This window comes from Oryctolagus cuniculus, chromosome 9 (assembly GCF_051225735.1).
Source record: "Oryctolagus cuniculus isolate XC-2025 breed Fujian yellow rabbit chromosome 9, ASM5122573v1, whole genome shotgun sequence".
Lineage (NCBI taxonomy): Eukaryota > Metazoa > Chordata > Mammalia > Lagomorpha > Leporidae > Oryctolagus > Oryctolagus cuniculus.
In genome coordinates this window covers 107,708,434-107,780,522 of record NC_142875.1, presented here as the reverse complement: position 1 = coordinate 107,780,522, position 72,089 = coordinate 107,708,434, and the positions used below count along the sequence as shown (strand labels likewise).

Below are 72,089 nucleotides of genomic sequence, written 5' to 3'. Positions count from 1 at the left end.
TTGTCACAAAGCCAACCCTCATTCTTAACCTGCTCACTTTTTTGAGTCAAAAATTCTCAGATAACAGCTCTTTGAAGGCTTACAACACTTTCTCTGTAATTACACATTCCATGTATAGAAGTGTGCTTAAAGAGATCATGGAAAGTGATATGATAATATTACTATACTTCTTTTAAGAAGCAACTTTTAATTTTGAGGAAATTTTAGATTTATAGAAAAGCAGCAGAGATAATACAGAGAGGTCAAATACTCTGCTCAGCTTGTTTACCCTCATGTAATCATCCCGCATTACCATACAATGATACATCATACATTTGTCAAATCCAGGAGTCCCCTGTTGGTCTGTGACCATTAATTACATGTCAGACTTGATCAGGTCTCATTCATTTCTCCATGGATGTCTTTTGGCTCCAGGACCCAATCACAGTTCCCACAATGCATTTATACACCATGTCTCCTTCATTTCCTAGCCGTGTTCACTTACTTTTGATGCTACCTAGCAAGTAATACACTGAATATCTTTTTAAATCTCTGGAAAATTAAACATTTCAGAAAGCTCTATTTTTTTTTTTTACATTGTCACTTTTGCCAAAATGGCATTCAAAGGATTGCTAGAAAACCATAAGAGTTATTTTGACATTTCCTGTATAGCAACCAAACTCAACTTACTATAATTCCATAACTGTATACTTGAGATGGGAAGTCTGGGAAACCAGCATGAGCAGTTGTCGGTATGAGGAAGCATCTGACTTTTCACTATGGCTCTGCTTCTGCTGACACTTTTATGATACTGTAGAAGCAAAGTAAAAAGTGATTAGAAGAAGGAAACAAAAGCCAAAATTTCAGACACTAATGACAAAACTGTAAACATGATCCCAATTAGACTGATTATACTGATATATTAGTTATTGAGCAAAAATTGCATGTAAATACTCTGTCAGAAATGAAGCAGACCATGTCCTCTCACTTTTCACTCCTTGTTCACACAGATTTATTTATTTCCTAAATAACCAATTTGTCCCTATTTTTTCATTGTAATATAACAGACTATTGAAGTAATCATTTCTCACACGCATTTAAATTTTTACCAACTTTAAATTAAAAATACATGGAAATAGAGGTTTATAAGAAGTAATTTAAAAATTAAAAACATTTTCTCCTGGATCTTTGTTTTTTTTAAATTATTTCAAAACTGTATGCATTCCAGGTTCATATATTTAAACTATTCTGCTGCTATGTTTCCATGAGCAGTTCTCCTGTTCTTATTTTATGTACTAAGACATTCATTTTATCTCGAATTATATCTTGGTTTGTACTACGTTACTAATGCTTCATGATTCAATATAATGTTTTTTTTTTCTTGTTTGGAATTGTGATTCCAGCTAGGTTAACCTGGTATTAAATAATGACACAGGAATGGTACTTCAGTGGACCTTAAAGAGTATATAAATTTCATGTAGAAAAGAAGTAAAGAAAATATTCTGAGAGGTGCTAAAAATAGATTGGTATTTTTGGGTGTAAAGGTGTGTGGGTGTTTTAATGACAGGTGAGAGGTTTGGTGAAAATATAACCAGCCAATGAATAATAGTTGTTAGATTAGAGATATACGTTAGCTGTACAGAATAATAATTATTTGTGAGCCTGGAAGATCATAGTTCCTGGCCATGCCTAAAAACTGACATTTGCCTTTAAGAGAAAAAAAATAAAAAAGAGAAAGCTTGGTTGCCTGGAGTATTAAAAAAAAAAAAAAAAAAACCTTCCTTAATACATTTATTTATGTGAGAGACCTACCTCCTGAAGAGAGTTCCTAGTAGAAAAATAGAGGAAGCCAAAAGCAAATAATAAAAAAAAAAATGGTAGAGAATCTAGCTTTGTTGCTGTTATTTTAAAGGGGCTGATGAGGGAAGGAATTTCAAGACACAGGAAAATACCTTCAACATAAATAAAGGAGAAAGCTGATACAGACATGGATTTCAGCTGATGTTACTCACTTTCTTGAGAATTAAAAGTGTGAGAACATTGAGAGCTTATCAGGTGTGAAGATCCATGTGTTGGATCTGAAGAAAACAATCGCTTTTGTTACAAACTAGCACCTACTTCTAGGGTTAAATAGGGCATAGGGCTGCTCAGTGGATTAAACAAATAGCTTTTGAATTTTGACAGCTATGGCTGTAATTAGTGGACCAGAAGATTTTGACTTTGATGCTTTAAAAAGAGCTATATTTAAGCCCATGCAACATGTTAAGTCTTTCAGTTGCTAGAACTGTCTCTTCCTTATTTAAGGAGAATCTCTTTCTTCAGATAATTTGAAGAGAATAAGTGGAAAAAGTGCTGCTTTAAATCAATCAACCCAGGATTGTATACATTTATATTTACTGTGAAATAATCAGTCTGGATATTCTTAGGGTGGCTTTTTTAACATATAGGCCAATGTGTGTGCATATATGACATTTCTCTATGTTTACCAGTTATATAACAGTTGCAGATTTTCCATATACTAAAAAAGCGAAGTAGGAGAAATCAGGCTAAGCAGGATATGGGTGTTTCTCTTTTCATATTTTACAGGTTTAGTAATGTTGTTGTTAACTGTTCCCTAATCTCATGCCTGTTGGTTTTTTGTGTTTTTTTTTTTTTTTCATTTTCCAAGCTCTATAGTAAATGCTGTAGTTAGATTTTAAATGGCCATACATCTTCATTTTATTCTTGATGGCCTTTCTGACACTTGGGGGTGACAAGTGAGACACTGACACCACTGGAAACTTTCTGTGTGGGAATATCAGTGTCATGTGATCGTCTGCACCTTCACACAAGGTCTCTGTGAGGGACGGTCTCACACATCAGGACCCGCCTGGTCTCACAGCAGAGGTGAAGCCAGCAGAGCCGGGACGTGCTCGCCTGCTCCTGACCAAGCCTGTGCTCCAGCTGGGGACATCCCAAGGTACAGACACAGACAGCAGCTACTGTGGGTGTGTGAGTCCATCTCCATGTCGCCTCTCACCCTGTTGATGGCAGAGGAATAGAGCAGCACTTGGTCCGGAGAGATGTGTAGAAATGTGGGGTTAAATTATGATCCATGTTAACATCTAAAGTTACCTTTATTCTAGAGGAGAGGGCAGGAGTGGATCAGAATGAGAATTTATAAAAAAAATTAAACAGTCAGACGTGCAATTTTAAAAATTGTCACTTGTTTTGTGGTATATTTATTTCCTTTTATAAGACATTATATATGTACTTTTATTTCTCATCACAATGGGTGCTATTTATCTGGCTAGCAATGAGTAACACAAACTTTAAATCACCTTAGCATGATGTCACTTGTGATAAATTTTGAAACTTTTGTTAATATTATTTTCTATCAATGAAAATAGTCTAGCTGGCGCCACGGCTCACTAGGCTAATCCTCCGCCTAGCGGTGCTGGCACACCGGGTTCTAGTCCCGGTCGGGGCGCCAGATTCTGTCCCAGTTGCCCCTCTTGCAGGCCAGCCCTCTGCTGTGGCCCGGGAGTGCAGTGGAGGATGGCCCAGGTGCTTGGGCCCTGCACCCCATGGGAGACCAGGAAAAGCACCTGGCTCCTGGCTCCTGCCATCGGAACAGCGCGGTGCCCGGGCCGCTGCGCGCTGGCCGCGGCGGCCATTGGAGGGTGAACCAACGGCAAAGGAAGACCTTTCTCTCTGTCTCTCTCTCTCACTGTCAACTCTGCCTGTCAAAAAAAAAAAAAAAAAAAGAAATCTAGTCTAATATGTAATAATTCATTTTGTTGATATTTATGTATATAGATATAAGACATAACAGCACAAAAATCAGTTATCTCAGAAAATATATGACCTTGAGTTAAGATTTTTTAAAATATTTTGTTTATGTATTTAGAGGTAGAGTTACAGACAGTGAGAGGGAGAGACAGAGAGAAGTCTTCTAGCCAATGGTTCACTCCCCAGATGGTCGCAATGGCTGGAGCTGTGGGATCCGAAGCCAGAAACCAGGAGCTTCTTACCAGTCTCCCATGCAGGAGCAGGGGCCCAAGATCTTGGGCCAACTTCTACTGCTTTTCCAGGCCACAGCAGAGACCTGGATTGGAAGAGGAGCAGCAAGGACTAGAAGGGGTGCCCATATAGAATGCTGGTGCCCCAGGTGGAGGATTAACGCACTGTGCAATGGCACAGGCCCCTGGAGATATATTGGAAATACTTGTTTCTCATTTATAATTTGAAGATCTCAGCTTTCTGTAGACTTGCTGTTAGAATTACAAGTGATGCTTATCTCAGTTAATGATATTTTCATATGCCCCAACCTTGAATCCCATCATTTCTTCATTTTCTCAACTCTGAGGTCATATCCATGAAGGTCAGTGACTATCAGGATGATGAGATAAATGAGTGCTGGAGTGTGAGAGAAGATGATTCAGCAACATGGAGTGTTCATTGAATTAGTGTGTGTGTGGATGTGTGTGTGTGTGTGTGTCCCTCATGTAAGAGGTGCCTCTGTCATATTGTGCTGATCATTTGGCCCTAATACATGTACTGAGTATCAAGTTAATTTTTCAAGAGAAGGTATATATCTGGATATCTATGTACAAATTATATCCAGTCCCAAATTTTGCAACTAATTAAGTTACTTTATTTTATTTTTTTTTATTTTTTTATTTATTTATTTTTTTGACAGGCAGAGTGGACAGTGAGAGAGAGAGACAGAGAGAAAGGTCTTCCTTTGCCGTTGGTTCACCCTCCAATGGCTGCCGCGGCCGTCGCGCTGCGGCCGGCGCACCGCGCTGATCCGATGGCAGGAGCCAGGAGCCAGGTGCTTTTCCTGGTCTCCCATGGGGTGCAGGGCCCAAGCACCTGGGCCATCCTCCACTGCACTCCCTGGCCACAGCAGAGGGCTGGCCTGGAAGAGGGGCAACCGGGACAGAATCCGGCACCCCGACCGGGACTAGAACCTGGTGTGCCGGCGCCGCTAGGCGGAGGATTAGCCTAGTGAGGCGTGGCGCCGGCTAATTAAGTTACTTTAAAACAGTTTAAAAATTTAAACAGTATGTCCATAAACTAAATAGGATCTCTCTTCTAAAACATCACAAAAAGGAATTTAAATCACTTTTTCCTGGCCACCATTGTGATGGGGTGGGTTGAGTCAGCACCTGCCATGCCAGTTCCCATATCAAAGTGCTCGATTGTGCCCTTGCTGCTCTGATTCACATCCAGCTCCCTGCTAATGTGCCTGAGATGACAGCAGAAGATTAGCCAAGAGTCTGGACCTCAGCTACCCATGTGGGAAACCTGATGGAGCTCCTGGGTCCTGGTTTCAGCCTGATCCAGCCCCTAGAACGCCAGCCATCTGAGGAGTGAACCAGTGGAGAGAAATTCTTTTTCTAACTTTCTCTCCATCTCTCTCTCTCTCTCTGGAAATCTATGCCTTTCAGATAAATAGGATAAATTTTATTAAAATTCTTTTCTGTGATTTCCAGAATTACTGTGATCATAGTTCACTTTCTACAGGCCCGAGTGTGTATCATTCCTGTAGCTCTCCCGTTATTCGTGAATCTATTATGTCTCGTGAAACATCTCTGGTCCTTTCTGTGTTTTAGCCTGAAGCTCTTAGAAATGAGTGAGGAGAAAATGACATACTCAGAACTGAAATTGTCTCACGCAAAGAAAAAGGAAGGCAAACGACATCTAGCTCACAAAAAAAGAGGTAACTTTTCTTGTTTTCTGATTTCTGAGAACATAATGTCAGGTAGAAAATAATTAACATATTTAAAAGCCATATCTATTCGATATGGAATGTCTAGTTCTTTAATTGTTTTATATACTGGGAGATTCATTTATGTATATATCAATGAGATTTTTGATCAGAATAAATATGTGATTTTAATGCTAAATTCCAGCATAAATGTTCATTCTGCTTAGGTTCTTATCTGTTTAACAAGCTCATTATCTACTCCCATTTTTAATTTTTTTTACAGAAAACCTATGCACAGTAATCCTGGGCATCATCTGTGCTCTGCTCCTGCTGGCAAGCATAGGGTTAGGATATATGTGTGAGTATGTGCACCTGTGTGGGTGTGGGAGGGCAATAAGAAAAAGAGAAGGAAATCGATTAGCCCAAGAAATGGTGGATTTTAAAAATACGAAGTCTTTTTTTTCTTTTTAGTTGGGGTCTAGAATACGGACACTGTAATAGATTGTTGAACTGCAGGAAGAGTCACGCTTTTTGTGAAGGGGACATGAAGGGACTATTTATTTGATATTGCTAGATTTTTACAACCAGATATGAAATTTAATGTTGGTGCTTAGGGGCATCATGGAAATGAAAAGATTCTGTTGTGCAACAAACACTTGAGTGATTTTTTTTCAATTATTTATTCGAGGGAGGGATGGAGGAAGAAAGAGAGATCCCACCTGCTCGTTATCAAAAGTTTAAAGCCTGCAACAGCGGGGACTGGGCTGGGTCACAGAAGTGGGACAGAAAAGCAATCTGTTCATGTGGGTGTCAGTGACCCATTCACTTTGAGCCATCACCACTGCCTCCCAGCATCTCCATTAACAGGAAGCTGGAATCAGGAACTGGACCGAGGAAGCAAACCTAGGTGCCTGATATGGAAAACAGGCATTCTAAAAAAACAGAACAATATGCTTTTTATTTTACATTTTTATTTTCAACTTAATGGAAGAAACTGCTGTTTCTCTAATAGATTTTTTTTACATGCAGAGTTAAACAGTGAGAGAGAGAGAGACAGAGAGAGAGACAGAAAGAAAGGTTTTCCTTTTTCTGTTGGTTCACCTCAGAAGTAGCTGCTAAGGCCGGTGCGTTGTGGCCAGCACACAGCGCTGATCCGAACCAGGAGCCATTGCTTCCTCCTGGTCTCCCATGCGGGTGCAGGGCCCAAGGACCTGGGTTATCCTCCACATTTTGCACATTAGAAATTGCTACATGAACTCATTATGCAGGGCATATTTTATGCATTCATTATACATACAGGCAGATCCCTATGTCAAAGTGTAAATGCTAAATGGAGTCACATGCTGAGAAATCATTTAGAGATGGCATAAAATCTAGTTCAAGTTTTAAATTTTGTTGTTTTCTATTTTATGAAATGACCACTACTGTTTTATGTGCCTTAGAAATCATAGATTTCAAATTACAAATAATTGTAGTTATATATAAAAATCTATTTTATGGCCTGACACTTCAAAATATTTTAACCTTACGTTTTCTATGATTGTATTCCCATGTAGTCATCATCATATTCTTTCATATATAGAATTATAGGATATGATCATAATTAAGTGATCTATTAAAGGCATTTGTGATGTTAATTTTGTAACGTGGATTGAAGCTTTTCAGAAGTGTCCTAAATGCACAACACAAGATATGGGAAACACAAAAGAAAAAGATACTTCCTCAGTACAGCTCGAAGATCGTTCAGTGGTGCCATCTGGTAGAGGTTTGTACTCAATATTTAAGTTAATCGCCAACAGGTTATTTTTCATAGACTTACTGCCTTCTGCCCATTTCAATATATAAACTTTAAAAAGTTGATATTGGATCTTATGAGGAGTATTAATTTTACTCTCCTCACTAAATCTATTTTTAAAATTATATTTAACTAAGTATTCGAGTTTCAAAAGATGTTTAGGTTCAGAAAAAAACTTATTTTATGCTAATTCCTTTTAAAGAATAATTAAATACCTAAAATCTTGTTTTCTAAATGGCCTGGTGTTTTGGGATGGGGGTGGCTTTTGTTTTGAAGAACCAGCCTGTGGCTCCTTGCAAGGAAGACCCTGTTGCTGGACAAGAAACTGGTACTATTTTTCTAAAGAAGAGGGTACGTGGGATGAGAGCAGTAATTTATGCCAGAACATGAATTCTAGCCTTGTGAAGATTGATGACATCCAGGAACTGGTATGTTCACTTAGTTAACCTTTATGAGAAGCTTGCGAAGACTGAGTTAGGCTGCCTGTGTAGGCTTTCCTTGAGTCTTATTTGACTGCAGGGTGGAAACACTTGTATTTGTAGAGGAAATGACAAGCTTTAAGGGACCTAAATAATTTCACTTTCTATAGTAGCAGAGGTAGCTTGTTGTGTGTGCCATGGAATTAGATTTAATCCTTACTATTTGTGTCTTTACGATTTGTGAAATGTAAGAAAAACACCTGAATGAGTAAATTAGTTGGCACTTAATTTTAGTGATTCTTCCTATCCCTAGAACAATAAAGTATATTTTAAACCTTCCTCTATAATATCTCTATACCTTTCATAGATGTCAAAAAACATTATAATGTACTTATAAAATTTAACTAAAGTGGAAAAACAATGGAGTGTGTATCTGGGACAGAGAACAGGAGAGAAAATAGAAATGGAGAGACTAAATTGCATTTAGGTAATAAAATCAAATTTTTGTTTAACATTTGAGTACCCAAGGAAAGCATTTAAAAGGAATACAATATAACTGAAATAATTATGTAATATACACTACTGTTATGTTTACAGTGTTTCTGATCCTTGAATGCATTATTTCAGTGCATAAAAGCTATGAAATTGGTAATGCCATTCCCATATTTTAGACAAGGAAGAAGCTCAAGGAGTTTAGTTTGTTTGCCTTTGCTCACATAGTAAGTTAATTACATAATCTGCTTTAAAATTTGTGGCTAGAGTTCTGATTTCCATAGCTGTATGGAGAGACATTACTTAGCCATTCTCTAGGTGATGGGAATTTGGGTTGTTTCCACTGCTGTTGTGATGAGCAGCTCTTCATTAACCATCCTTAGACACGTCAGCTGTGCACGTCTTTCATGTGTGTCCTCTGCAGTTCATCACAAACTGCTGTATGAGTGCAATTATTGGGTGTTTCCAATTTTACGTAATAATTCCACAATATTTTTCAAAATGTTTTTCCTGATAGTTTTGAAGATATTCTATTGTTTCCTACCACCCGAAAAACTTGTGTTTGCTCTCTGTAAAGTATTTCCTTGTAGCCTTGTTTGCCTTTACTTGATCTCTAGTGAACCTGATTTCCTTGAATGTTTATTGTTCATGTATGTTTTCTATGAAACATCTGCGCTTGATTTTTCTCCTTTTTTTCTTTCAGATTATTATTTTTCTTTTTTAAAGATTTTTTTTATTATTTATTTGACAGGTAATTCCCTTTCTGGTTTGCAGACCAAGTCTTCTGTACTGTGTATGTGTATATATTATTGTTAGTACTCTTGATAGAAACACATACACACAATTATATGAATAATCATATATATGAAGTCTGTTGAGATACAATCCACTTACCATACAATTTATTCATTTAAATATAATATTCAACATTTTCTGGTATATTCATATTGCTCAACAATAACTACAATGAATATTAGAACCCTTTTATCATCACATTGGAAATCTCTTATTCATTAATCATTGTGCCCCATTTTCCCTCAAACTTACCATTCCCAAATAATCACTAATCTATTTCATGTATCTACAGATAACTACTATTCTACGTATTTTCTAAAAATAGTATCACATAAAATATGGTCTTTGATGATTGACTTCTTTCAGCTAGTAGCAAACTGTTGAAGATTTTTTCACATCATATAGTATCTCACTTTTTTCAATTATTATTGTCAAAATTGTTTTGTATAAATATAATGAACTTATTAATTCTTTATTCTTATAATCACTTTAAAAATAATGCTGCTATAAAAATTGTCATGCAAGGTTTTGAATGGACACATCTTGTCATTTCTCTCAGAGTTATACATAGGAATGCGATGGCTAGGACATTAGGTAAATGTATGCTATCTATACTCAATCTTTTGAAGAAATGTTGCACTATATTCCAAAGCCACTGTGCCATTTTACACTTCCAATGGTAGTGTATGAAGGTCTCATATCTCTGTATTTACCAACACTTAATTATATTTCTGATTATCATCATCCTTCTAAGTGTAATGTGGAATTCATTTTCTTTTTTATTTGCATTTCCTTAATTACTAATGGTGTTGCGCATCTTGCTATGTGGTTTTGGCCTTTTGTATATAGTCTGTGATGAAATTCCTATTTGAATTCTTTTCCTATTTTTAATTGGATTGTGTTGTCATTGGGTATTTGGAGTTCTTCATATATTCATATATTCTCATTATTCCTTATCATATAAGTATTTGCAAATATTTTCTCCCATTTTTACTCTTTTGATAGTAACACAGACATAGTTTTGAGAAAATCCAACATATGAATTTTCCTGTGATTTCTTGTGTTGCTTTCCTTGCTATAACAAAAAAAATTGGAAAGAAAGTAAAAAACACTGCTCAGTCTAAGATCATAAATTAAAATTAAAATTTATATAATCTTCCAATATTTTTTCTATTTTAATTCTTACATTTCTGTATTGTTCGTGTGCACTGTTCTTAGTTTTTCAATAGTGTTTTGTGGGTTTTTGGAGTATAGGTTTTATACTTCTTTTTAAAAAAGAGTATTTATGTATTTGAATGCAGAGTTACAGAGAGAGGGAGATAAACAAAAAGATCTTCCATTTGCTGGTTCATTTCCCTAATGGTTGTAATGGCCAGGGCTGGACCAGGCTAAATGTGACGAGTGTGGCAGGGACTCAAGTATTTGGACCATCTTCCACTGTTTTTCCAGGCACACTAGCAAGGAATGGATCAGTAGCATGTTTCTGCATGCTTTTTTTTTTTTTTTTTTAGTTTGTTTGTTTTTTGAAAAAATTACATAGACAGGGAGGGGGGAAGAGAGACTTCCATCTGCTGGTTCACTCCCTAGATGGCCACAACAGCCAGGGCTGGGCCAGGCTGAAGGCAGGAGCCCAGAGCTTCCTCCTCTCTCCCATGTCGGTGCAGGAGCTCAAACACTTGGACCATCTTCCGCTGCTTTTCCCAGGCAATTAACAGGGAGCTGAACTGGAAGTGGAGCAGCTGGAAAACAAACTGGCACCTATACGGGATGCCAGTATTGTAGGCCATGGCAACTTTTCCTGCTAAGCCACAGCACAGGCACCCTCTACGTTCTTTAAAAAGGTTTTACCTAACCATAGCTTTGTTGATATATGACACATAATGAGTGCTTTCTTAATATTTTCTGGATTGAAATACATTTACATTTCTCACTAATGAATCTAGCATCTTACAGCAACACTGAGACAAGCAATTTTGCAATGCTTGTGTGGGATTCATTTGGCTCTTGAATAGAGAGGAATTTGAAAGCACGAAATCCCAGCTGAGTGGCCTCCTTAGTTGTAACAAATACACCAACATGAGGTGTTAATGGGTGAAATGGGGTCAAGGGTATAGGGGAACTCTTTAATTACATCCCAACTTGTATTTTGTTAATTTAAAATTAATAATAAAAAGAAATAGAAAAAGAAAGTTTCAAATAAGTGTTTGGGAAATAGAGAGCCAGAGAGAAGATGAGGAACATCTTTAATATAATTCAAGTTATATAATTAGACTGTATGAACTCAGCTTTCTAATTTTTATCTATTACTCCTCATTAATTAATGCATATTCAGAAAAATTTACAAAAGGATTTTTCCTTTTTATTTTTTTTAGTCTTGGGTCCTAAGTGGATTAGCTTCATGTCAAGTTTCAGCTTTATTTATTTTTCAAATGCAATTTAATAAGTACCTTATTCAATTATTTTTAAACTGTGGCACAAGGGAGAGCATTCGGTGCACCTGTTAAGATGGTGCTCGGGATTCCTGCAGCCCTTTTTGGAGTGCCTGGTTTCAGTGCCACCTCTGTTGGTGATTCCAGCTTCCTACCAATGATAACAAGTGATGGCTGAAGTTCTGGGGTCCTTCCCACCCATGTGGGAGACCTGGATTAAATTCCTGGCTGCATTGCTTCTTGGCCTTTTGGTGAAGATCAAGTGAATTCCTGCCTACTAGTTTCATCTGGCACAGTTTACCCTGTTGTGGTCCTTTGTGTTGTGAACCAGTATGGGAGCCTGCTCTCTTTCTCTGCCTTTCAATTAAATAAATTTGAAAAAAAAAAAAAAAATAGCCGGCGCCACAGCTTGCTAGGCTAATCCTCCGCCTGTGGCGCCAGCACCCCGGGTTCTAGTCCCGGTTGGGGTGCCGGATTCTGTCCTGGTTGCTCCTCTTCCAATCCAGCTCTCTGCTGCGGCCCAGGAAGGCAGTGGAGGATAGCCCAAGTCCTTGGGCCCTGCACCCGCATGGGAGACCAGTAGGAAGCACCCGGCTCCTGGCTTCAGATCGGTGCAGTGCTCCGGGCCGTGGAGGCCATTTGGGAGGGGGGTGAAGCAACGGAAGGAAGACTTTTCTCTGTCTCTCTCTCTCACTAACTCTGCCCGTCCAAATAAATAAATCAATAATATGTATAAGATATTCTAATTTTCCCTTTTAAGGACATAGTCTGATAAATGTGATATTAACTTTAAGCCTAAGAAATTTTATCTTCTAGATTATAAAGACTAGCAGAAAATTACCTTTTAAGTATGGAAAGTCAGGATAATTATGGGTGACAACAATAATGCTTGTATTTTAAAAATTACTAAATTAATGAAGATATTTTGTCACATAGCTAGAACCAAAATCCTGTGTTGATTTGAAAATTATTAAACATTTCAGAGAATCCACATATTTAGAACAATTTACATCAAATTGTAATCAGCACTCAAATATTTTTGTCATTTATGATCAAACTACACTAACCATAAGAATTAGAGTATATAAATATTTAAGCAAATTATCATCATTAGACTCCCCCGAAAAGGATAGCAAGGGCATTCATTATATGCATTTAGGGAAGAAATATTGAGAATATGTTTATTTCACAAAGAGAAAGAGTTACTTTCCTAAAGAAGAATCACAAATGGGTAAATAGAATAAATGTAGATATTTATGGAGGAATAAATATACAGAGTGATTCTTCTGTTGTAGATGGAAAGGAAGAAGATTAGCTCAAAGTATTTATAAAATATAGGGTTTCCTAAAGTGGATAGTGGTGGCGTAAGGAAATAATATGAAAAAGTTCAATGAAGATTATATTGTCATGTAAAAAGACACTAAGCTATTTAAGGTCTTTTGAATTTGAAGTGACTACTAAGTGCCAGGTAGAAATATCTAGCAAATGTTGCAGTTGTAAGATTGCAAATCAGAAAAAATATCATGAAAGGAATTGTGCCTCTCAGTTATTCTTTTTTAAAACAAATTTATGGGGCTGGCGCTGTGGTGTAGTGGGTTAAAGCCCTCGCCTGAAGCACCAGCATCCCATGAGGGCGCCGGTTCTGGTCCTGGCTGCTCCACTTCTGTTCCAGCTCTTTGCTATGGCCTAGGAAAGTAGTAAAGGATGGCCAGGGTCCTTGGACCCCTGTGCCTACATGGGAGAAGCTCCTGGCTCCTGGCTTCGATTTGGCACAGCTCTGGCTGTTGTGGCCATCTGGGGAGTGGAGGACCTCTCTGTCTGTCTCTACCTCTCCCTGTGCTCTGTTTTTCAAATAAATAAAATAAATTTAAGAATTAATAAAAGTCATTGTACATAGTTTTGGACTACTCTTTGATGTTTCCATGCATTATGCAAAGTGTACTGATCAAATAAGAGTAATCACTTCTCCATCTTTGATGTTATTTTATGATTGGAGCCCTAAAATCCTGTTCTTATTTGTTTCTGAAATGTGGAATGAGTGAACAATAATCGCCTCACCATGCTGTGTAACACTGGAACATATTCCTCCGATCCAGCTATTATTTGGTGCCCATTCTTGATTCATTTTGAGTTGATTTTTGTACAGAGTGTAAGGTAGGGGTTTTATCTCAAACTTCTGCATGTGGGAATGCGGTTTTCCCAACATCATTTATTGAAGAGGCTCACGCTTCACCAAGGAATACTGTTAGCACCTTTGATGCATGGGTTTATTTCTGGGTTGCCTATTTTATTTTGTCAGTCAATGTGTCTATTTCTATGCCAGTTTTCTGCTATTTGGGTTATCATAGCCCTGTAGGATGTCTTGAAATATGGGATTGTGATGCCTCCAGCTTTGATTTTACTTACTTTTCAAGATTTCTTTGGCTATTCAGGTATTATGTTCTTGCACATGAATGTTAGTGTTGTTTTTCTAGTTCAGTTAAGCACATCATTGGTATTTTGATAAGGATTTCCTTGATTTTGTAAATTTCTTTGGGTATTTTGGACAACATTTTGATATTAATTCTTTAAACCAAAATATTTCTATTAACATTTCTTTAATCAGTGTTTTGCAATTTTAATTGTAGAGATTTTCATATTCTTGGTTAAATTTATCACAATGTATTTAATTTTTGTAGTTACTATGAATGGGACTTTTTACAAAGTTATTTCTCAGTAGGACCATTGTTGGTGCATGAAAGTGCTACTGACACTGTGTGGTGATTCTGTATTCTTCAACATCCCTGAATTTTCTTATCAGTTTTAGTAGCCTCTTGCTGGAGTATTCTATTTCTCCTATATAAGGAATCATGTCATCTGCAAAGATGGTAATTTTACTTCCTCCTTTTGATTTGTACAGCCTTTACTTCTTTCTCTTAATAGATCTGGCAAAGTCTTCTAGAATTGTATTGCATCAGAGTGGTGAAAGTGGACATCTTCTCTGGTTTCAGATCTTAGTGAGGCAAAATTGGTAAAGATTTGAATCCTTACCAGAATGCTTACGTTTACCAATCTTTCTCAAACACCTTAGTGTGAAAATTAAAAATACTGAGACTACAGCCTTATGCTGAAATCCAAATACCTAAGCATGCAGACAGTTTTTTCACAACTTGCTTTTTGCTTCCTTTCACAGCTCTTCTCCCTCAGATCCCTCTAGTTGTAATAATTTTGCATTACCCTTATGTGCCTTGTCCTCTCATTGAGCTAATTCAAAAATCAGTTCCTGTAATCTAGAATTTTACAGTGAATCCTCTTTACTCCCCTGCCACTTTCCCACCCATGGACCACAAGCAAATTTAAGGTCATCACTAACTAAATGAAGCCCTGCTACCATTAGTCAGTAAACCCATCCTCTAAGTCCTAACACCTTCTAATAAAAAAGAAAGACACCCAATCATTTGCGCTATCTGCATTATCTTCCTGTTACAATTAATAAGCTCCGCAGGTTTTATATTTTTCATTATTCTATCATGAAGTCTGATAAGATGCCATGTCATTCATTAAATGGAATGTGAGCACGGAAAACACAGGCAAAGAAGAGATTCCTAAAACAACAGGAAACAAATAGTCACTAATGGTAGGCATTTGGTGCAGAGGTTGAGGTACTGCTTGGGATGCTCATATTCCATATCAGAGTGCCTGAGTTTGAGTCCTGACTCTACTCCAGATTCCAGCTTTCTGTGACGCTCATCCTGGGAGGCAGCAGGTGATGGCTCAAATCCCTAAGTCCCTCCCACCCACGTGAGAAACTGACTTGAGTTCCCAGTTCCTGGCTTCAGCTTAGCCTAGCCCCATCTGTTACAGGCATTTGGGAGATATTTTTATTTCTCTCTCAATAAAAACAAATGTAGAAAAAATTGAAAGGCCTTTCATTCTAAAGATTATTTGCCATATTAAAATTAAAACTGTGCCTTTTATTTAACTCCATGTTATACTTTCATTGAGCTAATGTTGTAGAGTTAAGTTTTTCAGTGTCATCGTGCAGTCCGCCCACAGAAGTGTCCTTTGGAAAATACAAAGCAAGAGGACAATTCCACCTTGAAAAACAGCATTTTCACAGGCAACTCATTCAACACAGGTATGTAGTGTAGGTTCATGACTGAGATTGTAAGTATCTTCTCTATGTCCCTCAAATTTCTAGTATCTTTCTCAATCTGTATTTTCATATATATTAAATCAATTGTATAATACAACTTTAACTCTTATTTAGTTGAGAATAAATCACTATTATCAGAGGGGTTTTTCTGCATCCGTTATATTATAGTCTATTATATCACTATTTACCAAAATATTACTTTTGTTAACAAAAAAAATCTAAAATACTTTATCAAATTCTCTAATCATTGATACCCAAATACGCTCCAATATAGCCGTCTGTTTCAGGTACTGACTTGAGATCAGCCTGTATGGATTTCTTAGTCTGGAGAGCACAGAGAAGCCGTTTCCCATTCGGAAGTCCTTCCAATAGAGGCTGTGAAGGAAAACACCGGTCCTGTAGGAAATTCTTTGCTACGCAGTGTTAGCAACATCGTGCATAACGATGGAGGATACAAGGGATGGGATGCTCTTCCCAGACCAGAGCTTTTTCCCCAAAAGCAGAAAGGAAGCCCATGAGTCTCACAGAATACACAGGGCTGGAAAGGGATCCTCGGCTCTGTCCAGCCTGGACCGTGGTGCTCAGGATGTGTCCCGAGTGGTCTCTGGGGAATGTCTTCTGTTTTCCAGGTGGCAGAAGTGGCACATGTGAACTTAAGTGGACGTGTTGTGGAGAGAACTGTTATTATTTTTCAAAAGAATCAAAGAACTTTGAAGACAGCAAGAAATTTTGTGAGAGAATGGACTCCAAACTTGTTAAGATAGAAGATCAACAAGAACTGGTGATGTGTATTTCCTGTTTTCCATTTTACACCATATGTATGTAGGCATTACCTGTTGGCTAACTCATTTTTATTTAAAGCAGGGCTTTTACAATTTTTTAATTTATTTTCATTTTATTTGAAAAGCAGAGAGACAGATGGAGATATTACATCTACTTGCTCACTCCCCAAGTACCCTCAACAGATGGACCTGGGCCAGGCTAAAAACCAGAGCCAAAACCTCAGCCCAGGACACCCATGTGTGTGGCAGGGGTTCAGCTACTTGAGCCATCACAGCTGCCTCCCAGAATGTGCATCACCAGGGATCTGAATTCTGAAGTGGACAAAGGACTCAAACACAGGCACTCCTTTTTGGCATCGAGCCTTCCAAAGGGTCAAACTAAGAGCTGCACCAAATGCCGACCTCTTGGCAAACTATTAATATCTAATAATATTTGAATCCCATTAAACAGTACATAATTATAATATATAGTTATATTTTAATTCAGACCCACACAGTTCTTATGGCAAATAAGAAATGCAAATATATGATATGAGAATTTTAGTAATTCATTTAATTCTTCCACAATTAGAATTTTCAAAGTATATATAAATTAAACCTCAAGTAATTAGGAAAAATGGTCCTTAAAATATATCATGCTTGATCAAGAAAAAATGTGTATCTCATACTGAGTTTTCTCATACTGAACAATTTTTGGAAATTTAGCTTTAGCCTCTTTGGCAAAAGTCATTATACCTATAAGGAAAAGTAACCTGAATCAGTGTGAGTAACGAGCCTTAAAGTAGAAGAAAAAACTCTACATGAATTTCAGATTGGAAATCTGCCACCATGTGGAATGCCTGAATGGAATTCCGGACTCCTGGTTGTGGTGTGGCCCAGCTCTGGTTGTCATGGGCAGTTTGAGTGTGAACCGGTGGATAGATGCACTCTCTTTGTTTCTCTCTCCCCACACTTCAGATAAATAAAAACTAAAGTACCACAATGTGCTGCATAACAACACTTTTGGTCAGGGTTGGATAGTATATACAATGTTGAGCCCATGAGGTTATATTACCTAGTGATGTCATAGCCTTAAGTGTTGTATGCCTTCATTGAAGGAATCCTAGCTACTTTTATGCAGTTACTTTTCTAGTTGGCCTATAAACACTGCACCTGATGAGAAAGAGACTCAGGGTGTCCTTTTCAGAAGAAATAAACAAAGGGCTTGTGGAACAGAAATGTAAAACAGTGTTGTTACAAATCTTAGAGCTGTCACACTTGGAACTCGAAATTCACAGCTGACTTGGCTCAGAACTCATATTTGAATCACAAATTTGAATTTTGAAGGGAAGTTAACAAATTTCAGTTCTAAGTTGAAATAAACTTATTTAAAATAATTGTCACTAAGGGTTTAGTTAGGTTGTTACTTTTAATAAAGTGTTAGCAACTGAGGATCCATTATTTTAATTAAACAAATTCTGGGTGAAGTTGATCCTTATACAATTTGATATTCACATTAACAACAAAATTAATATAATAATATAAGTTTATTACTTCATTTTAGGAATCTAAAATATTATTAATTATAGATAATGATTCATTTATCACAGAACTTCATTCGGAGTCAAATATCTTATTTTTCTTGGATTGGGTTGTCCCGTAAAGGAACCAGCAGTCCCTGGACATGGGAGGACAACTCAGTACCCCTTCTCAAAACGTAAGTCTCTGGGATAGAGAAGAGCTTGCAAGCCCTGTAATCACTGCTTCTGGTTTATAGTCCCAAAATCATACAGAGAAAAAATGCACACACACACATGTATGTATTAATTCACATATACAGGCACATTTACCCAGTGCATGGGCACATAGACATGTGTGTGACACACACACACACACATTCCAGAGGAGCTAAGCTCAATGATGAAGATGAGTTCACGGAGAAGGGAAGGAGTTTTTCAATGTGAAGTCTATGTGTATATTTCTCACATGATTCTCTCTAGGGAAGCTTAGGGCCCTGTGGGATAGTCTCTGTAAAGACAAAAAGTTACGCCTCCTTCACTTTGGACCAGTATAGCTGATTATGTCTGCATTAATATCTCATAGTATTTATTTGTTCTTATTTTAGTTTAAGTGATTGGAAAGAGTCAACGAGTGGAAACTGTGGAAGTCTAACAGCATCACAGATGACTGCTTCTGACTGTGCCAGACTCATGCACTCTATCTGTGAGAAGAAAATTACATGTCGTTCAACTTAATGCTGGGAACACCACCAACAAAAAATAATAATTTTTTCTTAGGAATAATTCAAACCCTTGGGAGCTCTGGAGTCTTCTCTCACTTCACAGCATCTGCATTTTTAAAGAGCTCTACCTATATTCTAGCCTGATTAAAATGAGTTCAAGTATTGGTCTACTAAAATGAGATGCCAGAGACTTTGGAATTCTACCATTTTCAATTCAAGACTTCATGATCACAGCATCTATGAAAACAAGATGGACCAAAACAGTTTCAGGGCTCTGATGAGGGTCAGGAAACAGAGCTGGGAATACTCTTCCTGCAACTCACACACTTTCGTAGATAATTCCATAAATTTCAGGCACTATTGTGCAATTCAACTAGAAGTAAATGCAGTGTAGTAATTAAGGACAGTATTTTGTATGAAGCATGTATGCATTTCTGTTTGAATCTTTATCTCTTAGGAGAAAGACAATATGGGATCTGGAAGGAGAAGAGAATAGTATCCTGAATCCATTCTAGATTTGAGGACTGCACCATACCTAATAGTTGTGTGTTCACTGGCAAGTGAAAACTTTTGAATCTGAGTTTCCTGATCAGTAGAAAACTTCCAAAGTGTTTTCTAGAGTGCCTGTCATTTTACATTCCAGCATACATGAAAGCTCCATTTGTTTACATCCTTCTGATATGTAATATAATCAGTTTCTTCGGTCATTTTAATAAGGGTGTTGTGAAATTTTATTTGTGATTTTAATTATATTTCCCTAATGAATAAATTATATTGGGAAACTTTTTGTGTGTATTGTTTCAACTGTATAATTGTATAACTACTTCATATATATGTATTCAAATCTGTTGACCATTTTATTGGGTTGTTCATATTCTTAATATTGTTACGAAAATCGTTTATATATTCTGCCTACCAGTACTTACTTATATAAAGGTTGTATAAATAATTCCTTCCAGTCTTTCATTCTCTTAATAGTATCTTTAGACACTGAAGATTTTTCTTTCTGCTTTTTAAAATTTTATTTAAAATATACAAATTTTATATAAACAGATTCTGGAACATAGTGATACTTTCCACCCCAACCTCACTCTTGCCCACATTCTCGCCTCCCCCTTATTCCTCCCTCTCCTATTCCCATTCATAATTTTTACAAATATCTATTATCTGTTATATTACACTCATAATATTATCTGTTATATTACACTCATAATAATAACCCTACACTAAGGAAAGTGTTCATCAAAGAGTATGAAGAAAAAAAAAAAAACATTGCTCCTCAACAGTCAAGACAAGAGTTGATAAAAATCACATCTCAAAGTGTCAATTTCATTCCTATAGATTACCTCTTAGGAACTGCATTAGATAGCACAGATCAGGGAGAACAGACGGTATTTATCTTTTGGGGATTGGCTTATTTCACTAAGTACAATGTTTTCCAGTACCATCCATTTTATTTTGAATGACAGGATTTCATTTCTTACTGCTGTGTAGTATTCCATAGTGTATATATATATATAAATATACACACATATACATATATATATATATTTATATCACAATTCTTTATCCAGTCTTCATTTGATGGAAATCTGGATTGATTCCATATCTTGGCTATAGTGAATTGAGCTACAATGAACATGGAGATTCAGATGACTTTCATATGCTGATTTCTTTTCCTTCGGGTAAATTCCCAGGAGTGGGGTGGCTGCATCATATGGTAGATCTACATTCAGATTTCTGAGGTATCTCCATGCTGTCTTCCACAGTGGCTACACCAGTTTACATTCCCACCAACAGTGGATTAGGGTACATTTTCCCCACATCCTCACCACCATTTGTTGTTCACTGATTTCTGTATGAGAGCCATCCTAACTGGGGTGAAGTAAAACCTCATTGTGGGCCGGTGCCGCGGCTCACTAGGCTAATCCTCCGCCTAGCGGCGCCGGCACACCGGGTTCTAGTCCCGGTCGGGGCGCCGGATTCTGTCCCGGTTGCCCCTCTTCCAGGCCAGCCCTCTGCTGTGGCCCGGGAGTGCAGTGGAGGATGGCCCAGGTGCTTGGGCCCTGCACCCCATGGGAGACCAGGAAAAGCACCTGGCTCCTGGCTCCTGCCATCGGATCAGCGCGGTGCGCCGGCCACATCGCGCTGGCCGCGGCGGCCATTGGAGGGTGAACCAACGGCAAAGGAAGACCTTTCTCTCTGTCTCTCTCTCTCTCACTGTCCACTCTGCCTGTCAAAAAAAAAAAAAATAAAGTAAAATAAAAAAAAAAAAACCTCATTGTGGCTTTGATTTGCATTTCCTTGATGGCTAATGATCCTGAGCATTTTTCAGGTCTGTTAGCTGTTTGAATTTCCTCTTGAAAAATGTTCACGTCCTTTGCTCATTTCTTAACTGGATTGTTTGTTCTGTTGTTGTTGAGTTTCTTGAGCTCCTTGTATATTCTGGATATTAATCCTTTATCACTTGCATAGTTTGCAAATATTTTCTCCTCTTCACTTTGCTGAGCTTTCTTTTGCAGTGCTGAAGCATCTCAATTTGGTGTAATCCCATTTGTTAATTTTGGCTTTGATTGCTGTACTTCTGGGGTCTTTTAAAATAAGTCTTTCCTATGCCACTATCTTGCAGGGTTTCTCCAATGTTCTGTGGTACTGTGATGGTATTGGGTCATGGACGTAGGTCTTTGACCCATTTTGAGTGGATTTTTGGCAAGGTGTATAGTTGGGGTCTAGTTTCATATTCTGCATGCAAAGATCCAGTTTTTGCATCATCACTTGTTGAAGAGATTGCCCTTGCTTCAGGAATTGAGTTTAGCTTCCTTGTCAAATATAGTTGATTATAGATGCGTGGCCTGGTTTCTGGAGTTTCTATTATGCTGCATTGGTCTATCCATCTGTTTTTTGCCAAGTACAATGCTGTTTTGTTATAACTGCTCTGCATATCTGCATATTTATCTAAAGGAATTGACAGCAGTATATTGAAGAATCCTTGCACTTGCATGTTTAATTCAGAATGATCACAGTAATCAAAATATGAGCTCAACTTAAGTGTCCCTAATGGATAAAAATGCTGTTTGGAATATTACTCATCCATAAATAGGATGGAATTCTGTCATTTGCAGGAGCATGGAAAGAATGAGAATACACTACTTTTATTGAAGTAACATACAGAAAGACAAGTACTAACTATTTTCACTTTTATATGGAAGCTTAAACATTGACTGTAGGCCGGTGCCGCAGCTCACTAGGCTAATCCTCCGCCTTGCGGCGCCGGCACACCGGATTCTAGTCCCGGTTGGGGCGCCAGATTCTGTCCCGGTTGCCCCTCTTCCAGGCCAGCTCTCTGCTGTGGCCAGGGAGTGCAGTGGAGGATGGCTCAAATGCTTGGGCCCTGCACCCATGGGAGACCAGGATAAGTACCTGGCTCCTGCCATTGGATCAGCGCGGTGCACTGGCCGCAGTGTGCTGTCCGCGGCGGCCATTGGAGGGTGAACCAACTGCAAAAGGAAGACCTTTTTCTCTGTCTCTCTCTCTCTCACTGTCCACTCTGCCTGTCAAAAAATAAATAAAAAATAAAAAAAATAAAAAATATTAAAAAAAAACATTGACTGTAAATCAGAGACTGGAATAGTGGTTACCAGAGCCTGAAAAGCAGGTAGCAGAGAGAGTAATGGGGAGAAGATTGTTTATTGGTACAGAGGTGCAGCTGGTTATGAGAAATAACTTCGAATGTCCTATAACAATTGAATATTTCAGGTAGCTAGATTTGAATGTACCCAACATAAAGAAATAATAAGTGCCTGAGTTGATAGATATGCCAGTTACCCTTAGTGGATCATTACATATTGCAAACATGTATTAAATATCATACTATTCCCCAAAAAATAGATATAATTACTCTCTTTGTGTCACTCAAAAATAAAATATATTTTTGGTTGAATTTTTTTATTTGCAAAATTTATTTTAAGATTTAGCAATTTTTAAGATCTTGTCATATTCACTTCATATGTAGCTATTATATACATACATTCACTCTTTTCTTGAAAACAGGGATTTTAATATCACATGGAATTCATGTCAATGATCATGAAGTGAGGAAAGGAGGGTGAATTGTTATATATATGATACAATTCAGTGAAGAGAATACTTCTACCTATGCATATAGTAAACAATAAGAAATTCATATCATTTTAATAAAATTATATATTATTATCCAAATATGAGAGAACTTTTGATATTTGTTTTTCCTTGTCTGGCTTATTTCACTTAGCATAATGATCTATAGTTGCATTCATTTTGTTGCAAACATTAGGATTTCATTATTTTTAGTGGCTAACTAATATTTCATCACATACATATTCTTCATACAGTAATCAGTTTATGGACATATAGGTTTATTCCATATATTTGCTATTAAACATTAGATTGCTGTAAACATGGGAGTCCAGGAATCGCTTTCCTTGTGGACTTTGTTACTGCAGGATATATTCCTAGAGGAGGGATGGCTGAGTCATGTGGCAGAAACATTTTCAGTCTTTTGAGGAATCTCCATACTGCTATCCATAAAGGTTGTACTAATTATTGAAGAAGGGCTTATTCTTCTCACATATGTAAGGAAAAGATCTTGAACAATCAGCATTATTAATGTATTGTGGCTTCAGGCATCCACATTTTTCACCCACTTTATTTGATTGACGGAAAGTCCTATGTCAGAGAATATATTTATTTTAGAATATCATTCTTTGGGCAATATTTCATTGTCACAATTTAAAAATGTGTGTGTGTGTGTATGTGTGTGTGTGTGATTATTAAGTGAACACAAAATCCCTCTGACAGATGTACAGGTGGCAAATCAGAAGGTGTAAGTATTTCTAAAGCTAAGGGACAGTTCATACTGGTGAATGACTGCAGATGAGGACTAGGTACACAGAACACAGTGGGTAGGCTTTAGATGGGCTCACTCTGGAAGTTCTGAGACTTCAGAAACTCACCAGAGTTACTAAATAAGGTAAGGTTATTAGTAACACATTATAATTAGGTACAAAGACAGCTCCAGTGTCCTGTGACTCAGATTGATGGGCATATAGCAGGAGGCCACAGCCCGGTCCTCACCTTCAGCACTAGGAGGAGCTGGTTGGCATTTCACACACAAGGTGACCTTACTCCCACTGAGCTCATGTCTGGTCCACCAAACAGAGTGTTGATATTTTGTGATGTTGGACAATGAGAATATTCAACATGGATTCTAACTTATAGGACTATGCTATGATATATGGAAAAAAGTATATAATTTGAATTTCCCAGCAGATATATGAGTCTGATAATAATAATTTCAACTCACAAAATTATTATTGGCAAGAAGTCACCAACCATTTAACTTGGCACATTACTTTAGTTGTGCCTTTTTTAGGTATCCCACTGCTCTTTACTGGTTTCCTCCTTTCAATCTCACTACTTTTCTTAGGACCCTCTTGTAATCATCCTCATCACCACAATAGCTAAATGTTTGGGTGTCCCGTGGATCAGGGTCTGGATATCTCAGCAATCAAAACACCCACAACAGGGGCTGGCCTTGTGGCACAGTGAATTAAGCTGCTGTTTGAGATGCCAACATCCCATATGAGCTCTTGTTCAATTCATGCCTGCTCCACCTCCAATTCAGCTCCTGTCAATGTGCTGGGAAACTAACAAAAGAGAGCCCAAGTCCTGGGACTCCCGTCACCCAAATGGGACACCTGGATGAAGCTCCTGGCACATCTCTGGCTATTGTGGCTTTTTGGGGAGTCAACCAGGAGATGGAGGATCTCTCTCCAACTCTAATTTTCTAATAAAATAAAGCATAAAAAAGTACTCAAAATATCATCTCATAGTGCCCACACCCCTGCAGCATTGACACACATTAAATACACATCCCTAAGACAGATTTTTTACATGAAGTTTACAATCATGCACAACATGTCTATGTGACATGCCCACAGATATCAAAATGTATAATGGATGTATCAAACTTGTCACTAAAACTGAATGCCTGATGCTCCTCATAACAGTTAATGACAGCTCTACTGTCATCATTGCTGGACTAAAACCTGGCAGCCATCTCTGAATTCTCTTCCTCTCACACATTTTCACAGTAGGTCTGGCATCTGGTTCCGTTTCCCCAGCACCCTCCCTATCTCTCTTGACCAAACCACCACCATCACTCACTTGGTTGATGACAACTGACTTTCAGTGTGACTCTCTTAGTTGCAATCTGTATCTCCCATTCACCACCTAAGGACCACACAATGTCCAGGGGACTTTTTAGAATAGGAAGGCTGTCCTTGTCATCCCTCAGCTCAAAACCCTCCAAAAGACAATCACTGCACTCATTAAGAAGTCAAAGTCTTAGGGCCGGTGTCATAGATCACTTGGTTAATTCTCAATCTGCGGCGCTGGCATCCCACATGGGCGCCAGGTTCTAGTCCTGGTTGTTCCTCTTCCAGTCCTGCTCTCTGCTGTGGCCCAGGAAGGCAGTGGAGGATGGCCCAAGTGCTTGGGCCCTGCACCCACATGGGAGACCAGGAGAAAGCACTTGGCTCCTGGCTTCAGATCGGCGCAGCGCCGGCCGTAGCTGCCATTTGGGCTGTGAACCAACGGAAGGAAGACCTTTCTCTCTGTCTCTCTCTCACTATCTATAACTCTACATGTCAAAAGAAAAAAAGAGAAATCAAAGTCTTTCTGTGGTCTCTCATTCCTAGATGATCTCATCCATGTCATCTCTCTGACTTACTTTTCCTTCCTTACTCAGATTCCTCCAGTATCACAGATCCTCTTCCTGTTTCCTCGAGAAAACCAAATGCACTCCCCCATCTCTACACCAGTTAGTCTTCCTTCCAGGATCCTACCCCATCAGAGAGCTCCCTTAGCTTTCTCATTCACCTCCTTTAAATCATTATACCAACACCATTATCACATTAGATCACCTGTGTCTCCCCCATTAAAAACATAAAACCTCTTCCTTCCACTGCCCCCCACACGAACTGTACTCCCTGACCCAGCAGGGACTGAATAGTGCTCCATGGCACTCAGGATCCTCTAGTACACTATGTGATTTCCCACCTCATAGAATGTGAAATGCAAACTTACAGTTGTTGAGCAAGTTTCGTGTTGTCCCGCCACTTCCACTCATTTGTATCTTCTTTTTGGTATAATCCAATCCAGTAAGTGTATTTGATGTGTGATTGAATGAAATTCTGTGCACAAGTTAGAATTACTAGTATTACTTATTACATCAATAATAGCCTTTTATCTACAAAGGACTTGTACAAAATACTAATCATTTCACTTAAGACAATCTTAGTTCATCTACTGTGCAGAGAAGCCATGGAAGTGAAAGTTCTAAAAGTCTGAATCTCCTGCATCTTTGTGGCTTGAAAGATATCAAGAAAGGACCATGGTGAACTTCTTTAGAAAGACACAAAAATCTCCAAGCATAATACTAAAAAAGTGATTGGTAAGTATGGATTCATTCAACTTAGAACTTCTCTTCATCAAAACACGCCTTGAAGAACATGGGCAGGGAAGTTTCAAATCTGGACATGCATATAGTAATGTAGTTCCAAGAACAAAACATTAGTTCATATAAATCAATTGGAAAGCAAAATCATCCAAAAGAAAAAAATGAAGAAAATGTTCATAGAAAACATATATGTACAATAAAGGATATCAAGTTCAGTGGAGATCAAGTAAAGGCAAACAAAGCTACAAGGAAATTCTTTACATAGAGCAAACACAAGATTTTAGGATGGTAGGAAACAATAGAATATCTTCATACTAGCAGAAAAAGCAAATTGAAAAATATTGTGGCATTATTTTGTAAAATTGGAAACACCCAATAATTGCACTCATACAGGTTTGTGATGAACTGCAGAGGAGACACATGAAAGGCGTGCACAGCTGACGTGTCTAAGGACGGTTAATGAAGAGCTGCTCATCACAACAGCAGTGGAAACAACCCAAATTCCCATCACCTAGAGAATGACTAAGTAACGTCTCTCCATGTGATACCACGAATATCATACAGCTATGGAAATCAGAACTCTAGCCACAAATTTTAAAGCAGATTATGTAATTAACTTACTATGTGAGCAAAGGCAAACAAACTAAACTCCTTGAGTTTCTTCCTTGTCTAAAATATGGGAATGGCATTACCTATGTGGAAGTTTTTATGCACTGAAATAATGCATATTAAGATCTGACACACTGTAAACCTAACGTTAGTGTATATTTTCATAATTATTTCAGTTATATTTTATTCCTTTTAAATGCTTTCCTTGGGTACTCAAATGTTAGGCAAAAAAATTGATTTTATTTCCAAATGCAATTTACTCTCTCCATTTCACTTTTCTTTCCTGTTCTCTGTCCCAGATACACACTCCATTATTTTTCCACTTTAGTTAAATTCTATAAGAAGAAACTTATAATGTTTTCTCTTTTGAAACCTATGAAATACATAGAGATATTGTAGAAGAAGGTTTAAAATATACTTTATTGCTCTAGGGCTCTGAAGAATCACTAAAATTAAGTGCCAACTAATTTACTCATTCAGGTGTTTTTTTTTTTTATCATTCACAAATCATGAAAACATAAGTAGTAAGGACTCAATATAATTCCATGGCGCACACAATAAGCCACCTCTGCTCCTTTAGAAAGTGAAATTATTTAGGTCCTTAAAGCATGTCTTCCCCTCTACAAATACAAGTGTTTCCACCCTGCAGTCAAATAAGACTCAAGGAAAGCCAACACAGGTAGCCTAACTCAGTCTTTGCAAGCTTCTCATAAAGGTTAACTAAGTGAACATACCAGTTCCTGGATGTCATCAATCTTCACAAGGCTAGAATCCATGTTCCGGCATAAATTCCTGCTCTCCTCCCATGTTTCTTCTTTTTTAGAAAAATAGTAGCAGTTTCTTCCACAACAAAAGTGTCTTCCTTGCAAGAAGCCACAGGCTTGTTCTTCAAAACAAGTCACCCCCACCCCAAGACACCAGGCCATTTAGAAAACAAGATTTTAGGTATTTAATTTTTTCTTCAGAAGGAATTAGCATAAAAGAAGAGTTTTTCTGTACCCAAACATCTTTTCAAACTCGAATGCTTAGTTAACTATGATTTTAAAAATAGATTTAATGAGGAGAGTAAAGTTAAAACCTATAACTCCTCATAAGATCCAATATCAACTTTTTAAAGTTTATATATTGAAATGGACAGAAGGCAGTAAGTCTATGAAAAATAACCTGTCGGCTATGAACTTAAACATTGAGTACAAACCTCTACCGGACAGCACCACTGAATGATCTTCCAGCTGTACTGAGGATGTGTTCTTTTCTTTTGTGTTTTCCTTATCCTGTGTTGTGCATTTAGGACACTTCTGAAAAGCTTCAATCCACATTACAAAATTAACAACATAAATGACTTAAAAGATCACTTAATTATGATCATATCCTATAATTCTAGGTATAAAAGAACATGGTGATGATTACTTGGGATTATAATCATAGATAAAGTTAAAATATTTTTGTGTCAGGCCATAAAATATATTTTATATAAAACTACAATTATATGTAACTTGAAATCTATTATTTCTAAGATACATAAAAAAGTAGTGTTCATTTCATAAACTAGAAACAAAGGAAATTAAAAATGAACTAGATTTTATGCCATCTTTAAATAATGGATACTCAGCATGTGACTCAATTTAGCATTTACATATTGACATAAGTGATTTGCCTGTATGTATAATGAATGCATAAAATATGCACGGCAAATCAGTTCATAGATATTTCGAATGTGCAAAAGGAAAGTTAAAAGTCTATGAGAGAAACAGCAGTTTCTTCCATTAAGTTGAGAATAAAAATGTAAAATAAAAAGCTCTTGTTCTATTTTGAAAAAATGCCTGTTTTCCATATCAGGCACACAAGTTTGCTTCCTCGGTCCAGTTCCTGATTCCAGCTTCCTGTTCATGGAGATCCTGGGAGGCAGTGGTGATGGCTCAAAGTGAATGGGTCGCTGACACCCACATGAGCGGATTGCATTTCTGTCCCACATCTGTGACCCAGCCCAGTCCCCGCTGTTGCAGACTTTAAAACTTAGATAATGAGAAGGTGGGATCTCTCTCTCTCTTTCTTCCTCCATCCCTCCCTCAAATAAATAATTTGAAAAAAATCACTCAAGTGTTTGTCACACAACAGAATCTTTTCATTTCCAATGACACCCCTATGTACCAACATTAAATTTTATCTGGTTGTAAAAATCTAGCAATATCAAATACATAGTCCCTTCATGTCCCCTTCACAATAAGCGTAACTCTTCCTCCAGTTCAGCAACCTATTACAGTGTCTGTATTCTAGACCACAACTAAAAAGAAAAAAAAAAAAAAAAGACTTCTTATTTTTAAAATCCACCATTTCTTGGGCTAATCGATTTCCTTCTCTTTTTCTTATTGCCCATCCACACCCACACAGGTGCACATACTCACACATATATCCTAACCCTATGCTTGCCAGCAGGAGCAGAGCCCAGATGATGCCCAGGATTACTGTGCATGGGTTTTCTGTAAAAAATTTAAAAAGTGGGTATATAATGAGCTTGGTAAACAGATAAGAACCCAAGCAGGATAAACATTTATGCTGGAAATTAGCATTAAAATCACATATTCATCCTAATCAAAAATCTCATGGATACTACACTTAAATGGATCTCCCAATATCTAAAGTAAAATAAGGAACTAGACATTCCATATCGAATAGATATGGCTTTTAAATATGTTAATTTTTTTCTACCTGACATTATGTTCTCAGAAATCAGAAAACAAGAAAAGTTACCTCTTTTTTTGTGAGCTAGATGTCGTTTGCCTTCCTTTTTCTTTGCGTGAGACAATTTCAGTTCTGAGTATGTCACTTTCTCCTCACTCATTTCTGAGAGCTTCAGGCTAAAAACACAGCAAGGACCAGAGATGTTTCACAAGACATAATAGATTCACCTAAAATCGGGGAAATGTTTCATGAGTAACGGGGAGAGTAGCAGGAATGATATACGCTCTGGCATGTAGAAAGTGAATTAAGATCACCCTAATCCTGGAAAAAACAGAAAAGATTTTTTAAAAATTTATTCTATTTATCTGCAAAGCAGTGAGTTCCAGAGTGAGAGAGATGGAGGGAAAGTTAGAAAGAGAATTTCTCTCCACTGGTTCACTCCCCAGATGGCTGGCGTTCTAGGGGCTGGGCCAGGCTGAAACCAGGACCCAGGAGCTCAATCAGGTTTCCCACATGGGTAGCCGAGGGACAGACTCTTGGGTCATCTTGTGCTGTCATCTCAGGCACATTAGCAGGGAGCTGGATCTGAAGCAGAGCAGCAAGGGCACAAAGGAGCACTTTGATATGGGAACTGGCATGGCAGGTGATGACTCAACCCATCCCATCACAATGCTGGCCCAGAAAAAAGTGATTTAAATTCCTTTTTGTGATGTTTTAGAAGAGAGATCCTATTCAGATTATGGACATACTGTATTAAACTTTTAAACTGTTTTAAAGTTAACTTAATTAGTTGCCAAAATTTGCAAATGGATATAATTTGTACATAAATATCCGATTTATACCCTCTCTTGAAAAATTAACTTGATACTCAGTACATGTATTAAGTCCAAATGATCACCACAACATGACAGAGGCATCTCTTACATGAGACACACACACACACACACACACACATATACACATACTAATTCAATGAACACCCCGTGCTGCTGAATCATATTCTCTCACACTCCAGCACTCATTTATCTCATCATCCTGATAGTCACTGGCCTTCATGGACATGACCTCAGAGTTGAGAAAAATGAAGAAATGATGGGATTTCTAGGTCGGGGTGTATGAAAGTATCATTAACTAAGATAAGCATCACTTATAATTCTAACAGCAAGTCTACACATTGCTACTGTTTTCAAATTATAGATGAGAAACACATACTCCCAATTACAATATAAATCTTAACTCCGGGGGACTGTGCTGTGGGGCAGTGTGTTAATCCTGCGTCTGCAGCACTGACATCCCATATTGGCACCTGTTCTAGTCCCAGCTGCACTTCTTCCAATCCAGCTCTCTGCTGTGGCCTGGGAAAGCAGTAGAAGTTGGCCCAAGTCCTTGGGGCCCTGCTCCTGCATGGGAGACTGGGAAGTAACTCCTGGCTCCTGGCTTCGGATCCTGTAGCTCCAGCCATTGTGGAGAACTGGGGAGTGAACCAATGGAAGGAAGATCTCACTCTGTCTCTCCCTCTCATTGTCTGTAACTCCACCTCTCAAATAAATAAATAAAAGATTAAAATAAATCTTTGCTCGAGGTCATATATTTTCTGAAATAACTGATTTTTGTGCAGTTATTTTTGTCTTATATCTATATACGTAAATATCAACAAAATGAATTGGTACAGATTAGACTAGATTTCTATTGATAGAAAATGAACATATTAACAAAGGTTTCAGGTTACATCATGCTAAGGTAATTCAAAGTTTGGGTTATTCATTGCTAGCCGGATAAATAGCATCCATTGTGATGAGAAATAAAAGTATATATAATGTCTTAAAAAAGGAAATAAATATACCATAAAACATGTGACAATTTTAAAAATTTCATGTCTATTGAATTCTTTTGACAAATTCTCATTCTGATCCACTCCTACACTCTCCTCTAGAATAAAGGTAACTTTAGATGTTAACATGGATCATAGTTTAACCCCACCTTTCCACACATCTCTCCCAGACCAAGAGCTACTTTATTCCTCTGCCATCAACAGGGTGAGAGGCGACATGGAGATGGACTCACACACCCACAGTAGCTGCTGTCTGTGTCTGTACCTTGGGATGTCCCCAGCTGGAGCACAGGCTTGGTCAGGAGCAGGCGAGCACGTCCCGGCTCTGCTGGCTTCACCTCTGCTGTGAGACCAGGCGGGTCCTGATGTGTGAGACCGTCCCTCACAGAGACCTTGTGTGAAGGTGCAGACGATCACATGACACTGATATTCCCACACAGAAAGTTACCAGTGGTGTCAGTGTCTCACTTGTCCCCACCCATGTGTCAGAAAGGCCATGAAGAATAAAATGAAGTTGTATGAACATTTAAAATCTAACTACAGCAATTACTATAGAGCTTGGAAAATGAAAAAAAAAAAAAAAGACATGAGATTAGGGAACAGTTAACAATAACATTTCTAAACCTGTAAAATATGAAAAGAGAAACACCCATATCCTGCTTAGCCTGATTTCTCCAATTTCCCTTTTATAGAATATGGAAAATCTGCAACTGTTATATAACTGGTAAACATAGAGAAATGTCATATATGCACAAACATTGGCATGTTTGTTAAAAAAAAAAGTCAAACTAAGAATATCCAGACTGCTTGATTTACAGTAAATATAAATGTATACAATCCTGGGTTGACTGATTTGAAAACAACACTTTTTCCACTTGTATTCTCTTCAACTTATCTAAGGAAAAAGATTCTCTTTAAATAAGGAAGAGACAGCTCTAGCAACTGAAAGACTTCAAATGTTCAGTGGGCTTAAATACAGCTCTTTTTAAAGCATCAAAGTCAAAATCTTCTGTCCACTAATTACAGCCATAGCTATCAAAATTCAAAAGCTATTTGTTTAATCCACTGAGCAGCCCTATGCCCTAATTAACCCTAGAAGTAGGTGCTTAGTTTGTAACAAAAGCGATTGTTTTCTTCAGATCCAACACATGGATCTTCACACCTAATAAGCTCTCAATGTTCTCACACTTTTAATTCTCAAGAAAGTGAGTAACATCAGCTGAAATCCATGTCTGTGTCAGCTGCCTCCTTTACTTATGTTGAAGGTATTTTCCCGTGTCTTGAAATTCCTTCCCTCATCAGCCCCTTTAAAATAACAGCAACAAAGCTAGATTCTCTATCAATTCTTTTTTTAGATTTGCTTTTTGGCTTCCTCTATTTTTCTTTAGAATCTCTCTTCAGGAGGTAGGTCTCTGACATAAATAAATGTATTAAGGATGGTGATTTTTTTTTAATACTCCAGGCAACCAAGCTTTCTCTTAAAGGCAAACATTAGTTTTAAGGCATGGCCAGGAACTATGATCTTCCAGGCTTACAGATAATTATTATTCTGTACAGCTAACGTATATCTCTAATATAACAACTATTATTCATTGGCTAATTATATTTTCAGCAAACCTCTCACCTGTCATTAAAACACCCACACACCTTTACACCCAAAAATACCAATCTATTTTTAGCACCTCTCAGAATATTTTCTTTACTTCTTTTCTACATGAAATTTATATACTCTTTAAGGTCCACTGAAGTACCATTCCTTTGTCATTATTTAATACCAGGTTAATCTAGCTGGTATCACAACTCCAAACAAGAAAAAAAAAACATTATATTGAATCATGAAGCATTGATAACATAGTAGAAACCAAGATATAATCCAAGATGAAATGAATGTCTTAGTTCATAAAATAAGAACAGGAGAACTGCTCATGGAAACATTGCAGCAGAATAGTTTAAATATATGAACCCGGAATGCATACAGTTTTGAAATAATTTATCAAAAACAAAGATCCAGGAGAAAATGTTTTTAATTTTTAAATTACTTCTTATAAACCTCTATTTCCATGTATTTTTAATTTAAAGTTGGTAAAAATTTAAATGAGTGTGAGAAGTGATTACCTCAATAGTCTGTTATATTACAATGAAAAAATAGGGACAAATTGGTTATTTAGGAAATAAATAAGAATCTGTGTGAACAAGGAGTGAAAAATGAGAGGACATGGTCTGCTTCATTTCTGACACTTAGAGTATTTTACATGCAATTTTTGCTCAGTAACTAATATACCAGTACAATCAGTCTAATTGGGATCATTTTTACAGTTTTGTCATTAGTTTCTGAAATTTTGGCTTTTGTTTCCTTCTTCTCATCACTTTTTACTTTGCTTCTACAGTATCATAAAAGTGTCAGCAGAAGCAGAGCCATAGTGAAAAGTCAGATGCTTCCTCATACCGACAACTGCTCATGCTGGTTTCCCAGACTTCCCATCTCAAGTATACAGTTATGGAATTATAGTAAGTTGAGTTTGGTTGCTATACAGGAAATGTCAAAATAACTCTTATGGTTTTCTAGCAATCATTTGAACGCCATTTTGGCAAAAGTGACAATGCAAAAAAAAAAAAAGAGCTTTCTGAAATGTTTAATTTTCCAGAGATTTAAAAAGATATTCAGTGTATTATTGCTTGCTAGGTTGCATGAAAGTAAGTGAACACAGCTAGGAAGTGAAGGGGACATGGTGCATAAATGCATCATGGGAACTGTGATTGGGTCCTGGAGCCAAAAGACATCCATGGAGAAATGAATAAGACCTGATCATGTCTGACACGTAATTAATGGTCACAGACCAACAGGGGACTCCTGGATTTGACAAATGTATGATGTATCATTGTATGGTAATGCAGGATGATTACATGAGGGTAAACAAGCTGAGCAGAGTATTTAACCTCTCTGTATTATCTCTGACACTTTTCTATAAATCTAAAATTTCCTCAAAATTAAAAGTTGCTTCTTAAAGGAAGTATAGTAATATCATCATATCATTTCCCATGAACTCTTTTTTTTATTTTTTTTCTTTTATTTAATGAATTTAAATTTCCAAAGTACGACTTATGGATTACAATGGCTTCCCCCCCATACCGTCCCTCCCACCCACAACCCTCCCCTTGCCCACTCCCTCTCCCCTTCCATTCACATCAAGATTCATTTTCGATTATCTTAATATACAGAAGATCAGCTTAGTATACATTAAGTAAGGATTTCAACAGTTTGCTCCCACACAGAAACATAAAGTGAAAAATAATAGATGATTTTTTTTAAATGATGATGAAATCAGATCAGACCTATTGTCATGTTTAATCCCAGTGATTGTCAAGTTGGGAATTGATAATTTCTTTCTTTTTTTTTTTTTTTTTTTACAGAAGATCCGTTTAGTATACATTAAGTAAAGATATCAACAGTTTGCACCCCCATAGAAACACAAAGTGAAATATACTGTTTGAGTACTCATTATAGCATTAAGCCTCAATGTACAGCACATTAAGGACAGAGATCCTACATGAGGAGTAAGTGCACCGTGACTCCTGTTGTTGACTTTACAAATTGACACTCCTGTTTATGGCATCAGTAATCTCCCTATGCACCAGTCATGAGTTTCCAAGGCAATGGAAGCCCCTTGAATTCTCTGACTCTTATCTTGTTTAGACAAGGTCATAGTCAAAGTGGAGGTTCTCTCCTCCCTTCAGAGAAAGGTACCTCCTTCTTTGAAGACCTGTTCTTTCCACTGGGATCTCACTCACAGAGATCTTTTTGCCAGAGTGTCTTGGCTTTCCATGCCTGAAATACTTTCATGGGCTTTTCAGCCAGCTCCGAATGCCTTTAGGGCTGATTCTGAGGCCAGAGTGCTATTTAGGACATCCGCCATTCTATGAGTCTGCTGAGTATCTCACTTCCCATGTTGGATCACTCTCCCCTTTATTTATTCTATCGGTTAGTGTTAGCAGGTACTAGACTTGTTTATGTGCTCCCTTTGACTCTTAGTCCTTTCATTATGATCAATTGTGAACTGAAATTGATCACTTGGAATAGTGAGATGGCATTGGTACATGCCACCTTGATGGGATTGAATTGAAATCCCCTGGTATGTTTCTAACTCTACCATTTGGGGCAAGTCAGCTTGAGCATGTCCCAAATTATACATCTCTTCCCTCTCTTATTCCCACTCTTATGTTTAACAGGGATCACATTTCAGTTAATTTTCAACACTTAAGAATAACCGTGTGATAATTACAGAATTAAACCAGTCATATTAAGTAGAACAGACAAAAAAATACTAAGAGGGATAATGTATTAAGTTGTTCATTAACAGTCAGGGCTATGCTGATCAAGTCACCATTTCTCATAGCGTCCATTTCACTTCAGGAGGTTTCCTTTTTGGTGTTCAGTCAGTTGTCACCGATCAGGGAGAACATATCCCATGAACTCTTTAAGAACACTTCTATACATGGAATGTGTAATTACAGAGAAAGTGTTGTAAGCCTTCAAAGAGCTGTTATCTGAGAATTTTTGACTCAAAAAACTGAGCAGGTTAAGAATGAAACTACTGGAGTTGGCTTTCTGCCACAACAGATAAAAATGCTACCTGCGATTCCAGCATCTCATGTAGCTACTGGTCCGTGTCTCAGCGGCTCCACTTTTGGTCCAGTTCCCTGCTTATGGCCTGTGAAAAGCAGAAAAAGGTGTCTAAGTCTTTGGAACTTTGCAACCCATGTGGGAGACCCAGATGAAGCTCCTGGTACCTGGTTTCAGCATAGCTAGCTCAGCCCTGGTAATTATTGCCACCTGGGGAATGAACCAGCAGATGGAAAACCTCTTTCTTTTCTCTGCTCCACTCTCTGTAATTCTGACTTTTCTTTGTTCCTTTTTTAAGAGAAGACAAAATATATTTAATTATATAATTTAATGCAGTAGTTTGCTCTAAAAATAGAGAATTCTGGAGCTAATGTTAGCACATTGTGTAGTAAGCCATATTTGGAGAGGGGAGGGTCTTTATTACTGATACAATTTCTGTCTTAGTTATTCATCTGTTTAGGTTTTCAATGTCTTCATAGCTCAATTTTGGTAGGTTTATGTGTACAGGAATCTATCCATGTCTTCTAGGTTACCTGGTTTGTTTGCATGCAGCTCTTTGTAGTAATTTCTGATGATACTTTTTATTTCTGGGTTATCTGTTTTTACATTTCCATTTCCATCTCTGATGAAAAATAGAGTAAGCTGGGGCTGGCACTGTGGCACAACAGGTTAAAGCCCTCACTAGCAGTGCCAGCATCACATATTGGCGCAGGTTCTAGTCCCAGCTGCTCCTCTTGCCATCCAGCTCTCTGCTATGGCCTGGGAAAGCAGTAGAAGATGGCCCAAGAACTTGGGACCCTGCATCCATGTGAGAGACCCGAAATGGGCTCCTGGCTCCTGAATCCTGGCTTCAGATCGGCGCAGTTCAGGACTTTGGGACGAATTGGGGTGTGAACCATCAGAAGGAAGGCCTCTCTCTGTCTCTCTGCCTCTCTTCTCTCTGTGTAATTCTGACTTTCCAATAAATAAATAAATCTTAAAAAAAAGAATTAGAGTATATCTTGCATTCTGTCCTAGCCTATAGGGTTTCTCATGAGCAGTCAGCTGTGAGTTTAATTGGAGATCCTTGACATAATCTGGTGTTTCTCTCATGCACATTTTAGAATCTTTTCTTTGGTGTTTTACTGTGGAAAGTTTGACTGCAATGTGTCGTGTGTAGATATTTTCTGGTCATGTCTATTAGATATTCTATGTGCTTCCTATACTTGGATGCTATTTTTTTTCTCCAAATTAGGGAAGTTTTCTGTAATTATTTCACTAAAAAGGCCTCTAATCCATTCTTTCTTTCCATGCCTTCAGCAACTCTTAAGACCTGTAAGTTGGGTCATTTGATAGTCTACCACAAATATCCAACACTTTTTTAATTTTTCTAATTGCTTCTTTTTTTGTCTGGCAGTAAGATTTCTAGAAATTTGCCTTCTAACTTGGATATTTTTTCCCTGAATATTAAAAAAATTGTCATTCACCCCTCCAATCCTTGATGTTTCTTTGTAGAATGTTTTGACTTAGTTAAATGTTATAGGGGCTGGTGTTGTGGTGCACTAGATTAAGCCACAGCCCATAACCCTGGCATCCCAAATGGGCTGGATGCCACCCATGTGGGATAACCAGATGAAGTTCCTGGCTTCTGCCTTAACTGGCCATCACAGCCATACAGCCATTTGTGGAGTGAACCAGTAGATGGGAGATTCTCTCTCTCTCTCTCCCCTCCATAACTCTTTCATTAAAATAAATAAACAAAATTTTTAAAATTCAGCTTTTTTAGCAGTTAACAAACTTCAGATTAGTTTGTATCAGGATTGGTAAATTATGTTCCAAAAGTGTTTACATTTCATGTAGATTTTTCGAACAATTGTTAGAAAGTTATTGAAAAGAAAAAGAGACAATTAAAAAGCATTAACTTTCTTTTCTTCAAATATTTTGACACCTATTTAATAAATATAAATTTGCAAAGTACAGCTTTTGGATTACAGCGGTTTTTCCCCCACGTAACTTCCCTCCTATCCACAACCCTCCCTTCTCCCACTCCCTCTCCCATCCCTTTCACATCAGGATTCATTTTCAATTAACTTTATATACAGAAGATCAATTTAGTATATATTAAGTAAAGATTTCAACAGTTTGCACCCGCACAGAAACAGAAAGTGTAAAGTACTCTCTGATTACTAGTTATACCATTGATGCACATAGTACAACACATTAAGGACAGAGATCCTACATGGGGAGTAAGTGCACAGTGACTCCTGTTGTTGATTTGACAATTGACACGCTTGTTTATGGCATCAGTAATCAACCTAGGCTCTTGTAATGAATTGCCAAGGCTATGGAAGCCTTTTGATTTTGCCAACTCCGATCATATTTAGACAAGGTCATAGTCAAAGTGGAAGTTCTCTCCTCCCTTCAGAGAAAGATACCGCCTTCTTTGATGGCCCGTTCTTTCTACTGGGATCTCACTCACCGAGATCTTTCATTTAGGCTTTGTGGTTTTTTGTTTTGTTTTTTTTTTTTTTGGCCACCGTGTCTTGGCTTTCCATGCCTGTAATACTCTCATGGGCTTTTCAGCCAGATCCGCATGCCTTAAGGGCTGATTCTGAGGCCAGAGTGCTGTTTAGGACATCTGCCATTCTATGAGTCTGCTGTATATCCCGCTTCCCATGTTGGATCGTTTTCTCCTTTTTAATTCTATCAGTTATTATTAGCAGTCCCTAGTCTTGTTTATGTGATCCCTTTGACTCTTAATCCTATCATTATGATCAATTATGAACTGAAACTGATCACTTTGACTAGTGAGATGGCATTGGTACACGCCACCTTGATGAGATTGATTTGGAATCCCCTGGCATCTTTCTAGCTCTACCATTAAAGGTAAGTCTCAGTGAGCATGTACCAAACTGTACATCTCCTCCCTCTCTTATTCCCACAAGTGTATTTAACAGGGATCACTTTTCAGTTAAATTTAAACACCTAAGAATAATTGTGTGTTAATTAAAGAGTTCAACAAATAGTATTAAGTAGAACAAAAAAATACTAAAAGGGATCAAGTAGTAAGTTGTTCCTTGACAGTCAGCACAAGGGCTGATCAAGTCATTGTATCTCACAGCGTCCATTTCACTTCAACAGTTTTCATTTTTGGTGGTCGGTTAGTAGTCACTGATCAGGGAGAACATTTAATATTTGTCCCTTTGGGACTGGCTTATTTCACTCAGCATGATGTTTTCCAGATCCCTCCATTTTGCTGCAAATATTTGGATTTCATTTTTTTTACTGCTGTATAGTATTCTACAGAGTACATATCCCATAATTTCTTTATCCAGTCCACTGTTGATGGGCATTTAGGTTGATTCCAGGTCTTAGCTATTGTGAATTGAGCTGCAATAAACATTGAGGTGCAGCCAGCTCTTTAATTTGCCAATTTCATTTCCTTTGGGTAAATTCCAAGGAGTGGGATGGCTGGGTTGTATGGTAGGGTTATATTCAGGTTTCTGAGGAATCTCCAGACTGACTTCCATAGTGGCTTGACCAGTTTGCATTCTCACCAACAGTGGGTTAGTGTCCCTTTTTCCCCACATCCTTGCCAGCATCTGTTGTTGGTAGATTTGTGAATGTGAGCCATTCTAACCGGGGTGAGGTGAAACCTCATTTTGGTTTTGATTTGCATTTCCCTGATTGCTAGTGATCCTGAACATCCTGAAATGTCTATTGAGGCCCTTGGCCCATCTCTTAAGTGGGTTGTTTGTTTTGTTGTTATGGAGTTTCTTGATCTCCTTTTAGATTCTGGTTATTAATCCTTTATTAGTTGCATAGTTTGCAAATATTTTTTCCCATTCTGTTGGTTGCCTCTTCATATTCATGACTGTTTCTTTTGCAGTACAGAAACTTTTCAATTTTATGTAATCCTAATTGTTAATTTTGGCTTTGACTGCCTGTGCCTCTGGGGTCTTTTCCAAGAAGTCTTTGCCTTTGCCTATATCTTGCAGGGTTTCTCCAATGTTCCCTAGTAATTTGATGATGTTGGTCATAGATTTAGAATTTTAACCCATGTTTAGTGGATTTTTGTGTAAGGTGTAAGGTAGGCGTCTTGCTTCATGCTTCTGCACATGAAAATCCAGTTTTCCCAGCACTATTTGTTGAATAGATTGTTCTTGCTCCAGGAATTGGTTTTAGATCCTTGATCAAATATAAGTTGGCTGCAGATGTTTGCATTGATTTCTGGTGTTTCTATTCTGTTCCATTGGTCTATCCACCTGTTTCTGTACCAGTACCATGTCGTTTTGACTACAACTGCCCTGTAGTATGTCCTGAAATCTGGTATTGTGATGCCTCCGGCTTTGTTTTTGTTGTACAAGATTGCTTTAGCTATTTGAGCTCTCCTGTGCTTCCATATGGATTTCAGCATCATTTTTTCCAGATCTGAGAGAAGGTCTTCAGTATCTTGATTTGTATCACATTGAATCTATAAATTGCTTTTGGGAGAATGGACATTTTGGTGATATTGATTCTTCCAATCCATGAGCATGGAAATTTTTTTAAATTTTTGGTATCCTATCCTCTTCTATTTCTTTCTTTAAGATTTTGTCATTCTCATCGTAGAGATCTTTAACATCCTTGCTTAAGTTTATTACAAACTATTGATTGTTTTTGTAGCTATTGTGAATGGGATTGTTCTTAGAAGTTCTTTCTCAGCCATGGCATTTCCTGTGTTTACAAATATTGTTGATTTTTTGTGCATTGATTTTATATCCTGCTACTTTGCCAAAATCTTCTATGATTTCCAATAGTCTCTTTTTTTAATTTTTTTTTCTGAATAGGAAGAGTGGACAGTGAGAGAGAGAGACAGAGAGAAAGGTCTTCCTTTGCCGTTGGTTCACCCCGCAATGTCTGCTGCGGCCAGTGCACTGCGGCCGGCGCACCGCTCTGATCCGAAGCCAGGAGCCAGCTGCTTCTCCTGGCCTCCCATGTGGGTGCAGGGCCCAAGGACTTGGGACATCCTCCACTGCACTCCTGGGTAACAGCAGAGAGCTGGGCTAGAAGAGGGCCAACCGGGACAGAATCCGGCGCTCCAACCAGGACTAGAACCTGGGGTGACTGCCCCGCAGACAGGGGATTAGCCTACTAAGCCACGGCGCCAGCTCAGGTGGTAAATCTTAAGGTGTAAGTATTTCTAAAGCTAAGGTACAGCCATGCTAGAGAATGATTGGAGATGGGAAGAGGTGGAAAGGACACAGTGGGCAGGATTTAGATGGGCAGAATCTGGAAATACTGAGGATCATGTGAGTGACAAATTAGATATAAAGACAGCTCCAGAGTCCTGTGACTCAGATTGATGGGCAGGTAGCAGGAACCACAGCGCCTTCCTCACCTTCAGCACTAGGAGGAGCTGGTTGGCATTTCACACACAAGGTGACCTTACTCCCTCTGAGCTCATGTCTGGTCCACCTAACAGAGCATTAGTATTTTGTGAAGCTGAACAATGAGAATATTCAACATGGATTCTAAGTTATAGGATTCTGCTGTGATATATGGAAGAAAGTATGTCATTTGAATTTTCCACCATATATATGAGTCTAACTAATAAGAATAATTTGAAGTCACAAAAATAATTATTGTCAAGAAGTCACCAACCTTTTAACTTCTGTGTATTTCTTCAGTAGTGCCCTTGTAGATGTATCCCATAACTCTAATCTGTTCTTTCCTGTTTTCTTCCTTTCTATCTCACCGCTTTTCTTAGAAACCTTTTATAATTATCCTCATTGCCACAATATCTTAAATATTTGGTGTTCCAGGGATCAGGCCCTAGATGTCCCAGACATCAAAACCCTCATACCAGGGACTGGCCTTGTGGCACAGTGGACTAAGCTGTTGTTTGTGATGTCAGCATCCCATATGAGCTCTGTTTCAATTCATGGTTTCTCTACTTCCAATCCAGTTCCTTGTGGAGGATTAGCCTACTGAGCCACGGCGCGGCCAGCTTCTGCCCATCTAAATCCTGCCCACAGTGTCCTTTCCACCTCTTCCACATCCGCAGTCATTCTCTAGCATGGCTGTACCTTAGCTTTAGAAATTCTTACACCTTATTATTAAGCACCTGTACATGTGTCAGAGGGTTTTGGGTTCATTGAAGTATACACACACGCACACACACACACTTTTAGATTGTGATAATAAATTTTTGCCCAAGGAATGTCTTTCTAAAATAAATATATTCTCTGACACAGGGCTTTTCATCATACAACTAAAGTGGATGAAAAATGTGGATGCCTCAAGCCACATTATATTGATAGTGCTGATTGTAAGAGATATTTTCATCACATTTGTGAAAAGAATGATTCCTTAATTAGTACAGCCATCATGGAAAGCAGTATGGAGAGTCCTCACAAAACTGAAAATATATCTACAACACGACTCAGCCAACCCTCTTCTAGGAACACATTCCACAGAAATGAAGTCAACAATGAAAGAGATGCCTGTGCTCCCACGTTTTTAAAAGCCCAGTGCTTCACAGCAAATATATGGACTAAAGCTGATGCCCATCAACTGATTACTGTATGAATAAAATGCGATAAACATGCATATGTATGTTCATGATGAACTATTATTCAGCTACAAAACACAAAATCCTGACATTTGCAAGAAATGAATGGAAGTGGAATCATTATGAAACTGAAATAAGACAGACACAGAAAGACAAACTTGACATTTTCTCTCATATGTAATATATGAAGTAGAAAAACTATGTGGATATTTTATTACTTAATATATAATATATATAGATAGAAATATTTTTTCATGGAACTGTATCATATACATAACAATGCACCTTTTTCCTCACTTCATAGTCATTGACATGAATCTCATATTATGTGATATTAATATCCCTGTTTTCAAAAAAATGAATGTATATATGCATATAATAACCACATGTAAAGTAAATGTGACAAAATGTTCAAATTATTATATCTTAAAATAAATTTTATAAATAAATAAGTTTAGACTAAAACATATATCATATTTTTTGAATGACACATAGAGAGTAATTTTATGTTTTTTGAGAATACTTAAAACATGTTTGCAATATGTAATGATCAACTAAGAGTACCAGCATCTTCTATCAACTCAGACATTTATTATTTCTTTATGTTTTGAACATTCAAAATCATCTGTACTAACTAACTTGTGTTCTACTAATTGTTATAGGACATTAGAAATTCTTTCTCATATACAGTTGCACCTCTATACCAATAAACAGTCCTCTCTCCGTTACTCTCTCTGTTATAAGCTTCCACGGCTCTCATTGCAAGGTGCCTGGTGTGTAACAAATCTTCCCAGGCAGACGAATCAATTAATTCACAGGCTTTTATTGGGGTTCTGCTCCCGGGCAAGGTTCCCCGGTCCCAACAGAGCAACAGAGCGGGGGCTGGGGAAGTTGTGCGTCAGAGATTGGGAGAGCTCCTTTTATAGATTCAGGGCATGGGGGTTAAAGGTTGAGGCAGGTCTGATCCTCATTGGTTGACCTTTAGGCACCCACAGGGACCTTGACAAGGACTTTTCTTCCCCTGAAGTACAGGTAGGAACTTTCCATTCCCGGAAGTATAGGCCTTTCCTCCATGCGGATCCCAAAGCTACCACTCATAATCACTATTCTATTCTCTGCTTTAAGATCAATGTTTTAGCTTCCATATAAAAGTGAGAAATTTAGTACTTGTCTTTCTCTATGGGATTAATTTCACTAAAAATAATTCATTCCAATTCTATGACGCTGCTGCAAATGATGGAATTCCATTCTATTTTATGGGTGAATAATATTTCATATGCATACAATGTTTTTATCCATTAACAATCTCTTCATTTGGTCTAATATCTTGATTATTCTGAACAATCGGAAATAAACATGCAAGTGCAGAGATTCTTCAATATACTGATGTCAATTCTTTTGGATACATATGAAGTTATTGGATTACTGCATCATATAATAATCCTGTTTTCAGTGAGAATTACCTTTTGATGTGGCCATCAGTAGAGTGGTGGAAAGATCCCTACTTGATGGATTCATGATCTTCTGTTGATGGTTTCTAAGAAACTCACTATTTTGGATCAGCCCCCCGCCCTTTTGGAGTCTGTGTTAAATATTCTTGCACTTAATAGACCAGAAAATATCTACACACAGACATTGCAGCCAAACTTTCCACAGTAAAACACTAAAGATTCTAAAATGTGCATGAGAGAAACACCAGATTACTGTCAAGGATCTCCAATTAAACTCACAGCTGACTGCTCATGAGAAACCCTACAGGCTAGGAGAGAATTAAAGATATAGTCTAATTCTTTTTTAAAAATTTATTTATTCGTTGGAAAGTAAGAGTTACACAGAGAGAGGAGAAGCAGAGAGACAGAGAGAGGTCTTCCTTCTGATGATTCACACATCAATTGGTCCCAAAGGCCAGAACTGCAGTGATCCAAAGCCAGAAGCTAGGAGCCTGAAGTCCCTTTCGGGTCTCCCATATGAGTGCAGGGTCCCAAAGACTTGGGCCATCTTCTACTGCTTTCCCAGGCCATAGAAGAGAGCTGGATTGGAAGAGTAGCAGTCTGGACTAAAACCTGTGCCCATATGGGATGCTGGCACTGGAGGAGGGGGCTTTAACCTGCTGTGCCACAGCACCAGCCCCAGCTTACTCTATTTTTCATCAGAGATAAAAATGTAAATGTAACATCAGATACCACAGAAATGAAAAGTATCATCAGAAATTACTACAAAGAGCTGCATGCAAACAAACTGGGTAACCTAGGAGACATGGATAGATTCCTCTACACATAAACCTACCAAAATTGAACTATGAAGACAATGAACACCTAAACAGACAAATAACTAAGACAGAATTGAATTAGTAATAAAGACCCTCCACACTCCAAAACAAAAAAACTAAAACAAACAAACAAAAAACCCAGGCCTGGATGGCTTCACTGCTGAATTCTACCAGACATTTAAAGAAGAACTAACTCCAATTCTTCTCACACTATTCAAAATGATTGAAAAGGAGAGAATCATCAACATTCCTTCTATGAAGCCACTGTCACCTTAATTCCCAAACCAGAAGAAGATACAACATAGAAAGAGAACTATACACCAATTTAACTGATTAACATAGATGCAAAACTACTCAACAAAATACTAGCAAATCAAATCCAACACCACAGAAGAAAGATCATTCACTGAGACCAAGTGGGATTTTTCTCTGGTATGCAGGAATGTGGGATGTTTCATGATCACAAATCATAAAATGTGATACATCACATTAACACACTAAAGAAGAACAACCATATGATTATCTCAATAGATGCAGAGAAAGCATTTGATAAAGTACAATATCCATTCCTGATAAAAACGTTAAGCAAACTGGGTACAGAAGGAACATTCCTCAACACAATCAAAGCAAATTATGACAAACCACAGCCAGCATCTTACTGAATGGCTTATTGGAAGCATTCCCACTAAGATCCAGAACCAGACAAGGATGCCCATTCTCACCACTGCTATTTGATATAGCCCTAGAAGTTTCACCCAGAGCCATTAGGCAAGAAAAAGAAATCAAAACGATACAAATTAGGAAGGAGGAAGTAAAACTATCTGCGTTTTGCAGATGATGTGATTCTCTATATAGGGGATCCAAAAGACTCCATTAGTGGAGGCTATTGGAACTCTTCATAGAAGAGTTTGGTAAAATAATGACATAAAATTAACACACAAAAATCAACAGCCTTTGTATACACAGACAATATCATGCTGAGAAATGACTTCTAATCTCATTCACGATAGCCAAAAAAAGATTAAATACTTTGGAATAAATTTAACCAAGGACATCAAGGATGTTTACAATGAAAATTATAACATTAGGAAGGAAATAAAATAAGATAAAAAAGGAAAAATCTCCCATGTTCATGGATCGGAAGAAACAATATAATCCAAAAGTCTATACTACCAAAAGGAATTTACAGATTCATTGTGATCCCAATCAAAATGCCAAAACATTCTTTGCAGATCTAGAAAAAATGATGTTAAAATACATATGGAAACTCTAAACAGCTAAAGCATTCATATACAACAGAGATGAAAGCTGCAGGTATTTCAAGACATACTACAAGGCAGGTATAATCAAAACAGTCTGGTACTCCTACAAAAAAAAACAGGTGGATAGAACAATGGAACAGAATAGAATCTCCAGAAATCAATCCACACTTCTACAACCAACTTTCTTTGACAAAGGAGCTAGAAATCATACCTTTGAGCAATAACAGTCTCTTCAACAAATGGTGCTGGGAAAAACTGGATCTCCACATGCAGAAGTACGAAGTAAGACTCCTATCTTACATCTCACAGAAAAATCCACACAAAATGAATCAAAGACCTAAATCTGTGACCCAATACCATCAAATTACTAGAGAAACTGGGGAAACTCTGCAAGACATTGGCATAGCCAAAAGCTTCTTCGAAAAGACCAGAGAAGCACAGGTATTCAAAGCCACAATTGAGAAATGGGATTACATCAAACTGAGGAGCTTCTGCTCTGCAAAAGAATCACTCAGCATAGAGAAGAGACAGTCGACAGAATGGGAGAAAATATTTGCAAACTATGCAACTGATAAAGTATTAATACCCAGAATCTATAAAGTGCTCAAAAAACTCAACCATAACTAACAGTCTAGCTATGATAGACAAAGAACTTGAACAGACATTTTTCAAAATAGGAAGTACAAATAGTCAACAGACGTATGAAATAGTGATCAGGATCACTAGCCATCAGGGAAATGCAAATCAAAGCCCCAGTGAGGCTTTGCCTCACCCCAGTTAAAATGGCTCTCCTACAGAAATCAACAAACAACATGCTGGTGAGATGTGGGGGAAAAAGTACCCTAATCCAGTGTTGGTGGGAATGTATACTGGAGTAGCCACGGTGTGAGACAGTATAGAGATACCTCAGAAATCTTAACATAGACATCATATGACCCAGTCATCCCATTTCTGGAAATTTATCCAAATGAAATGAAATCAGCATATGAAAATTATCTGTACCTATGTTTATTGCAGTCCAATTCACAATAGCTAAGATGTGGAAGCAACCCAGATGTCCATCAAACAAAAACTGGATAAAGAAATTGTGGATATGTACAGCTTGGAAAACTACGCAGTGAAAAAAAGAAATCCTGTCATTTGCAACAAAATGAATGCAACTGGAAACATCATACTTAGTAAATAACCAGTCCCAAAAAGGCTATCCCATATGCTCTCCTTGATCTATGGTAACTAATAGAGTACCGAAGATGTAATATATAGAAGTGAAATTGACACTTTGAGATGTGATGACTTTGAATGGCCCTTATGTCAATTGTTGAGGAACAGTTGTGGGTTTTTTTTTTTTTTTTGGTATTATTTGTTGAACACGTTACTTAGGGTAAGTTTATGTGTATAAAGTTAATTGAAAATAGATCTTAGTCAAAAATAAGATGGGGAATACAAGAGGACAGAGGAAGAAGGATGGGAGTGCCAGTGGGAGGCACGGAAGGGTGGTAAGAATGACTATTCCTAAATTTGTATGTATGAAATACATGGAGTCTGTATACTTTCAATAAAAGGTTTCTAGGTAATAAAAGAAGCTTTATTGGGTAAAAGAGCTTTTTCTTAGTTACTAGCAGAAAACAAGTTAGCCAACTTAGTGACCATGAAGCATGGAGATGGGAGTAAAAACAAGATTCAGCACTTCCTGTAGTGTGTGTGTGTGTGTGTGTGTGTGTGTATAGCAGGTTTAGGTATGAAATGAGAAAGTGCAAGTACGAGATAAAAATGGCTTACTATACGATGTGCTAACAATAGCTCCAGAATTCTCTATTTTTAGAGCAAACTACTGTGTTAAATTATATAATTAAATATATTTTTGCTTCTCTTAAAAAGAAACAACAAAGAAAAGTCAGTTACAGAGAATGGAGCAAAGAGAGAGGTGTTCTATCTGCTGGTTCATTCCCCAGGTGGCAATAATTACCAGGGCTGGGCTAGGCTGAAACCAGGAGCCAGGAGCTTCATCCGGGTCTCCCACGTAGGGTGTAGAGTTCCAAGACACCTTCTTCTGCTTTTCCCAGGCCATTAGGGAGCTGGACCAAAAGTGGAGCCACTGAGACACGAACTAGTAGCTACATGGGATGCTGAAGTCACAGGCAGCATTTTTATCTGTTGTGGCACAAAGCCAACCCTCATTCTTAACCTGCTCAGGTTTTTGAGTCAAAAATTCTCAGATAACAGCTCTTTGAAGGCTTACAACACTTTCTCTGTACTGACACATTCCATGTATAGAAGTGTGCTTAAAGAGATCATGGAAAGTGATATGATAATATTACTAGGCTTCTTTAAGAAGCAACTTTTAATTTTGAGGAAATTTTAGATTTATAGAAAAGCAGCAGAGATAATACAGAGAGGTCAAATACTCTGCTCAGCTTGTTTACCCTCATGTAATCATCCCGCATTACCATACAATGATACATCATACATTTGTCAAATCCAGGAGTCCCCTGTTGGTCTGTGACCATTAATTACGTGTCAGACTTGATCAGGTCTCATTCATTTCTCCATGGATGTCTTTTGGCTCCAGGACCCAATCAAGGTTCCCACAATGCATTTATGCACCATGTCTCCTTCATTTCCTAGCCGTGTTCACTTACTTTTGATGCTACCTAGCAAGTAATACACTGAATATCTTTTTAAATCTCTGGAAAATTAAACATTTAAGAAAGCTCTTTTTTTGGCATTGTCACACCCACCAAAATGGCATTCAAAGGATTGCTAGAAAACCATAAGAGTTATTTTGACATTTCCTGTATAGCAACCAAACTCAACTTACTATAATTCCATAACTGTATACTTGAGATGGGAAGTCTGGGAAAACAGCATGAGCAGTTGTCGGTATGAGGAAGCATCTGACTTTTCACTATGGCTCTGCTTCTGCTGACACTTTTATGATACTGTAGAAGCAAAGTAAAAAGTGATGAGAAGAAGGAAACAAAAGCCCAAAATTTCAGACACTAATGACAAAACTGTAAAAATAATCCCAATTAGACTGATTATACTGATATATTAGTTACTGAGCAAAAATTTCATGTAAATACTCTTAGTGTCAGAAATGAAGCAGACCATGTCCTCTCATTTTTCACTCCTTGTTCACACAGATTCTTATTTATTTCCTAAATAACCAATTTGTCCCTATTTTTTCATTGTAATATAACAGACTATTGAAGTAATCATTTCTCACACTCATTTAAATTTTTACCAACTTTAAATTAAAAATACATGGAAATAGAGGTTTATAAGAAGTAATTTAAAAATTAAAAACATTTTCTCCTGGATCTTTTTTTTTTTTAAATTATTTCAAATCTGTATGCACTCCAGGTTCATATATTTAAACTATTCTGCTGCTATGCTTCCATGAGCAGTTCTCCTGTTCTTATTTTATGTACTAAGACATTCATTTCATCTTGGGTTATATCTTGGTTTCTACTACGTTACCAATGCTTCATGATTCAATATAATATTGTTTTTTTTTCTTGTTTGGAGTTGTGATACCAGCTAGATTAACCTGGTATTAAATAATGTCCCAAAATGGTACTTCAGCGGACCTTAAAGAGTATATAAATTTCATATAGAAAAGAAGTAAAGAAAATATTCTGAGAGGTGCTAAAAATAGATTGGTATTTTTGGGTGTAAAGGTGTGTGGGTGTTTTAATGACAGGTGAGAGGTTTGGTGATAATATAATTAGCCAATGAATAATAGTTGTTAGATTTGAGATATACGTTAGCTGTACAGAATAACAATTATTTGTGAGCCTGGAAGATCATAGTTCCTGGCCATGCCTTAAAACTAATTTTTGCCTTTAGGAGAAAAAAATAAAAAAGAGAAAGCTTGGTTGCCTGGAGTATTAAAAAAATAAAAAAACCTTCCTTAATACATTTATTTATGTGAGAGACCTACCTCCTGAAGAGAGTTCCTAGTAGAAAAATAGAGGAAGCCAAAAAGCAAATCAAAAAAAAAAAAAATGGTAGAGAATCTAGCTTTGTTGCTGTTATTTTAAAGGGGCTGATGAGGGAAGGAATTTCAAGACACAGGAAAATACCTTCAACATAAATAAAGGAGGAAGCTGATACAGACATGGATTTCAGCTGATGTTACTCACTTTCTTGAGAATTAAAAGTGTGAGAACATTGAGAGCTTATTAGGTGTGAAGATCCATGTGTTGGATCTGAAGAAAACAATGGCCTTTTTTACAAACTAGCACCTACTTCTAGGGTTAATTAGGGCATAGGGCTGCTCAGTGGATTAAACAAATAGCTTTTGAATTTTGACAGCTATGGCTGTAATTAGTGGATCAGAAGATTTTGACTTTGATGCTTTAAAAAGAGCTATATTTAAGCCCACTCAACATGTTAAGTCTTTCAGTTGCTAGAGCTGTCTCTTCCTTATTTAAGGAGAATCTGTTTCTTCAGATAAGTTGAAGAGAATACAAGTGGAAAAAGTGCTGTTTTAAATCAATCAACCCAGGATTGTATGCATTTATATTTACTGTAAAATAATCAGACTGGATATTCTTAGGGTGGCTTTTTTAACATTTAGGCCAATGTTTGTGCATATATGACATTTCTCTATGTTTACCAGTTATATAACAGTTGCAAATTTTCCATATACTAAAAAAGCGAAGTTGGAGAAATCAGGCTAAGCAGGATATGGGTGTTTCTCTTTTCATATTTTACAGGTTTAGTAATGTTGTTGTTAACTGCTCCCTAATCTCATGCCTGTTTTTTTTTTTCATTTTCCAAGCTCTATAGTAATTGCTGTAGTTAGATTTTAAATGACCATACAACTTCATTTTATTCTTCATGGCCTTTCTGACACATGGGTGGGGACAAGTGAGACACTGACACCACTGGAAACTTTCTGTGTGGGAATATCAGTGTCATGTGATCGTCTGCACCTTCACACAAGGTCTCTGTGAGGGACGGTCTCACACATCAGGACCCGCCTGGTCTCACAGCAGAGGTGAAGCCAGCAGAGCCGGGACGTGCTCGCCTGCTCCTGACCAAGCCTGTGCTCCAGCTGGGTCATCCCAAGGTACAGTCACAGACAGCAGCTACTGTGGGTGTGTGAGTCCATCTCCATGTCGCCTCTCACCCTGCTGATGGCAGAGGAATAGAGTAGCTCTTGGTCTGGGAGAGATGTGTGGAAAGGTGGGGTTAAACTATGATCCATGTTAACATCTAAAGTTACCTTTATTCTAGAGGAGAGTGTAGGAGTGGATCAGAATGAGAATTTGTCAAAAAAATTAAAAAGTGAGACTTGAAATTTTTTAAAATTGTCACTTGTTTTGTGGTATATTTATTTCCTTTTATAAGACATTATATATGTACTTTTATTTCTCATCACAATGGATGCTATTTTTCTGGCTAGCAATGAGTAACCCAAACTTTAAATTACCTTAGAATGATGTCACTTGTGATAAATTTTGAAACTTTTGTTAATATGATTATTTTCTATCAATAGAAATCTAGTCTAATATGTAATAATTCATTTTGTTGATATTTATGTATATAGATATAAGACATAACAGCACAAAAATCAGTTATCTCAGAAAATATATGACCTTGAGTTAAGATTTTTTAAAATATTTTGTTTATGTATTTAGAGGTAGAGTTACAGACAGTGAGAGGGAGAGACAGAGAGAAGTCTTCTAGCCAATTGTTCACTCCCCAGATGGTCGTGATGGCTGGAGCTGTGGGATCCGAAGCCAGAAACCAGGAGCTTCTTACCAGTCTCCCATGCAGGAGCAGGGGCCCAAGATCTTGGGCCAACTTCTACTGCTTTTCCAGGCCACAGCAGAGACCTGGATTGGAAGAGGAGCAGACAGGACTAGAAGGGGTGCCCATATAGAATGCTGGTGCCCCAGATGGAGGATTAATGCACTGTGCAATGGCACAGGCCCCTGGAGATATATTGGGAATATTTGTTTCTCATTTATAATTTGAAGATCTCAGCTTTCTGTAGACTTGCTGTTAGAATTACAAGTGATGCTTATCTCAGTTAATGATATTTTCATATGCCCCAACCTTGAATCCCATAATTTCTTCATTTTCTCAACTCTGAGGTCATATCCATGAAGGTTAGTGACTATCAGGATGAGATAAAGGAGTGCTGGGATGTGAGAGAATATGATTCAGCAACATGGAGTGTTCATTGAATTAGTGTGTGTGTGGATGTGTGTGTGTGTGTGTGTCTCATGTAAGAGGTGCCTCTGTCATATTGTGCTGATCATTTGGAGCTAATACATGTACGGAGTATCAAGTTAATTTTTCAAGAGAAAGTATAAATTTGGATATTTATGTACAAATTATATCCATTTGCAAATTTTGGCAACTAATTAAGTTATTTTAAAACAGTTTAAAAGTTTAATACAGTATGTCCATAATCTGAATAGGATCTCTCTTCTAAAACATCACAAAAAGGAATTTAAATCACTTTTTCCTGGGCCAGCATTGTGATGGGGTGGGTTGAGTCAGCACCTGCCATGCCAGTTGCCATATCAAAGTGCTCGATTGTGCCCTTGCTGCTCTGCTTCAGATTGAGTTCCCTGCTAATGTGCCTGAGATGACAACACAAGATGAGCCAAGAGTCTGGACCTCAGCTACCCATGTGGGAAACCTGATGGAGCTCCTGGGTCCTGGTTTCAGCCTGGCCCAACCCCTACCACCCAGCCATCTGGGGAGTGAACCAGTGGAGAGAAATTCTCTTTCTAACTTTCTCTCCATCTCTCTCTCTCTCTCTCTGGAAATCTATGTCTTTCAGATAAATAGGATAAATTTTATTAAAATTCTTTTCTGTGATTTCCAGAATTACTGTGATCATAGTTCACTTTCTACAGGCCCGAGTGTGTATCATTCCTGTAGCTCTTCCCGTTATTCGTGAATCTATTATGTCTCGTGAAACATCTCTGGTCCTTTCTGTGTTTTAGCCTGAAGCTCTTAGAAATGAGTGAGGAGAAAGTGACATACTCAGAACTGAAATTGTCTCACGCAAAGAAAAAGGAAGGCAAACGACATCTAGCTCACAAAAAAAGAGGTAACTTTTCTTGTTTTCTGATTTCTGAGAACATAATGTCAGGTAGAAAATAATTAACATATTTAAAAGCCATATCTATTCGATATGGAATGTCTAGTTCTTTAATTGTTTTATATTTGGGAGATTCATTTATGTATAATAACAATGAGATTTTTGATCAGAATAAATATGTGATTTTAACGCTAAATTCCAGCATAAATGTTCATTCTGCTTAGGTTCTTATCTGTTTAACAAGCTCATTATATACCCCCCATTTTTAATTTTTTTTACAGAAAACCTATGCACAGTAATCCTGGGCATCATCTGTGCTCTGCTCCTGCTGGCAAGCATAGGGTTAGGATATATGTGTGAGTATGTGCACCTGTGTGGGTGTGGGAGGGCAATAAGAAAAAGAGAAGGAAATCGATTAGCCCAAGAAATGGTGGATTTTAAAAATACGAAGTCTTTTTTTTCTTTTTAGTTGGGGTCTAGAATATGGACACTGTAATAGATTATTGAACTGCAGGAAGAGTCACGCTTTTTGTGAAGGGGACATGAAGGGACTATGTATTTGATATTGCTAGATTTTTACAACCAGATAAAATTTAATGTTGGTGCTTAGGGGCATCATGGAAATGAAAAGATTCTGTTGTGCAACAAACACTTGAGTGATTTTTTTCAAATTATTTATTCGAGGGAGGGATGGAGGAAGAAAGAGAGAGAGAGATTACACCTGCTCGTTTTCAAAGTTTTAAAGCCTGCAACAGCGGGGACTGGGCTGCGTCACAGAAGTGGGACAGAAATGCAAACGCTCATGTGGGTGTCAGCGACCCATTCACTTTGAGCCATCACCACTGCCTCCCAGCATCTCCATGAACAAGAAGCTGGAATCAGGAACTGGACTGAGGAAGCAAACCTAGGTGCCTGATATGGAAAACAGGCATTCTAACAAAATAGAACAATATGCTTTTTATTTTACATTTTGTTTTTCAACTTAATGGAAGAAACTGCTGTTTCTCTAATAGATTTTTTTTACATGCAGAGTTAAACAGTGAGAGAGAGAGACAGAGAGAGAGACAGAAAGAAAGGTTTTCCTTTTTCTGTTGGTTCACCTCAGAAGTAGCTGCTAAGGCCGGTGCGTTGTGGCCAGCGCATAGCGCTGATCCGAACCAGGAGCCATTGCTTCCTCCTGGTCTCCCATGCGGGTGCAGGTCCCAAGGACCTGGGTTATCCTCCACATTTTGCACATTAGAAATTGCTACATGAACTCATTATGCAGGGCATATTTTATGCATTCATTATACATACAGGCAGATCCCTTATGTCAAAGTGTAAATGCTAAATGGAGTCACATGCTGAGAAATCATTTAGAGATGGCATAAAATATAGTTCAAGTTTTTAATTTTGTTGTTTTCTATTTTATGAAATGACTACTACTGTTTTATATGCCTTAGAATGAATAGATTTCAAATTACAAATAATCGTAGTTATATATAAAAATCTATTTTATGGCCTGACACTTCAAAATATTTTAACCTTACGTTTTCTATGATTGTATTCCCATGTAGTCATCATCATATTCTTTCATATCTAGAATTATAGGATATGATCATAATTATCTGTTGAAGTCATTTGTGTGGTTAATTTTGTAACGTGGATTGAAGCTTTTCAGAAGTGTCCTAAATGCACAACACAAGATATGGGAAACACAAAAGAAAAAGATACTTCCTCAGTACAGCTCGAAGACCATTCAGTGGTGCCATCTGGTAGAGGTTTGTACTCAATATTTAAGTTAATCGCCGACAGGTTATTTTTCATAGGCTTACTGCCTTCTGCCCATTTCAATATATAAACTTTAAAAAGTTGATATTGGATCTTATGAGGAGTATTAATTTTACTCTCCTCACTAAATCTATTTTTAAAATTATATTTAACTAAGTATTCGAGTTTCAAAAGATGTTTAGGTACAGAAAAAAACTTATTTAATGCTAGTTCCTTTTAAAGAATAATTAAATACCTAAAATATTATTTTCTAAATGGCCTGGTATTTTGGGATGGGGGTGGCTTTTGTTTTGAAGAACCAGCCTGTGGCTCCTTGCAAGGAAGACCCTGTTGCTGGACAAGAAACTGGTACTATTTTTCTAAAGAAGAGGGTACGTGGGATGAGAGCAGGAATTTATGCCGGAACATGGGTTCTAGCCTTGTGAAGATTGATGACATCCAGGAACTGGTATGTTCACTTAGTTAACCTTTATGAGAAGCTTGCGAAGACTGAGTTAGGCTACCTGTGTAGGCTTTCCTTGAGTCTTATTTGACTGCAGGGTGGAAACACTTGTGTTTGTAGAGGAAATGACAAGCTTTAAGGGACCTAAATAATTTCACTTTCTATAGTAGCAGAGGTGGCTTGTTGTGTGTGCCATGGAATTATATTTAGTCCTTACTATTTGTGTTTTTACGATTTGTGAAATGTAAGAAAAACACCTGAATGAGTAAATTAGTTGGCACTTAATTTTAGTGATTCTTCCTATCCCTAGAACAATAAAGTATATTTTAAACCTTCCTCTATAATATCTCTATACCTTTCATAGATGTCAAAAAACATTATAATGTACTTATAAAATTTAACTAAAGTGGAAAAATAATGGAGTGTGTATCTGGGACAGAGAACAGGAGAGAAAACAGAAATGGAGAGACTAAATTGCATTTAGGTAATAAAATCAAATTTTTGTTTAACATTTGAGTACCCAAGGAAAGCATTTAAAAGGAATACAATATAACTGAAATAATTATGAAAATATACACTACTGTTACATTTACAGTGTTACAGATCCTTGCAGCATTATTTCAGTACATAAAAACTTCCACATAGGTAATGCCATTCCCATATTTTAGACAAGGAAGAAACTCAAGGAGTTTAGTTTGTTTGCCTTTGCTCACGTAGTAAGTTAATTACATAATCTGCTTTAAAATTTGCGGCTAGAGTTCTGATTTCCATAGCTGTATGATATTCGTGGTATCACATGGAGAGACGTTACTTAGCCATTATCTAGGTGAAGGGAATTTGGGTTGTTTCCACTGCTGTTGTGATGAGCAGCTCTTCATTAACCATCCTTAGACACGTCAGCTGTGCACGCCTTTCATGTGTCTCCTCTGCAGTTCATCACAAACCGCTGTATGAGTGCAATTATTGGGTGGTTCCAATTTTACAAAATGATTCCACAATATTTTTCAATATGGTTTTCCTGATAGTTTTGAAGATATTCTATTGTTTCCTACCATCCGAAAAACTTGTGTTTGCTCTCTGTAAAGTATTTCCTTGTAGCCTTGTTTGCCTTTTCTTGATCTCTAGTGAACCTGATATCCTTGAATATTCATTGTTCATATATGTGTTCTATGAAACATCTACGCTTGATTTTTCTCCTTTTTTTCTTTCAGATTATTATTTTTCTTTTTAAAAGATTTTTTTATTATTTATTTGACAGGTAATTCCCTTTCTGGTTTGCAGACCAAGTCTTCTGTACCTTGTATGTGTATATATTATTGTTAGTACTCTTGATAGAAACACATACACACAATTATATGAATAATCATATATATGAAGTCTGTTGAGATACAATCCACTTACCATACAATTTATTCATTTAAAATATAATATTCAACATTTTCTGGTATATTCATATTGCTCAACAATAACTGCAATGAATATTAGAACCCTTTTATCATCACATTGGAGATCTCTTATTCATTAATCATTGTGCCCCATTTTCCCTCTAACTTACCATTCCCAATAATCACTAATCTATTTCATGTATCTACAGATAACTACTATTCTACGTATTTTCTAAAAATAGTATCACATAAAATATGGTCTTTGATGATTGACTTCTTTCAGCTAGTAGCAAACTGTTGAAGATTTTTCACATCATAGAGTATCTCACTTTTTTCAATTTTTATTGTCAAAATTGTTCTGTATAAATATAATGAACTTATTAATTCTTTATTCTTATAATCACTTTAAAAATAATGCTGCTATAAAAATTGTCATGCAAGGTTTTGAATGGACACATCTTGTCATTTCTCTCAGAGTTATACATAGGAATGCGATGGCTAGGACATATGGTAAATGTATGCTATCTATACTCAATCTTTTGAAGAAATGTTGCACTATATTCCAAAGCCACTGTGCCATTTTACACTTCCAATGGTAGTGTATGAAGGTCTCATATCTCTGTATTTACCAACACTTAATTATATTTCTGATTATCATCATCCTTCTAAGTATAATGTGGAATTCATTTTCTTTTTGATTTGCATTTCCTTAATTACTAATGGTGTTGTGCATCTTGCTATGTGGTTTTGGCCTTTTGTATATAGTCTGTGATGAAATTCCTATTTGAATTCTTTTCCTATTTTTAATTGGATTGTGTTGTCATTGGGTATTTGGAGTTCTTCATATATTCATATATTCTCATTATTCCTTATCATGTAATGTTGCTCCCCGTCTTCGTGGGGGAACGACACAGGACCCTGCGCTGTTCTTTCGTCTGCTCGGCCCTCCCCGGGTTTGCTGCTGGTTCTTCCCGGGTTGGCTACTATCCCTTCCACCTCCGTGGAAGGGCAGTTCCCCCTGGCCACATTCCCCACTTCCGCAGGGGAGCGGCACACCGCCGGCCGGCTTTCTCGGGGGCTGCACGGGTTCCCTCAGATGTTCCCCATAGATGTTCCTGGTGCATGCCGTCTCTTTCCTCCTTTATAGTCCTCCTCCGCCAATCCCAACTCGGCTGAGTACGCTGCTCTCCAATCAGGAGCAAGTCCTACAGTTAATTGGTTGAACTGGAGGCAGCTGTGCGGAAGCTGTTTACTTCTCTCCCAGCGCCATATTGTGGGAGAGCAGATGCATAGAATAAGTCCTAATTCGAGCAACTCAGTCTAGTCCGGATTGCTCCCCACAGATCCCCCTTTCTTTTTATTTTTTGGCGTTGATACGCGCCTGTCTTCGGTGTCCCGCAGCACACACTCTGCTGTACTTGCTAGAGTTGCCACAGGCTCTTACAAGTCCTATCAATCAGGAAAACCGAATCCGGGTCCTCTCTTCGCCATTGTGAGGAGGTTTTTAGGCGCTGATGCGTGCCTGTGTTCGGTGCCCTGCAGCGCATGCTCTACTCTGCTAGAACTGCCTGCAGGTGTTTAAAAAACCTATCAGGCAAACCGAATCCAAGCCTTCTCATTGCCGTATTGTGGGGGAGACTTATTAGTGTTGGTTCGTGCCTATCTTCGGTGACCTGCAGCTCATACTCTGGTCGAGCTTTGCTGGCGCTTACCGCCTTAAATCAGGCAGACCGAATTCAAGCCTTCTAATTGGCATGTTGAGGGGAGGCCTTATTTTTCTCTATTTCTCTATCTCCGGGCATTCCTACCTCTCCCATTTCACTTCTATCTTCCAGCATTCCCATTTCTCTTTTACTTCTAAAACTTCTGTTTCTCTTATCCCTGCGGCTTTCCGGCACCTCGCCCCGCCGGCGGGTTCCCGGCTCTGCGCTGCTTCAGCCCGCGCGCCTCTCTGCGCGGCTTCCCGGCTTTGCGCGGTCCGCGGTCTCCACGCTTAACCCTTTCGCGTCTGAACCACGGCCTACGCCAGCGTTCCCTATCTATTCACGCCCCGTGCTCTCTCTGCACGCGGCGGCTTCCGCGAGTAACACAGCGTAGCTTGCGTCTCCGCCACTAGGATTCAATCTAAGTTCCCCGGGCTAGCCTGGCGAATTCAACCCAGCGTACGTCTCCGCCCCACGATTTGGCTTCCCGTCCTTTGCTCCCCGGGCTAATCAGACGGATCCCAATCTGGCTTACGTCTCAGCTTCTGGTTTCAACTTTTCGCCCCCTATTCCCGGGCTAACTTGAGAACCCCAAAGTGGCTTTCGTTTCCGCCTCGGCCTGCCCCCCGCGGCTTCAATTTCCCTAACATTTTTCTCTACCCGGTATGTTTCCCCAAGCTTTCCTCCAACGATATTCCTCCCTCATTTCTCCTGGCCTCTCCCCACAGTCCGCGTCCGAGTCTGTTTGTTCTAGCTTTCACTTTCGCTTTCGACCTTAGAGATTTCTCCCAGCTTCCCCCCGTAGTCCGTAGTCCGTATCTGAGTCTATGCCTAGGCTTTCAATAGCTTCTTCCGGCACCTTTTTCGGCCGGCTTTTCCCTAGGCTGTTTGCTAGTCTCTCTCTTCGATATTTTCCCAATTCTTCCCGTTTCTTCCCTCCTAAGTTTGCTATCCGTCCTAGGTTTCCTATCCGAGTCACGGCACCATTATGTCGCTCCCCGTCTTCGTGGGGGAACGACACAGGACCCTGCGCTGTTCTTTCGTCTGCTCGGCCCTCCCCGGGTTTGCTGCTGGTTCTTCCCGGGTTGGCTACTATCCCTTCCACCTCCGTGGAAGGGCAGTTCCCCCTGGCCACATTCCCCACTTCCGCAGGGGAGCGGCACACCGCCGGCCGGCTTTCTCGGGGGCTGCACGGGTTCCCTCAGATGTTCCCCATAGATGTTCCTGGTGCATGCCGTCTCTTTCCTCCTTTATAGTCCTCCTCCGCCAATCCCAACTCGGCTGAGTACGCTGCTCTCCAATCAGGAGCAAGTCCTACAGTTAATTGGTTGAACTGGAGGCAGCTGTGCGGAAGCTGTTTACTTCTCTCCCAGCGCCATATTGTGGGAGAGCAGATGCATAGAATAAGTCCTAATTCGAGCAACTCAGTCTAGTCCGGATTGCTCCCCACAATGTAAGTATTTGCAAATATTTTCTCCCATTTTTACTCTTTTGATAGTAACACAGACATAGTTTTGAGAAAATCCAATATATGAATTTTCCTGTGATTTCTTGTGTTGCTTTCGGTGCTATAACAAAAAAAAAAAATTGGAAAGAAAGTAAAAAACACTGCTCAGTCTAAGATCATAAATTAAATTTACATAATCTTCCAATATTTTTTTCTATTTTAATTCTTACATTTCTTTATTGTTCGTGTGCACTGTTCTTAGTTTTGCAATAGTGTTTTGTGGGTTTTTGGAGTATAGGTTTTATACTTCTTTTTAAAAAAGAGTATTTATTTATTTGAATGCAGAGTTACAGAGAGAGGGAGATAAACAAAAAGATCTTCCATTTGCTGGTTCATTTCCCTAATGGTTGTAATGGCCAGGGCTGGACCAGGCTAAACGTGACGAGTGTGGCAGGGACTCAAGTATTTGGACCATCTTCCACTGTTTTTCCAGGCACACTAGCAAGGAATGGATCAGTAGCATTTTTCTGCATGCTTTTTTTTTTTTTTTGAAAGATTTATTCATTTGTTTTTTGAAAAAATTACATAGACGGGGTTGGGGGGAGAGAGAGAGAGAGAAAGAGAGAGAGAGAGAGACTTCCATCTGCTGGTTCACTCCCTAGATGGCCACAACAGCCAGGGCTGGGCCAGGCTGAAGGCAGGAGCCCAGAGCTTCCTCCTGTCTCCCATGTTGGTGCAGGAGCTCAAACACTTGGACCATCTTCCGCTGCTTTTCCCAGGCAATTAACAGGGAGCTGAACTGGAAGTGGAGCAGCTGGAAAACAAACTGGCACCTATACGGGATGCCAGCATTGTAGACAATGGCAACTTTTCCTGCAAAGCCACAGCACAGGCACCCTCTACGTTCTTTAAAAAGGTTTTACCTAACCATAGCTTTGTTGATATATGACACATAATGAGTGCTTTCTTAATAATTTCTGGATTGAAATACATTTACATTTCTCATTAATGAATCTAGCATCTTACAGCAACACTGAGACAAGCAATTTTGCAATGCTTGTGTGGGATTCATTTGGCTCTTGAATAGAGAGGAATTTGAAAGCATGAAATCCCAGCTGAGTGGCTTACTTAGTTGTAAAAATTACACCAACATGCAGTGTTAATGTGTGAAATGGGGTCAGGGGTATAGGGGAACTCTTTAATTACATCCCAATTTGTATTTTGTTAATTTAAAATTAATAATAAAAAGAAATAGAAAAAGAAAGTTTCAAATAAGTGTTTGGGAAATAGAGAGCCAGAAAGAAGATGAGGAACATCTTTAATATAATTCAAGTTATATAATTAGACTGTATGAACTCAGCTTTCTAATTTTTATCTATTATCCCTCATTAATTAATGCATATTCAGAAAAATTTACAAAAGGATTTTTCCTTTTTATTTTTTTAGTCTTGGGTCCTAAGTGGATTAGCTTCATGTCAAGTTTCAGCTTTATTTATTTTTCAAATGCAATTTAATAAGTACCTTATTCAATTATTTTTAAACTGTGGCCCAAGGGAGAGCATTCGCTGCACCTGTTAAGATGCTGCTCAGGAATCCTGCAGCCCTTTTTGGAGTGCCTGGTTTCAGTGCCACCTCTGTTGGTGATTCCAGCTTCCTACCAATGATAACAAGTGATGGATAAAATTCTGGGGTCCTTCCCACCCATGTGGGAGACCTGGATTAAATTCCTGGCTGCATTGCTTCTTGGCCTTTTGGTGAAGATCAAGTGAATTCCTGCCTACTAGTTTCATCTGGCACAGTTTTGGCTGTTGTGGGCCTTTGTGGCGTGAACCAGTATGGGAGCCTGCTCTCTCTCTCTGCCTTTCAATTAAATAAATTTGAAAAAAAAAAAAAAAAAAAAAAAAAAAAACTAGCCGGCGCCACAGCTTGCTAGGCTAATCCTCCGCCTGTGGCGCCGGCACCTCAGGTTCTAGTCCCGGTTGGGGTGCCGGATTCTGTCCCGGTTGCGCCTCTTCCAATCCAGCTCTCTGCTGTGGCCCAGGAAGGCAGTGGAGGATGACCCAAGTCCTTGGGCCCTGCACCCGCATGGGAGACCAGTAGGAAGCACCCAGCTCCTGGCTTCAGATCAGTGCAGCACTCCGGGCCGTGGAGGCCATTTGGGAGGGGGGTGAAGCAACGGAAGGAAGACTTTTCTCTGTCTCCCTCTCTCACTAACTCTGCCCGTCTAAATAAATAAATCAATAATATATATAAGATATTCTAATTTTCCCTTTTAAGGACATAGTCTGATAAATGTGATATTAACTTTAAGCCTAAGAAAGTTTATCCTCTAAATTATAAAGACTATAGCAGAAAATTACCTTTTAATTATGGAAAGTCAGGATAATTATGGGTGACAACAATAATGATTGTATTTTAAAAATTACTAAATTAATGAAGATATTTTGTCACATATCTAGAACCAAAATCCTGTGTTGATTTGAAAATTATTAAACATTTCATAGAATCCACATATTTCGAACAATTTACATCAAATTGTAATCAGCACTCAAATTTTTTTGTCATTTATGATCAAACTACACTAACCATAAGAATTAGAATATATAAATATTTAAGCAAATTATCATCATTAGACTCCCCAGAAAAGGATAGCAAGGGCATTCATTATATGCTTTTAGGGAAGAAATATTGAGAATATGTTTATTTCACAAAGAGAAAGAGTTACTTTCCTAAAGAAGAATCACAAATGGGTAAATAGAATAAATGTAGATATTTATGGAGGAATAAATATACAGAGTGATTCTTCTGTTGTAGATGGAAAGGGAGAAGATTAACTCAAAGTATTTATAAAATATAGGGTTTCCTAAAGTGGATAGTGGTGGCATAAGGAAATAATATGAAAAAGTTCAATGAAGATTATATTGTCATGTAAAAAGACACTAAGCTATTTAAGGTCTTTTGAATTTGAAGTGACTATTAAGTGCCAGGTAGAAATATCTAGCAAATGTTGCAGTTGTAAGATTGCAAATCAGAAAAAATATCATGAAAGGAATTGTGCCTCTCAGTTATTCTTTTTTAAAACAAATTTATGGGGCTGGCGCTGTGGTATAGTGGGTTAAATCCCTCGCCTGAAGCGCCAGCATCCCATGAGGGCGCCGGTTCTGGTCCTGGCTGCTCCACTTCTGTTCCAGCTCTTTGCTATGGCCTAGGAAAGTAGTAAAGGATGGCCAGGGTCCTTGGACCCCTGTGCCAACATGGGAGAAGCTCCTGGCTCCTGGCTTCGATTTGACACAGCTCTGGCTATTGTGGCCATCTGAGGAGTGGAGGACCTCTCTGTCTGTCTCTACCTCTCCCTGTTCTCTGTTTTTCAAATAAATAAAATAAATTTAAGAATTATTAAAAGTCATTGTACATAGTTTTGGACTACTCTTTGATGTTTCCATGCATTATGCAAAATGTACTGATCAAATAAGAGTAATCACTTCTCCATCTTTGATGTTATTTTATGATTGGAGCCCTAAAGTCCTGTTCTTATTTGTTTCTGAAATGTGGAATGAGTTACTGTGAACAATAATCGCCTCACCATGCTGTGTAACACTGGAACATATTCCTCCGATCCAGCTATTATTTGGTGCCCATTCTTGATTCATTTTGAGTTGATTTTTGTACAGAGTGTAAGGTAGGGGTTTTATCTCAAACTTCTGCATGTGGGAATGCGGTTTTCCCAACATCATTTATTGAAGAGGCTGACGTTTCACCAAGGAATACTGTTAGCACCTTTGATGCACGGGTTTATTTCTGGGTTGCCTATTTTATTTTGTTAGTCAATGTATCTATTTCTATGCCAGTGTTCTGCTATTTGGGTTATCATAGCCCTGTAGGATGTCTTGAAATATGGGATTGTGATGCCTCCAGCTTTGATTTTACTTACTTTTCAAGATTTCTTTGGCTATTCAGGTATTATGTTCTTGCACATGAATGTTAGTGTTGTTTTTCTAGTTCAGTTAAGCGCATCATTGGTATTTTGATAAGGATTTCCTTGATTTTGTAAATTTCTTTGGGTATTTTGGACAACATTTTGATATTAATTCTTTAAACCAAAAATATTTCTATTAACATTTCTTTAATCAGTGTTTTGCAATTTTAATTGTAGAGATTTTCATATTCTTGGTTAAATTTATCACAATGTATTTAATTTTTGTAGTTATTATAAATGGGATTTTTACAAAGTTATTTCTCAGTAGGACCATTGTTGGTGCATAAAAGTGCTACTGATACTGTGTGGTGATTCTGTATTCTTCAACATCCCTGAATTTTCTTATCAGTTTTAGTAGCCTCTTGCTGGAGTATTCTATTTCTCCTATATAAGGAATCATGTCATCTGCAAAGATGGGATAATTTTACTTCCTCCTTTTGATTTGTATAGCCTTTACTTCTTTCTCTTAATAGATCTGGCAAAATCTTCTAGAATTGTATTGCATCAGAGTGGTGAAAGTGGACATCTTCTCTGGTTTCAGATCTCAGTGAGGCAAAATTGGTAAAGATTTGAATCCTTACCAGAATACTTACGTTTACTGATCTTTCTCAAAAACCTTAGTGTGAAAATTAAAAATACTGAGACCACAGGCTTTATGCTGAAATCCAAATACCTAAGCATGCAGACAGTTTTTTTACAACTTGCTTTTTTGCTTCCTTTCACAGCTCTTCTCCCTCAGATCCCTCTGGTTGTACTCATTTTGCATTACCCTAATGTGCCTTGTCCTCTCATTGAACTAATTCAAAAGTCAGTTCCTATAATCTAGAATTTTACAGTGAATCCTCTTTACTCCCCTACCGTTTTCCCACCCATGGACCTCAAGCAAATTTAAGGTCATCACTAACTAAATGAAGCCCTGCTACCATTAGTCAGTAAACCCATCCTCTAAGTCCTAACACCTTGTAATAAAAAAGAAAGACACCCAATCATTTGCGCTATTTGCATTATCTTCTTGTTACAATTAATAAGCTCCGCAGGTTTTATATTTTTCATTATTCTATCATGAAGTCTGATAAGATGCCATGTCATTCATTAAATGGAATGTGAGCATGGAAATCACAGGCAAAGAAGAGATTCCTAAAACAACAGGAAACAAACAGTCACTAATGGTAGGCATTTGGTGCAGTGGTTGAGGTACTGCTTGGGATGCTCATATTCCATATCAGAGTGCCTGAGTTTGAGTCCTGACTCTACTCCAGATTCCAGCTTTCTGTGACGCTCATCCTGGGAGGCAGCAGGTGATGGCTCAAATCCCTAAGTCCCTTCCACCCACGTGAGAAACTGACTTGAGTTCCCAGTTCCTGGCTTCAGCTTAGCCTAGCCCCATCTGTTACAGGCATTTGGGAGATATTTTTATTTCTCTCTCAATAAAAATAAATGCAGAAAAAATTGAAAGGCCTTTCATTCTAAAGATTATTTGCCATATTAAAATTAAAACTGTGCCTTTTATTTAACTCTGTGTTATGTTTTCATTGAGCTAATTATGTAGAGTTAAGTTTTTCAGTGTCATCGTGCAGTCCGCCCACAGAAGTGTCCTTTGGAAAATACAAAGCAAGAGGACAATTCCACCTTGAAAAACAGCATTTTCACAGGCAACTGAGTCAACACAGGTATGTAGTGTAGGTTCATGACTGAGATTTTAAGTATCTTCTCTATGTCCCTCAAATTTCTAGTATCTTTCTCAATCTGTATTTTCATATATATTAAATCAATTGTATAATACAACTTTAACTCTTATTAGGTTGAGAAAAAATCACTATTATCAGAGGGGTTTTTCTGCATCCATTACATTATAATCTATTATATCACTATTTACCAAAAGATTACTTTTGTTAACAAAAAAAATCTAAAATACTTTATCAAATTCTCTAATCATTGTTTCCCAAATACGCTCCAATATAGCTGTCTGTTTCAGGTACTGACTTGAGATCAGCCTGTATGGATTTCTTAGTCTAGAGAGCACAGAGAAGCCGTTTCCCATTCGGAAGTCCTTCCAATAGAGGCTGTGAAGGAAAACACCGGTCCTGTAGGAAATTCTTTGCTACGCAGTGTTAGCAACATCGTGCATAACGATGGAGGATACAAGGGATGGGATGCTCTTCCCAGACCAGAGTTTTTCCCCAAAAGCAGAAAGGAAGCCCATGAGTCTCAGAATACACAGGGCTGGAAAGGGATCCTCGGCTCTGTCCAGCCTGGACCGTGGTGCTCAGGATGTGTCCCGAGTGGTCTCTGGGGAATGTCTTCTGTTTTCCAGGTGGCAGAAGTGGCACATGTAAACTTAAGTGGACGTGTTGTGGAGAGAACTGTTATTATTTTTCAAAGGAATCAAAGAACTTTGAAGACAGCAAGAAATTTTGTGAGAGAATGGACTCCAAACTTGTTAAGATAGAAGATCAACAAGAACTGGTGATGTGTATTTCCTGTTTTCCATTTTACACCATATGTATGTAGGCATTACCTGTTGGCTAATTCATTTTTATTTAAAGCAGGGCTTTTACAATTTTTTAATTTATTTTCATTTTATTTGAAAAGCAGAGAGACAGAAGGAGATATTACATCTACTTGCTCAATCCCCAAGTACCCTCAACAGATGGACCTGGGCCAGGCTAAAAACCAGAGCCAAAACCTCAGCCCAGGACACCCATGTGTGTGGCAGGGGTTCAGCTACTTGAGCCATCACAGCTGCCTCCCAGAATGTGCATCACCAGGGATCTGAATTCTGAAGTGGACAAAGGACTCAAACACAGGCACTCCTTTTTGGCATCGAGCCTTCCAAAGGGTCAACCTAAGAGCTGCACCAAATACGACCTTTTGGCAAACTATTAATATCTAATAACATTTGAATCCCATTCAACAGTATAAAATTACAATATATAATTATAATATATAATTATATTTTAATTCAGACCCACACAGTTCTTATGGCAAATAAGAAATGCAAATATATGATATGAGAATTTTAGTAATTCATTTAATTCTTCCACAATTAGAATTTTCAAAGTATATATAAATTAAACCTCAAGTAATTAGGAAAAATGGTCCTTAAAATATATCATGCTTGATCATGGAAAAATGTGTATCTCATACTGAGTTTTCTCATATTGAACAATTTTTGGAAATTTAGCTTTAGCCTCTTTGGCAAAAGTCATTATACCTATAAGGAAAAGCAACCTGAATCAGTGTGAGTAATGAGCCTTAAAGTAGAAGAAAAAACTCTACATGGATTTCAGATTGGATCTCTGCCACCATGTGGAATGCCTGAATGGAATTCTGGACTCCTGGTTGTGGTGTGGCCCAGCTCTGGTTGTCATGGGCAGTTTGAGTGTGAACCGGTGGATAGATGCACTCTCTTTGTTTCTCTCTCCCCACACTTCAGATAAATAAAAACTAAAGTACCACAATGTGCTGCATAACAACACTTTTGGTCAGGGTTGGATAGTATATACAATGTTGAGCCCATGAGGTTATATTACCTAGTGATGTCATAGCCTTAAGTGTTGTAGGCCTTCATTGAAGGAATCCTAGATACTTTTATGCAGTTACTTTTCTAGTTGGCCTATAAACACTGCACCTAATGACAAAGAGACTCAGGGTGTCCTTTTCAGAAGAAATAAACAAAGGGCTTGTGGAACAGAAATATAAAACAGTGTTGTTACAAATCTTAGAGCTGTCACCCTTGGAACTCGAAATTCACAGCTGACTTGGCTCAGAACTCATATTTGAATCACAAATTTGAATTTTGAAGGGAAGTTAACAAATTTCAGTTCTAAGTTGAAATAAACTTATCTAAAATAATTGTCACTAAGGGTTTAGTTAGGTTGTTACCTTTAATGAAGTGTTAGCAACTGAGGTTCCATTATTTTAATTAAACAAATTCTGGGTGAAGTTGATCCTTATACCATTTGATATTCACATTAACAACAAAATTAATATAATAATAGTAAGTTTATTACTTCATTTTAGGAATCTAAAATATTATTAATTATAGATAATGATTCATTTATCACAGAACTTCATTCGGAGTCAAATATCTTATTTTTCTTGGATTGGGTTGTCCCGTAAAGGAACCAGCAGTCCCTGGACATGGGAGGACAACTCAGTACCCCTTCTCAAAATGTAAGTCTCTGGGATAGAGAAGAACTTGCAAGCCCTGTAATCACTGCTTCTGGTTTATAGCCCCAAAATTATACAGAGAAAAAATGCACACATACATCTCTGTATTAATTCACATATACAGGCACATTTACCCAGTGCATGGGCACATAGACATGTGTGTGCCCACACACACACACACACACACACACACACATTCCAGAGGAGCTAAGCTCAATGATGAAGATGAGTTCACGGAGAAGGGAAGGAGTTTTTCAATGTGAAGTCTATGTGTATATTTCTCACATGATTCTCTCTAGGGAAGCTTAGGGCCCTGTGGGATAGTCTCTGTAAAGACAAAAAGGTACGCCTCTTTCACTTTGGACCAGTATAGCTGATTATGTCTGCATTAATATCTCATAGTATTTATTTGTTCTTATTTTATTTTAAGTGATTGGAAAGAGTCGAGTGGAAACTGTGGAAGTCTAACAGCATCACAGATGACTGCTTCTGACTGTGCCAGACTCATGCACTCTATCTGTGAGAAGAAAATTACATGTCGTTCAACTTAATGCTGGGAACACCACCAACAAAAAATAATAATTTTTTCTTAGGAAAAATCAAACCCTTGGGAGCTCTGGAGTCTTCTCTCACTTCAGAGCATCTGCATTTTTAAAGAGCTCTACCTATATTCTAGCCTGATTAAAATGAAGTCCAAGTATTGGTCTACTAAAATGAGATGCCAGAGACTTTGGAATTCTACCATTTTCAATTCAAGACTTCATGATCACAGCACTTATGAAAACAAGATGGATCAGAACAGTTTCAGGGCTCTGATGAGGGTCAGGAAACAGAGCTGGGAATACTCTTCCTGCAACTCACACACTTTCGTAGATAATTCCATAAATTTCAGCCGCTATTGTGCAATTCGACTAGAAGTAAATGCAGTGTAGTAATTAAGGACAGTATTTTGTATGAAGCATGTATACATTTCTGTTTGAATCTTTATCTCTTAGGAGAAAGACAATATGGGATCTGGAAGGAGAAGAGAATAGTATCCTGAATCCATTCTAAATTTGAGGACTGCACCATACCTAATAGTTGTGTGTTCACTGGCAAGTGAAAACTTTTGAATCTGAGTTTCCTGATCAGTAGAAAACTTCCAAAGTGTTTTCCAGAGTGCCTGTCATTTTACATTCCAGCATACATGAAAGCTCCATTTGTTTACATCCCTCTGATATGTAATATTGCCAGTTTCTTCGGTCATTTTAATAAGGGTGTTGTGAAATTTTATTTGTGATTTTAATTATATTTCCCTAATGAATAAATTATATTGGGAAACTTTTTGTGTGTATTGTTTCAACTGTATAATTGTATAACTACTTCATATATATGTATTCAAATCTGTTGACCATTTTATTGGGTTGTTCATATTCTTAATATTGTTACGAAAATCGTTTATATATTCTGCCTACCAGTTCTTACTTATATAAAGTTTGTATAAATAATTCCTTCCAGTCTTTCATTCTCTTAATAGTATCTTTAGACACTGAAGTTTTTTCTTTCTTCTTTTTAAAATTTTATTTAAAGTATACAAATTTTATATAAACAGATTCTGGAACATAGTGATACTTTCCACCCTAACCTCTCTCTTGCCCACACTCTCGCCTCCCCCTTATTTCTCCCTCTCATATTCCCATTCGTAATTTTTACAAATATCTATTATCTGTTATATTACACTCATAATAATAACCCTACACTAAGCAAAGTGTTCATCAAAGAGTATGAAGAAAAAAAAACATTGCTCCTCAACAGTCAAGACAAGAGTTGATAAAAATCACATCTCAAAGTGTCAATTTCATTCCTATAGATTAGCTCTTAGGAACTGCATTAGATAGCACAGATCAGGGAGAACAGATGGTATTTATCATTTGGGGATTGGTTTATTTCACTAAGTACAATGTTTTCCAGTTGCATCCATTTTATTGCAAATGACAGGATTTCATTTCTTACTGCTGTATAGTATTCCATAGTGTATATATATATATATATATAAATATACACACATATACATATATATATATATATTTATATCATAATTCTTTATCCAGTCTTCATTTGATGGACATCTGGATTGATTCCATATCTTGGCTATAGTGAATTAAGCTACAATGAACATGGAGATTCAGATGACTTTCATATGCTGATTTCTTTTCCTTCAGGTAAATTCCAAGGAGTGGGGTGGCTGCATCATATGGTAGATCTACATTCAGATTTCTGAGGTATCTCCATGCTGTCTTCCACAGTGGCTACACCAGTTTACATTCCCACCAACAGTGGATTAGGGTACTTTTTCCCCACATCCTCACCACCATTTGTTGTTCATTGATTTCTGTATGAGAGCCATCCTAACTGGGGTGAAGTAAAACCTCATTGTGGCTTTGATTTGCATTTCCTTGATGGCTAATGATCCTGAGCATTTTTCAGGTCTGTTAGCTGTTTGAATTTCCTCTTGAAAAATGTTCACGTCCTTTGCTCATTTCTTAACTGGATTGTTTCTTCTGTTGTTGTTGAGTTTCTTGAGCTCCTTGTATATTCTGGATATTAATCCTTTATCACTTGCATAGTTTGCAAATATTTTCTCCTCTTCACTTTGCTGAGCTTTCTTTTGCAGTGCTGAAGCATCTCAATTTGGTGTAATCCCATTTGTTAATTTTGGCTTTGATTGCTGTACTTCTGGGGTCTTTTAAAATAAGTCTTTCCTGTGCCACTATCTTGCAGGGTTTCTCCAATGTTCTGTGGTATTGTGATGATATTGGGTCATGGAAGTAGGTCTTTGACCCATTTTGAGTGGATTTTTGGCAAGGTGTATAGTTGGGGTCTAGTTTCATATTCTGCATGCAAAGATCCAGTTTTTGCATCATCACTTGTTGAAGAGATTGCCCTTGCTTCAGGAATTGAGTTTAGCTTCCTTGTCAAATATAGTTGATTATAGATGTGTGGCCTGGTTTCTGGAGTTTCTATTATGCTCCATTGGTCTATCCATCTGTTTTTTGCCAAGTACAAGGCTGTTTTGTTATAACTGCTCTGCATATCTGCATATATATCTAAAGAATTTGACAGCAGTATATTGAAGAATCCTTGCACTTGCATGTTTAATTCAGAATGATCACAGTAATCAAAATATGAGCTCAACTTAAGTGTCCCTAATGGATAAAAATGCTGTTTGGAATATTACTCATCCATAAATAGGATGGAATTCTGTCATTTGCAGGAGCATGGAAAGAATGAGAATACACTACTTTTATTGAAGTAACATACAGAAAGACAAGTACTAACTATTTTCACTTTTATATGGAAGCTTAAACATTGACTGTAAATCAGAGACTGGAATAGTGGTTACCAGAGCCTGAAAAGCAGGTAGCAGAGAGAGTGATGGGGAGAAGATTGTTTATTGGTACAGAGGTGCAGCTGGTTATGAGAAATAACTTCGAATGTCCTATAACAATTGAATATTTCAGTTAGCTAGATTTGAATGTACCCAACATAAAGAAATAATAAGTGCCTGAGTTGATAGATATGCCAGTTACCCTTAGTGGATCATTACATATTGCAAACATGTATTAAATATCATACTATTCCCCCAAAAATAGATATAATTACTCTCTTTGTGCCACTCAAAAATAAAATATATTTTTGGTTGAATTTTTTTATTTGCAAAATTTATTTTAAGATTTAACAATTTTTAAAATCTTGTCATATTCACTTCATATGTACCTATTATATACATACATTCGCTCTTTTCTTGAAAACAGGGATTTTAATATCACATGGAATTCATGTCAATGATCATGAAGTGAGGAAAGGAGGGGGAATTGTTATATATATGATACAATTCAGTGAAGAGAATACTTCTACCTATGCATATAGTAAACAATAAGAAATTCATATCATTTTAATACATTACATATTAATATTCAAATATGAGAGAACTTTTGATATTTGTCTTTCCTTGTCTGGCTTATTCCACTTAGCATAATGATCTATAGTTGCATTCATTTTGTTGCAAACATTAGGATTTCATTCTTTTTAGTGGCTA

General features: G+C 37.8%; 2 long non-coding RNA genes across 3 annotated transcripts; one reads left to right on the top strand and one right to left on the bottom strand.

Moving 5' to 3' along the window:
- The first annotated feature begins 15,246 nt into the window (after positions 1-15,246).
- LOC149124710 (uncharacterized) lies at positions 15,247-18,809 on the top strand. Its single transcript, XR_016213772.1, has 4 exons — positions 15,247-15,721; positions 16,369-16,520; positions 18,111-18,217; positions 18,626-18,809. It is a non-coding gene; the product is annotated as an uncharacterized LOC149124710 (long non-coding RNA).
- Positions 18,810-22,194: 3,385 nt separating this feature from the next.
- On the bottom strand, positions 22,195-28,333 carry LOC127489637 (uncharacterized). Of its 2 annotated transcripts, XR_011378579.2 has the most exons (4): positions 28,048-28,333; positions 27,584-27,735; positions 25,868-25,974; positions 22,195-23,446 (listed from the first exon to the last, which is right to left on the bottom strand). It is a non-coding gene; the product is annotated as an uncharacterized LOC127489637 (long non-coding RNA). The 2 variants fall into 2 exon arrangements; XR_016213771.1 differs by having other exon boundaries at positions 27,584-28,333.
- Between the last annotated feature and the right edge of the window lie 43,756 nt (positions 28,334-72,089).